General features: G+C 40.9%; 7 protein-coding genes, 1 long non-coding RNA gene and 1 pseudogene across 17 annotated transcripts in view; 8 read left to right on the plus strand and 1 right to left on the minus strand.

Annotated features, from left to right (window-relative positions):
- Nucleotides 1-1,126, plus strand: part of LOC147230260 (uncharacterized) — a 7,577-nt gene extending 6,451 nt beyond the window's left edge. Inside the window, exons 3-4 of the mRNA XM_086153551.1 lie at nt 175-265; nt 697-1,126. Coding sequence (XP_086009677.1) covers nt 175-265; nt 697-1,126 — 521 coding nt within the window. The remainder of the gene's footprint in view (nt 1-174; nt 266-696) is intronic.
- Nucleotides 1,127-3,882: 2,756 nt separating this feature from the next.
- rpz (rapunzel) lies at nt 3,883-7,898 on the plus strand. 7 transcript variants are annotated; one of them, XM_086153556.1, is made up of 3 exons: nt 3,883-4,027; nt 5,063-6,316; nt 6,472-7,898. In XM_086153556.1, exon 3 carries the CDS (start codon nt 6,473-6,475, stop codon nt 7,151-7,153), a length of 681 nt encoding a protein of 226 aa, XP_086009682.1. In that variant the 5' UTR covers nt 3,883-4,027; nt 5,063-6,316; nt 6,472; the 3' UTR covers nt 7,154-7,898. The 7 variants fall into 7 exon arrangements, with proteins under 7 accessions (XP_086009682.1, XP_086009683.1, XP_086009681.1 ...); XM_086153557.1 differs by having other exon boundaries at nt 5,063-5,518; XM_086153558.1 differs by lacking the exon at nt 3,883-4,027 and having other exon boundaries at nt 4,525-5,518; nt 6,274-6,316; nt 6,468-7,898.
- LOC147230262 (uncharacterized) lies at nt 3,995-11,283 on the minus strand. 2 transcript variants are annotated; one of them, XR_015106685.1, is made up of 4 exons: nt 10,989-11,117; nt 10,489-10,573; nt 5,045-5,095; nt 3,995-4,294 (listed from the first exon to the last, which is right to left on the minus strand). XR_015106685.1 is itself a non-coding variant. In XM_086153561.1 (4 exons), the coding sequence occupies exons 1-4, from the start codon at nt 11,251-11,253 to the stop codon at nt 4,053-4,055; spliced, it is 465 nt and encodes a 154-aa protein (XP_086009687.1). In that variant the 5' UTR covers nt 11,254-11,283; the 3' UTR covers nt 3,995-4,052. The 2 variants fall into 2 exon arrangements, 1 of the variants encoding a protein (XP_086009687.1); XM_086153561.1 differs by lacking the exon at nt 10,989-11,117 and adding an exon at nt 11,167-11,283.
- LOC147230263 (uncharacterized) lies at nt 11,236-16,832 on the plus strand. Its single transcript, XM_086153553.1, has 3 exons — nt 11,236-11,398; nt 13,080-13,576; nt 14,104-16,832. Exons 2-3 carry the CDS (start codon nt 13,083-13,085, stop codon nt 14,786-14,788), a joined length of 1,179 nt encoding a protein of 392 aa, XP_086009679.1. The 5' UTR covers nt 11,236-11,398; nt 13,080-13,082; the 3' UTR covers nt 14,789-16,832.
- A 14,515-nt stretch (nt 16,833-31,347) lies between these two features.
- On the plus strand, nt 31,348-33,152 carry LOC147230264 (protein rapunzel-like). Its single transcript, XM_086154352.1, has 2 exons — nt 31,348-31,467; nt 31,907-33,152. The coding sequence occupies exon 2, from the start codon at nt 31,974-31,976 to the stop codon at nt 33,150-33,152; it is 1,179 nt and encodes a 392-aa protein (XP_086010478.1). The 5' UTR covers nt 31,348-31,467; nt 31,907-31,973.
- A 7,116-nt stretch (nt 33,153-40,268) lies between these two features.
- Nucleotides 40,269-45,464, plus strand: rpz5 (rapunzel 5). Of its 2 annotated transcripts, XM_086153548.1 has the most exons (3): nt 40,269-40,452; nt 40,956-40,987; nt 42,137-45,458. In XM_086153548.1, the coding sequence occupies exons 1-3, from the start codon at nt 40,313-40,315 to the stop codon at nt 43,324-43,326; spliced, it is 1,362 nt and encodes a 453-aa protein (XP_086009674.1). In that variant the 5' UTR covers nt 40,269-40,312; the 3' UTR covers nt 43,327-45,458. The 2 variants fall into 2 exon arrangements, with proteins under 2 accessions (XP_086009674.1, XP_086009673.1); XM_086153547.1 differs by lacking the exon at nt 40,956-40,987 and having other exon boundaries at nt 40,348-40,485; nt 42,081-45,464.
- Nucleotides 45,465-46,130: 666 nt separating this feature from the next.
- On the plus strand, nt 46,131-52,212 carry rpz4 (rapunzel 4). Its single transcript, XM_086153546.1, has 3 exons — nt 46,131-46,165; nt 49,593-49,668; nt 49,770-52,212. Exon 3 carries the CDS (start codon nt 49,772-49,774, stop codon nt 50,972-50,974), a length of 1,203 nt encoding a protein of 400 aa, XP_086009672.1. The 5' UTR covers nt 46,131-46,165; nt 49,593-49,668; nt 49,770-49,771; the 3' UTR covers nt 50,975-52,212.
- A 973-nt stretch (nt 52,213-53,185) lies between these two features.
- LOC147230267 (uncharacterized) lies at nt 53,186-57,133 on the plus strand. Its single transcript, XR_015106745.1, has 3 exons — nt 53,186-55,705; nt 56,155-56,203; nt 56,303-57,133. It is a non-coding gene; the product is annotated as an uncharacterized LOC147230267 (long non-coding RNA).
- An 890-nt stretch (nt 57,134-58,023) lies between these two features.
- On the plus strand, nt 58,024-59,760 carry LOC147230268 (protein rapunzel-like; annotated as a pseudogene). The gene is made up of 2 exons (XR_015106684.1): nt 58,024-59,292; nt 59,666-59,760. The product of XR_015106684.1 is annotated as a protein rapunzel-like (transcript).
- Nucleotides 59,761-61,370: the final 1,610 nt, after the last annotated feature.

Below are 61,370 nucleotides of genomic sequence, written 5' to 3' on the forward strand. Positions count from 1 at the left end.
TCAGTCAAGTGACAAATTTCATAGTAATGATGATAGGCCGACTTCTACGTTTTAATACCATGCCATCCCACACTACCTTTGCGATTGACCAATAGATCGCGATCGACGCATTGGGCACACCTGTTTTAAATGATCAACCAACACTGTCATGTTTATTCCTTCCAATTCTGCTAGATAAACCGGAATACAGACAAGAGGACATATTCAGAGCAAGACAGAGAGCAGATGCAGCCGGACACCAAGCAGCTGAGACAGAATACCTGAGGTAGATTATTGTGGTCTTCATCCCCCTCATTGTTCTCATTTCCTGAATGTGAGATCAAGTTCTATTCAAAGATATTTTTAAACCTAAATCCGAGAGCAGCTCAGGACGTTGTCCGATTATCTACCTGAAAATCAGAGTGTGAAATATAAGTATCTGCACACGATTTGAAGAAAACATCCAGCAGTGTGTGTCTGAGATGTGGATACCGTTGATTGTGTAAAATGTCACATAAGCGATGCTAACATAGAATAGAATAGACATAGATGGACATGCCATTTAGTCATCCACGGAGAAGCCATTCTAACTGATAAAACGGTTCTGTGAAATCAGTGCACGATCTGATCTGATGGCTTTAAGCAGCCTCATTACCTGATAGTAGAGAAAGTGTGCGTGTGGAGATTCTTAACCCAGTTGTGAACCCTTCTCTTCAGGAACAAGAAGAAGAGCGTGCCGATGTCAGAGCTACCCGAGGAGGCCCAGAGACTGAAGAGGGCAGCATGGCGGGCAGCCTCCCGGCGTTATTACGCCAGAAAAATAGCCCGCCAGCAAGCAAGTCCCTCACACTCTGGCCCCTTCCAACACCTGACAGACTCACAGTACTCACAACCCGCCTCTTTCACTGATAATAGGAAGCGGACGCTGATATCAGACCTACCTCAAGACTCTCAGGCGCTGCAGCGGGAGGCCTGGAGAGCTTCGTCGCGCAGGTACTACGCGAGGAAAACCGCTCGCTATCAGCCTGAAGCTACTCAATACGAACACCTTCTCCAGAGCATGGAGGTGGCTGGAGAAAACCAGGGTGCAAACAGAGGCGGCTCCCAGGCCAACAGAGGAGGAGCGGGAGGAATCCTGTGCAGCTGATGCTATGATGCTAATGATAAAATTCGATAAAATAACCCTGGGGTTTCTTTTTAAATCTACTTTCAGGATTATTTCACTGTATAATCATGAGCGTGTCTGTCTTATTCGCACTGATGATGTTGGGATCCGTTGTAGAACATCTACAACCATCCGAATTGACTTTTACCTGAAATGTGTTCCTTGGGAGGATCAAGCATGAGCCTGTATTACATTCTTTCAAATTCTCAAAAAACTTTTTTCAATGCACTCACGAGGCACACTGTTGATTTAGATATTGTGCCACACAGACATTTTGCTCACATGGCATATTCTGGACATTTACACGCCTCAAAAATCCCATTTGTTTCTCTGTCAAGGTCATTATTCTCTCTAATACTAATCAATCACAAAAGCAATGGCAAATAATGATTTTTTTTTTTAAATCCTGCTGCCTCAAAAGCTGTTTTGAGGTATCTTATACAACTACTGAATGATCACAGCGCCCCTGAAGAGCGTAATTAAAACTCACACATTAGGCCTGTTATTATATCACTATCATTTATGTTCAATGATATGTAAAAAATGTATCCTTTTAAACATATTTATTCGAGTCTGTGATTTTGTTTTGAAAGAATATTGAACATTAACATTTTTAAAAACCCAAGTGACCTTGCTTTTTTTCCCCTCTTCTCGGGAAGAAAGCAAGCTAACAGAGACTCTGGGTAGGATATTGCTCCATGTACTTCGTAAAGTATTTGGAAAAGAATCCAAAAGAAAAATATTTGGAAGAATACTTTAATACAAAATGTCCAACTGAAATTACCCAACAATGAAATATGGACACAAAACAACACAGAATGGGAAGAAAAAAAAATCCCAGTGGATACTAATACCAACTTGATATTTTTAATTAAAAAAAATGGAGTAATAAAATAGAAATAAATCTTATATCCACCATATACTGCTATTGCTACAACTACTACTACAGCCACCAGAATATAATCGAATATTCCTTTAATCGTCCCACAGTGGATAAATGTCAGCTATGCTTAATATCAATGATAATAAATATGGGGGACTGTCAGTTGTTTTATTCCTACTACAAGCTATTTTCCAACCCCATGCAGTCTGATATGTGATTGAAATCAAACCAAAAGCTTATTTGTAGTGTATTTATTTATATATTTTAACAAATATTAAAGGACAAAATATCTTAATAATCGCCATTCAGTTGCCTGATTTATCTTGAGGCGTTTTAACTCAGAAACTGGACTTTTTTTTTTATCTGTATCTCAAAACAGTGAAAATGTGCGCTGTTGTGGAAAAAAAACAGCATTTTGCCCGCGTGGGGAAAGAATAACAGGAGATCCGCATTCAAATTGATTTTTATTTTGTGTTTCGACAAGGAAGTACGTGGAAAATTTACACTTGACATGTGATAACTATAAAAACTTGAAATCATACCCACAGGCTGTCATCCCCGGCTGTGCCAACGTGATGAATGTGGACAGAGGGAGGGTCGCAAACGCGCATTTGCCCGCGAACAGACGCGGTTCACGGCAACCTGCTCAGCTGTCCAGACAGGCGCGCTTCCGCCTGCAGATCCTACTGCGCGGCTCCAAGCCGGATGGGGGGGTGGGGTGGGTTTTGCATGGAAATACGAGACGTTATCTTCTGAGGCACAAGTTTGGACACGCTTGCTCTTTCCAGCCAACATTCGGTGCCACAGGCGATACTTTTTTCCTCATGAAAAACTCCTTGCGTTACAGCCTGGACACGCACCAGCGCGATTTATAGAGGCGCGTCTAAAGACGCCTGTTTTTTAAGAGCCTTCGCTTCAAACTAACAATTTAGGGGGTTTGTATCTAAGGCTGGTTGTCGTTTTGTGCATTTTTACGCCATAATCTTCGTTTTTTTTTGCCATTTTCCACTCGGAGAACGAGCGAATCAGGGTAACTTTGAGGAAGGGGGGAGCACTCGGACGCAAAGATCTGTGCGTTCACAGCTGCTGGTGGCTGGATGGACAATAATTTTCAGATTTTTGCATAGCGTTTCATCATCACTACACTTTGCACGCGCATTTGACAACAAATTATTCAAAAGGATCGACTTTGTTATCTGAAAAGGATTGCGCGTAATTGTGGGCTGCGACTTCGTAGGCGCGTTGCACTATGATAAGATTGAAATTCGAATTTCTTTCGGTGAAGCTTCAATTAATTCGATACAGCTACCATGATTTGAATATAATTCATACAATATTTACCCAGAGTGAAGAAGAAACAAGTGTCTTTTTTCCTGAAAGCATCCTGCGGATATCCCTCTCTGCCATTGGGTACACCTGCGCACTTTTGGATACGGTTATTTGTATCCGCCGATTTCCATTGGACCTTTTGGATTTATCTTCCACAAAAATAGTGTCAATTGAACTTTCTTGATTCATTCAATTCGTAAATGGTCTATTTTACCCCCCCAATTCCATCAATTGCTTCTTTGTTGTATCCCTGATGCGCTGCGGGGCTTGGCAACCGCACAAACGCAGACAGAATGAGTGTTGAGGAAAGACTGCGCACCGACTGACGTTTACCGCAAGGATCCCGCTGTACGGCTGTTAGATGGAGGAGAATAAGTTCAAACCAAGGGGGTGAACTATGATATATTCAACGACAGGTTTTCATATAAAGAGCCATTAATATGCCAATGTAAAATGGCATATTGAGATATTATATGTATTTAGACTCAAAGTGACACTTTTGGGTGTTTGGGGGGATCTTTGAGCCCATTTATATCGGTTTAGTCTATTTTGTTCACCCCTACATGTACAACATACATGGACGTGTCCTTTGCAGGGATTGCTGGGAAGAAGACGGAAGCTACCGAGGTTGGAATTTTGGAACGGGAATTCGAGGTAGAGATACTCTAGAGGTAAGTAATCTTTAGCTCTGGTGAGTCAAATGGTTCCCAATGTTGGATAGGATGAAGGTAGATACGTTAAAGCCGACTTACAGGTGAAGAAATTGAGATTTTTGGTGTGTGTTGGCACCTTTTGAAGGGAGAGAGAGAAGGGAGGGTCGATTCGGTTGGGTGTGCGTCTACGCCGAAACATGGAGGGGCGGCTAGGGGGAGCCATAGCTGGGTAGGAAGGCACTTGTGGCCCCATGCTTTTTGGAGGAGGGCTTTCGTGTCTTGTGTCTATAGACAGAAAGAGAAAAACATAGGAATACACGTGAATACTGTTTTTCGTCGTAAAGCCATCATTTGTACCGTATGAGTATTAAGGGTGAGCTTTTTCGGAGGGATCCCCACCGCCACACAGATATGTGAGGACAATCTGCAAACTCATGCTTCTGGGAGAAGCTACCAAAAGAAGAACCATGCAAATGTAAAATATATATATTAAAACGTCAATATTGGTACCACATTAGCCTTGCTTTGGGTTAAGTTTAGTCCCAACAGAAAACTAAGGCAGCTGCTGCTCTGCCTGAAACAGGTGAGAGCAACCTGTCTTTTTAAGGATTAAACTGTTTATTGTCATAATAGAGGAGAGGTGTTGACACTGGGTATGTGTGTATTATCCTGGTTCACTTTAGTGTGTAAAGGAATTATGGAAGTGGAGAGAGAAATCCAATATTAAGTCAGGACCGCTTCAAGTAAATTGACTTTTTCTGCAGACCATGGTTTTGCCACACATTCGTGAAAACACAAAAAAGTAATCTTCCTAAAGAAATAAATATTTTTCTAATTATATTGATCAAATATATACATGTCTATTCTTTAGTCCGCACAGGTTTCCTAATTGATTTGAATGCAAACTCAATTGACATTTTCAGTCAAACTGATTTTTGTTTGTCATTGACTCATGTGATTTACTACAAGTCAGACTAGTTCAAAATGTTAAAAAAATGTTTCAACATTTTGAAAAATGAATCATAATTGATTTACCTGCTTTTGCTTTCACAGTTGGTGTCATGTCGCAGACACGAGACAGGTCCTCTGGAAAATTTGTAAAGACAAGGACACAGACAGACAATTGGTTAATTTAATTGTTGCCACACCGTAATCAGAAAAATCTAATAATAATAATAAAAATGCTGAGTAAAAACAGGTTTCCTTTTTCCAACCATATTAAAGACCATTAGTGTGATTAAAAAAAACAAAAAACTTTCAAGGATCATTGATAGGGCTTTTTGCAGTTCTAGTGAATTATTTAGCAAGTATGGAAGTCTTAGCTTACACATCCAATAGAGTTGGCTTGTGTTTACTGTATTTAGTCTGCAATTTAAATTCAAGAAGTATCCAAAGGGTTAAATCCTGCTCGGGAACCTGAGTTTTTATAGTCCACTGGCGTGGTGCTGAAATTCAATGATCTGTCTCCTGCAATCTAGTGCCTCCTCTGGTGGAAAAGCGTATTAAACGGTAAACGCATGCAAACACTAAGAAGGCCGTTCAATATATCTGTCAGCCTTACACAGTAGTGTGTGATTACCGAATTCTAACAAATGAATGGTGTGTGTCAGTCGTACAATACCACATTTTGCAGATACTGATGTGTGGTAGAAAATCAGAGGTTTCAAAACACATTCACACATACTTTTTATCTCCTTCAGGTCACAATTTAGCATTGGGATTTTTCTCCAATCGCTGGCAAAGCAGTTCATGAAATCGAATTATGTGTTTTTGAATGTTAATTTATAATGTGGGAGGCCTGTCTTATGTAATAAGCCAGTCGCAGAGCTCCAACTGCTACGGCTTGTTTTCTCAGGCTTCCTTTTGTCCCGCCCATTAGTTTCCCTCCACATGTAGCAGGCTAGCGCTCCCTCTACAGTGGAGCTATCAGTTCAGCCCATAGAAACACAGTGAGGGAGGCCTGGTGCTGAAAAACTGCAGTGATTCTGTCAGAGCAGGAAGCAGCTTGTTAACTCTTTCACTGCTGGAAGCTGCAGCAAACAAGGAAAAAAAAAACTGAACCACAACCTGGTTAGACTATCTGTGTGGGATGTATTCTTTTTGAAATTGCATGCCATTCATAGTTGCATTTTACTGATGAAATTAACCAAAAGAAATAACATACAAACAAAAACAACAATCTACAAGGACGACAACAAGACATCGAATTGCATTGGAATTTTTTTCGTGTCGTCTCACTCCGTTTGTTTTGCGATGTTGTTTAGCTCAGAGAGGAAACGGGAAAAACAAAATGTTTTCAATCCACTGGTGAGTACAGGTGTAAGCTCAGATATCCCTGCCATAGCCTGTATGTCAAACCCTACTGGAACAAACCTGCCTGATAACTATTTTCAGTGATATTAACCATACAGTTTTTTTTCCCCCTCTCCTTCCGTTTCTTTCCCATCTATATTGAAAGGTAGAATGGAAAACGATAACCAAGAGGACTTGACCAAACAGAAAGTGAAAGATGGCTTTGTCACTGTGCTGAAGTGTGTGGCTGCCATCTCCTCAGCTGCCTCCGTGGTGAACCCCATTCTCGGAGTGGTAGGCTCCTTGACCCGCATAGTGCTGCATCAAATTGACGACGAGAACATGCGCTGCCTGAAGCACCAGTTTCAGACGTTGAACAGAGACCTGGACAAGATCTCGCAGCAAAACCACGAGATACTGATTGTGATCGAGAAGCATACACTGGACACCCAGTACAGAACAGTGGAGGGAAACCTCAAGAACCAGTTCAGAAAGTTCATGGAGATGGTACAGGCAGATGGAGATAAAGATAGGAAGAAGGAGGAGTTCTTGGAGAGTTTCGTCAGTGACCTGGATGACCAGAACCTGCACACGCTGTATGACGGTATTATGGGGAAACCCAAACTGTTCAGCCAACCCATCCTGGAGGTGTACCTGAAGTACTCCAAGAAAAAACGATACATCATGGAGGAACTCTGCAAGCACGTCACCTACCTGTTCTGTATCGGCCTCATTGCTTTGGTTGGATACTATGCCATACAGACTGATGAAACTAGCCTGGTGGAGGAGTGGAGCAAGAGGATGGAGGACGTGCAGGTGAAAATGGAGGAGGCCCTCAGTAGGTGCCAATGAACAAGCATGAAGATCTTCATTGGCCTTTAGTTGCAAGAGTCGGATGCCCACTGTGGCACAGTCCTTCCTCCCAGCCTTTTCTTTTTGCGAAACCAATCTTTACTCATCTACATGCACTTTCCTCGACAGATTATTTTCTTTAAATACAATATCATAGGAAATGATTACAAGTAAAACGCCTCAATTTTAATTCCTACCAAAATATTGTATGGCTTTTCCTAAAACATAGCAAAGAAATAGGAAAAAGATATTTCATGTATACTCGCTGATATTTGTCATTTAAAAAATATTCCATATCTTTCCATATCAGAACAGCAATGCTAAGGAATATAAGGAAACTGCATTCTTATATGCTATATAAATGTTTTGAATCTTGATATTCCAACGTAAAGGCAGGTTTACTGCCTGTCTGCCTTATGCACTGTTTTTGTTGCCTCGTCTTCGTATTTTGAATACAAATTACTCTTTACTTAATGTGCCGGTGGTGAAATATGTCATGACTCGAGTATTCCACTATTTAGGGTTGTCTTGATTTTAAATGTTTTTTATTAATTTTTTTATTACTAATTTTGGCATTACAACACCACTGTTGATTCTCTGCAGCGATGAGTTATGACTTCGAAGCAGTCAAAAGCATGTAGTTCAATTCAAGATGTCAATCTGTATCTAGAATGTAAGGTAATATTGAAGAATTATTGTATTCACATCTCTATTTGTATCATAATCAATAAACAAGTGAAATCTGTTGGAGTCAAAATTCTTGGAACATTACCAGTTTTCCTATCCAGGTATAAGACTGTTTGTTTCTCCTTTTTGGATAGCATGTTAGATTTTTTTCATTCATGCAATATTGTAAAAACTAGAAGCCACTTTGGAGTTAAACATGGCCAAACATTTGAAAATGAAAAAAAATCCAGTCTTTTCAATTTGACTCCAAACTGGTCCTTTCTCTTAACTCTTGAACGTCCTGCTAAGACAACAGAAGAAAAAAAAAATTCTATATGTGTATATATACTGTATATATTTGAGCATAATGGGGCTTTGATTGGAGTCATTATGAAATATATATGACTTGATAATCTTACTTTTTACCATCTGATACTTTTTACAAAAAGATTAATATTCTGAATGAAATAGATTTGCTCAATTACATAAACCATGTGTTTCACACTTTTAAAATTAAAATAAAGTGGCCTAGAGCGTTGCATTGCCTGTTGTTTGTTAATAACATTCAGGGCCAGAAGCTCTGCTGACCAAAAAATCTTCCTCCAAGGCAAAAGAGCTGTGTGTGTTTGTGTTTGCTTCCAAAGATTAAAAATCCGCAGCGGTCAGAAATGTATTGGACCGCACACGTTACCACTACTGACCACTGGGGGTTCCTCAGTTTCCCTATGAGAAACTCAAAGATATCTTCAAGTGCATAAAGGAGGTTTATGTAAAACACTACTAAGTGAATAGACTGATATTGATCTTAACACATGAAATAATAAATATAGCAAGTTTGGATTCAATTCAATGGTATTTTGATATGTCTGAACACAGCAGAGACGGACTTCTATCGCTGACCTAAAAGGCGGAGGTGTATAAGGGATCAACCTTTATCGACTAATATACCAACGTATATTTAATTTCATTACATTGTAACCCCTCTCCACACACACACACACACACACAAGCCTGTCCTAATGGGATCTTGTAGATGACTTGCTTGTCTTTAACAAACCAGCCCTATCTGTCTGCTTCTCCCCTTCACGCACAGGGAAGTTAAATTTTCAAAACAATGTCAAGGGCATCATATTATTTGAGTAATTTTATTTTTTCACCATAAGAGGAATCTTTTTATTAATCTATATTATAATATATTGTATGATGACTTAGTAACCCTACTGTAACAGCTACTGTTACTACACTAGTTTCGTAACCCTAGACAGCTAGTGTCCATATATATTTATGTATTTGTGTACTATTTAACATTGAGTTCAACTCTCCTTTTGTATACACATAAGTTATCACCTGTACATTTCTACTTGTAAATAATGTCAATAATTCCTGTCCATTGTTTACTACCTTTAATGTGCATATCCATCTGTATATGTTCTTAATACCCTATCTGTAAATCACCTGTAAATTAGGATAGGACAGTACTTTATCGACCCTGATAGGGAAAATTCGTCGTCACAGCAGCGCAACAACAATATCAATAAATATGAATACAAATATAAAATAGAAGAGACATATAAATGGAAGAAAACAAGTGACAACAACAAAATCAAGAATAAAAAATAAATAACAGAATAGGGAGGAAAAACTGCATGGGAAAAATTGGATGAGCAGGGTGAGAATGGAGTGACAACAAGGATGAAAACTATTGACATTTCTTGTACATGCTGATTTATTAATCTGCACCTGCTGCTCTTTTGCCCTTCTGGTTAGATGCTATACTGCAATTCGTTGCCATGTACTTGAACATGCATGACGGTAATAAAGTTGTATCTAAATCATGGGTGGGCAAACTACGGTCCGCGGGCCACATCCGGCCCGTCGGTCTTTTTAATCCGGCCCGCCAAAGATTGGTACAGAATTCATGTTTGATGTGAATGATTGGACCAATGAATGTGGGAGCTCAAACGGGGGATTATTTCATTTTTTGGAGCTACTGGAGAACACTTGAGAATTTTCCTGAGCTGAATGACACAGATTGGCGTTGTGATTTAGCCTGCACTGTGGACATACCGACACACATGAATGTGCTGGACGTGAAGCTACGGGGGAAAAAAAACGGTTTGTGCATGAAACGCAAGCAACCGTCAGAACCTTCAAAAACCAAGCTGGATTTATTTTCAAAGCAGACGAGTCTGATATGTACTGTGAATAAACCCGTTTTATTTTATATGTTTCGTATCTTGAGGTGACCCGGCCCGTCTGTCAAATTTTAAAAGTCAATGCGGCCACTGATCCAAAAAGTTTACCCACTCCTGATCAAAACATACGTTACCTAATATTGGAGACAAACATGGTGTAGGAACCTGATTTGCGCACTAGAGGGCGAAATGCCACTGACAGTGCGCACCTGTTTCCTCTGAGGGACACCGGGCTGGAAGCCCCGCACCCCCATGCCTGGGAGCTGGGAGCTACACTCAAACCTGTTTTTGGATTTTTTTTTTTTTTTTCAGTGTTATTTTAGGGGGGCGGGGAGAAACCGTGAACAATCCACAATGATCTCTATTTAAGGCAAACTTGGGGGAGACGCGGCACCTGTGGAATTACCCGCATATCCAGCCGAACAGGTTTCACCTCCAGCACAGAGATGGAGATCAGTAAGTGTAGATCCCTACCTGCCTGATGTCTACTGGAGCTGAACCGCCCTCCTTCACGAAACTGGATTTTATCCTCTTGACCTGGCGCTCCTTGGCGGATAATCTATTATATCCGGAGAAAAACAAAATCAAAAAGTTAAGATGATTTCAAACATCTGAAAGCCTCGTCCCGGGGGGGGGGAGGAAGGCAGGGAGAGTGAGCGCTCCCGGGGCGCGGCGCCTGCGCGCAAACGAGCAAGACGCATGGTTTAATGCGCCATAATATCTAGATGATTGAAAAAAACAGTTAAAACAAAGACAAAGCAAAAGGCAGATAATACCTTTTTTAACTACGCGGGAGTTATTATAATCTAATACACGGAGGAGAGAGAGGAAAAAAATACAGGATACACACTTGGGGTCCATCGATGTCGTTGAAAATTTGGGATTCGGAAGACGATATTAAACCCGAAAGACGAGATCTGATGATCACAATTCTAAACACTGAAGAAATAAACGGTATATCAGTTCTCTCTCACCGTGAGCGCAGATCCCTCGACGGTCGACGACGTTGTGACAAAACAAAATATAAAATAATATCTGAAAGCGGGTGCGTTTCGATGAAAAGCGACCAAAAAAAAACAACAACACCCAAATCGTCCTTTCAGGAGGGCAAGAGCGCGGAGAGGTAAAAGACCAACCAACCAAATATCTCACCTCTTCCAGTGCGCGTTTCTCTTTCTCTCTCTCTCTGTCTTTCTCTCTCGCTATCTCTATCCTTTGCAGATACCAACGTGCGCGCATCTCCCCGTTAACCCTGTTGTCGGACCCCTCCCTGGCTCCTCGGCACAGCACGGATCCGTGGAAATTACACGCAGGGGGGGAGGGGTGCTGAAGAAGAAGAAGAAGAAGAAGTTGATTTTTGGCGACATCCAGGTGACCGTCTACGGTGAGTGTCCTTATCCCGGGTGTGTGTTTGGGGGTCTGGCGGGTGGATGGTCTGTAAGGTGTGTCCGATAACTAGTCTTGTGCGTAAAAAAAACAAAAAAAAAAACACTCAAGACGTTGCGCATTTCTGGTCGTGGCCCACGGCACAGTTTGCGCAGACGGAAAATGCGTTCTACTCCTACCAGTCTTTGCGTTTTCAACAAAATTATGTATTATTGTTTATTTCCCCCCCTAAATGTATCCATATTTCTATGCGAATCTTATACTTGTCATCACCATAGACGCGTTAAAGGAAATTAATGTTGAATCTCGGAAGAGTTTCGTGACGCGGCACAAGCATTTTTATTTTTTATTTTTTCCGAAATCTGTCATTTATCGGTTGTTTGGGGAACGGAGAAGGTCTCGGCCTCGATGCGCAGAGGACATGAGTCATCCCACGGACGGACCCACGGGCAATTCTGACATTTTCTTATCCTGCACTATCAGGGCCCCATTTTCTTTTTGATGTGACATCATTACCTGCCTTCTCTCCCCCCCCCCCCCCCCTTCTTCAGCCCAAACAATCACATATGTTTGTTCTTATGTTGCAACTTAACATAGAATCATTTCAATTATCCATCTTTTAGATGGATGGGATATTCGAAAATTATGTATTTTCCGAAATACTGCATAGTCGTAATGTTATTTGGTGAATGGACGGTGTCTAAGCTCATTTCGTGCACATACTTAATGGACAAAAATAAACATAGAAATTGAATTTTTTGTTTCTTTTTTTTTTTTCCAATTTCATCGTTACCGACCTCCCGTTTTCATGCAGAACGTCAATCCCCATGCATGTGAGCAAACACATAGGTGTTCCTAGAATGTTGTCAAAGGCCAAATTTTCCTGATTGGTCACTTGACCATGCCGCTGATGTCACATTTTGGTCTTTTTCCTGCAACAGTAGATGGTCATTTCGACAGTCAGCTGATGTTGAAGGTGGTTGCGGAAGATCAAGGCATTTATTTGCTTCAGCTGAAGCCAATGATATTGGAAAAACAATTGGAAAGACAATGATGGAGAGCCGAATCGTCTCTTGCATTGCAACATTGATTGTGATTCCTCTCACGAAAATGCTGCGGGAAAGGTGACTAATGATTGGACATCCAAAATAAGCCTTTTTTCAATCTTGACTTGGGGTCAAAAAACAGAACTCCAGTGAATCTCGCCATTTCATAGGACTTTTCTTCATCGAGGTTCCCCGATTTTTGACATGCCGACGGTTAGTTGGTTACCAAGCTGCACGGTGGAACCAGAGCGGGTTAACAGCAGTGATGGCCAACGCTTAGAGTCTAAATCAGTTTGAGGTATCAGTAACTCACAATCCTCACTCTGTAGAGGACCGTTATTCGAGTAAAACCATTGCCTGGTATTCATTTTGCCTTGCTTTTACACTGCAGTTACTGGGTGGATTCAGACAGAGGGTCACCTGTGCGCCCCACTCAGGTTTATGTTCATTTTAAAGTGACTTTTCTTTCTAAGTAGTGCTTTTTTCTTCTTTTTTTGGGGGGGATGAAATCAAGCATTGATTTGAAAGATTGAAAAGGCAAATCAGTCTTCAATCCAAAGGCTACAAAAGGAGAGAACCCATCATATCATGCACTTTACATCTTGGACAACAGATGTGTTCTCTGTTCTTCAGAAAATGGCCAGCTCTCTGCATAAGGTTGTGGCTGAGAAGAAGGAGGCCATCGAAGCGTTGATGGAAACGTTGGAGAAGGGGGCGGAGGTGCTGGCGAGCTCCGTGGGCGAGCTCTTCCTCCTCTGCGAGGTAGCCGCTCCGGTTGTCCAGCTGGTCTTAGACAACGTCCAGAGCAGAGAGGTCATCTATGTCAAGGACCAATTTGTGACGGTGAAGAACAAGCTGGATTTGCTCTCGACCCAATGCAACGAGATCGACAGGGAGCTCAGGAAGGCCCAGCTGGACTCCCAGTACTTCTCCACTGAGGAGAACATAAGCAACCACTTCCGGAAATATATGGAGATCATAGAGGCAAAGCAGCAGTATCGGGAGGTGAAGACCAAGATGTTTCTGGACCATTTCGCTGTAACCGGTGGAGAGAAGAACCTGTTTGTGCTCTACGATGCACTGATGGGGAGGAACACCTTTGGCAAGTCAATTTTAGTAGAAGTGGAAAGGTAAATTTATACGTTCCATTCATTTTAAAGAATATTTTATACCCGGGGTTGCATTACAGTAACTTCTTTAGATCCCATATTAACTGTTTCATTATTGGGGTCAATTTTCTCTCAGTGTTTTTGTGAGATGGAGCGCAGTCTGCTGGCTGTAAATGACCGCTTGGACTTGCAGCTTTGGGGGACTTGGTGGATTTTGTTCATGTCAATTAGAAGATAAAATATCACAAAATGAGTAAAGATGGCATTTTCTCATATGTGTAACTCCACCTTAATGCACGGATCCAACAGAATCCATTCAGGTGGCGTGAGATTTTAAAGAAACAATATACTTTAGATTATTGAACAGCCACGTGCATTTTTGGCAGGAAATACTGATCTTCCAGTATTCGGAGAAACAGTTGATTTCATTTTTTAAACTTGATTTTTTACTTTAGGACATAGGAGAGGAAACCTATGGATTTCAGCCCTAGGCTTATTTGAAAAGAGATGTAAGCCTTATTTGGGAGTAAATGTTTATTTGTTTTCAGCTACGTGGCGGGTGATCGACGACAGCTAGAGGATTTTTGCGTCCGGATGAAGGAGCTCCTCTGCTTGGGCTTGATCGCTCTGCTGGGACAATGCGCTTTAACGGGTGGCCAAAAAGAAGAAGAGGAAAAAATTCTACTTTGGAGCTCAAACATGCAGGAAATAGAGAACAAGATGAAGTCGAGCATCGAGTCCTGCGCGGCTGCCTTCCCGCGGCACGCAAAAATAGATGCTCAGCACCTGCTCCAGGAAAAGCAGGACGAGAGTCTGCAAGACGCAAGCCGGCAACTGCTTGATTTCTTGGTGAAAAAGTACGATTGGGTGAGCTGGTCGGTGCGGCTCATCAACCACTCAAAGAACATCTACCGGAACTGGCGCGCAGGGGAACATTTTCACCACGTGGCAGGAAAAAACTGGTTCGAGGTTATCCAGGTAGATAACATCAGCTTGGTGGTGTCGTACAGCTCCAGTCCCAAGCCGGTGCCCCAAGACTGCATCAAGCAGTTGATGGATGGGAATAAAGGAAACGCCCCGACAGTGGTAGAGGTTCTGGAGGAAAAGCTGCACGGGTTCGTCGTTCACGCCATCAGCCGCCACAAAGAATCTGTAGCTGCGTGGAGTTTTCCGGAAGACTGTCACTACTGGGAGAGACACGCCAATGTTGCAGTGTGTGTGCACTCGGAGTAAATCTGCGAGGGGTGAAAGAGGTTGCTTCTCAGAATTCCAAAAATGCTACGCTCGCCCCTTCATGCATCTCATACGGAGGAGTGTGTAGTTTATATCTCTGCACACATAAGAATATTGAAATTCATCATTGAATGTAGTCTTACTTTGGTTGTTTAGGTTTTTTTGTGAAATAATCAAGTCTTGAATGCACCATTATCAACTCTAAATGTTTTTCTTATTTATGCCTGTGAAATTGTAATGTCTCGATGTATCCACTTCAATGTAAGACTGGTGAACGGTTTCCTCACACTAACAGATGAAGTTGTCCGTGTGTGTCTTTTTTTTCTTTTTTTTTTCTTTTGTACCTCAGATGTGTTCTGGAATGGCCCGGTCTCCCGTGAGGAATGGCTTCGACAGGAATGGTTTTTGCTGAGGCTGCATCTGCCGTGCTGCGCTTCCATTTTGTCAGTGGCCTACATAACAAAGAGAGAGCGCTCAGACGAGACTCCTTCAGGCGTGAAACAGCGAGAGGTTTGGAATTTGCCGATGGAGACAATGTGCCTCGTGCTATAAAAGCATTCGGCTCGCCTCCCAAATGCTGAAAACACACTCTCCTCACTGTAAAGTTACATCAGTTAAAACGGTGAAAGGAAAGTCCTAATAATAGCAGTGATTGCGCAGCGAACTATTATTCATAATTTGAATCCAACAAGGCTGCTGTTTAGAGACGACATAGCAAATGTTATTTGTAAATAACACTAATCAAGAAGCTATTTCATCATACATGTTTTCATGAATAATTGTAAGAACAGAACCGCCAATTTTTTTACTGTCTTATTTGATCCAAATGGCATAAACAATGGTCATTATTCCATGTCAGAATCAGAATTGGAATCATAAAATTCTTTATTTTGAAGGAATTTGCTTTGTCTTGTGGGTGCACAAGACTAAAAGAATAATAATATTATAGATTTGAAAATAGAGAAAAAAAATTGGATTGTCCTGATTGAATAGTGTCACTAACATGATTAAAAACATCTTAAAAGACCTTAAAAGACATGTCAGCTTCCACCACCGCTGGAGCATTTCACCTTATTTCATGAATCAGTGTAACCTACTTGAAATTTTAAAAACTCACCAGTTTAATTTTCTATCTGTTAATACACAGTAGTTGCAACATTTATTTATTTTTATGAATGTCATTTTAATTATTCTTCCAAGATTATGATTCTGTGCATCACTGCACAGTGTCACCTCTTTTTTCCCCCCTCCCAGGTATAAGCTTTCTGTCCTAATAAATGTACACTATTTATAATGACGGGAGGCTTGAAGTCACACAAATAGCTCCGCCACCGCAGTAAACTGGGTATTTAAACCCAAATACCATTGTATGAAACTTAATCCACCATCTAGCTCTATAATAAAGTCAGAGTCACAGTAATTCAGCATATTTTCTTTGCTGCATGACAATTAACAACTAACTGATGGAGAAGAAATAGTTAATGCATGTGTAAACAAGCATAATCTAATATACCTGTCTTTACCGGTTCAAATGTGATTTACGTAGCACTCTAAAACACGACTGTGCACCCTCAGCAACCGGGACTCCAACTAATCTAATTAATATTTACACATAAGTCAGCGTTTCCTGACCGCAGCTCTGGTTTGATAGCCTGTGAATTTCCCCCGTCTGAGCTAATACGCAGCAGACGAGCAACAAAGTGCGTGGCTTAGCAGGATGGTATCAGTCATTGTGGCCGATGTGGGTGCAGAGCAGGTGGAGGCTGTCATCATTTCATATCCCAGTGGATCTGGAGGGTCTTCAGCAGCTCTGTTGAAGATCAAACCTGCCAGCATCCAACAAGTGCTATCTGTGATAAATGGTGCACCGCAGGAAGAAGTAGGCTGCTGATTAACATCGAGGCTTCTCCGCTGCTCATGATGTGCTTGTTGATGTGCTTGTGTAACCTCAGTTTGACAGTTTTATGTTTTTAACATAGCAGAACCACATTTTGATTAAAAAGTATGATATTAAATGAATAAAAGAAGCTATTTCTTTTGCAAATAGCCGGAAGTTGCTGGTTTAATTGTTTCTGATCAGCCACCAGTTTACACTCCTGCTTAGCTCCTAAGAGAAAAAAAATCCTCAGTGACGGTGCTTGTTGTTTTTGAAAATTTATGACCTCCAGATTCCCCTGAGGTTACTAGAGTGAGTTGTTGTTCACCATGAAATAATGAGGTCCCCTGAAATGTCTTGTTGGGCTGTTCACCAGATATTTACCACCACAGATTGCTGTGCCAAATAATCAGCAACAAAATAATTATGAGAAGTATAATACTGGTCAAATGTATCTTTAAGTTATTATTTTTTATAATTTTTTATAAACACAATCATGGTTTGACTCTATCATGGTAGGGCATCACCAAAAGGAGTTGAATTTAAAGAAAATATTCTCACTTTGCTGTCAAAGAACAATAATTATACTATTTTTAATATACACTAATGTAGATTCCTTGTACTTTCAGTGTTTAATCCTATCATTCACAGTATGTAGGGATATCAATGGCAGTCACAAATACTTGATAATTTTCACAAGTGCTTTATGATATTAAATTCTAAATATATATATATACATATATATGTATACACACACGTGTATGTATATATACATATATATATTCATATATATACACATGCACACATATACATACATATTCTGATAGATTTATATATATATATATATACATATACATACATATTTATATATACAGACACACACACACACACACACACACACATAAATATATAAGTATATATATATCATGCCATATCTAATTTTTGCCTTTCTGTTCCGGTCAAGGTGATAAAATCATCTGAAAAGGTACTTACTAATGCCACTGAATATGCTTGAATCCTGCTTAAAATTTACCTGAATTGTTTGGCTTGTGAAAAAAAAATCCCTGAGAGACGGAAGCAAAAACGCAAAACAATGTTATTGGCAAGAGGCTGATTAGTTTTTGCTCTCTTGAGCAGATACAGATTGTTCTTTTAGGAGAAGCTAGACAGGCGACTAACACACATTATTTATGTTTACATGTCAGTAATACCATCAACAAAAGTGAAAATTGCTGACAGGTATGTCTGACAGTTTTTACTCAAAAATTGTGCAAAACGCCCATAAAAACAAACCTCCTGCTTCAATCATTCAAGATTCAAGATTCAAAGCGTTAAAGTATTTATAGTCATGTGTACAACATGTAAACATGTTTCCCTGTACAATGAAATTCTTACTTTACCATCCGCAGTGCATCAGATGCAGATAATAGACCTTCATATCTGTGATAAGACTTGCTTTTATTCTAAATCAAATAAAACCACCATGAATGCTAGTATCCTTTCTGTGTTTTAATTAACGGCTGTGGATGGAAACTCCCGAGGTTTTCCCCCTTTGAGGACATGGACGGTTGGCTGCACTGTAAGCCACTGGATTCATTAGTGGTTGTGCGGCCTTCGCCTAGGTAACAACTATTGATCCAAGAAGCTCTTCCCCTGCATAAAGGGCTCAGGCTGTAGAAGCACATCAATCCTGACTGTCGTTATGGGAAACCATCTGTTTACTGACAAGATCAGCTGCTCTGGAGCAACTGTCTCCTGTGGCTTAAATGAAGGTGAAAAGAGAGATTTTCTGAGGCTAAGACAGAAATCTGAAGTGGAACTGGCACTAAATGGTGTTGGCAAACAGAGGGCGCTATTGGCATAGAGATTTACAGGTTTTACTAAACGAACACAACAAAAGTCCTGTTCATGCTGTTTGTACTGCCCAAGGATTCTGCGTGGTTTAATTTTTTAGAGGCAAAACAGAGAATGAGAACCAAGCATATATGAAAATGTAGTCATAAAGAATAAAATCAAGCCCAAAACCCTTAAATCACCTCATCCAAACAAAAATTCTGCCTGGCCATGTGTAGTCACTTTTGACCTTGGTCATTATTTTGCTCCAGTTGAAAAACTCAAACAGATGTTTGTTTTGTGTTATTACAATTACTGAATAATTGTATTTTTTTTCATAATTTAATTAATTTGGTACTGAGCTGAAAAAAAGTTTGAATGAAATCTAAACCGTGCTAAATTTTTGACATTGTGGGAAGGACAAGATGGAGATTGAGGAAGGGATGGCAGTTTGAGATCCTTGATCACTACTTGAAACTCAACACATACGAACATATACAGAGTATATAGAAATACACATACAGAATGAAGGTGCATGTTCAGTGCAAGAGGTTATTTTATACCACACAAAGACAGCAAAGTGATAGAAAACAGACACAGATGTTGGTCTGTTCCATCTGGATGCACAGGAGCAAAAACAACCATAATGTTATTGTCTTATTAAGTAAAGTGATTTTCCACCATGAAAAAAGTCCACACAAAAACCTTAAGAGAAAAAAAATTCAACAAAAAAAAGCACAACAAAAAAATAATCAAACCTCTTGCCCCTGAGCCAAACCCAAACATAATTCTCCATCCAGCTGAATCTCCTCATCTCAGAGAAGAGATAACGGCCAATATCAATATTTCATACACAAATGTGGGTTAGTGGATAGAGGCAAGCGTCAGAGTGGCCCTGAAGGGGAGTGTCGATCAATGGTGGGAGAGCTCTGCTGATCCCATCCCAGGATAATGTCATTACCCATCAGGCCAAGAGAACCATCGACCAGCCTGCTGCTCTTCCACAGGACTAACACAATAAAACACTTTAAAACATTTGCTCAGTGACACACTGGCTGCAAGTCCGAGATCAGACCATGCTCCAAAATGCTGGTGAGATTCTGGCGGTGAAAGGTAAATTGTTCAGTTTGTCAACTGGTTTAGAGCAGTATGAATATTAAGTAATCCATGCCATTTCATTTGTGAGTTGGAGCCATGAGTTGCAGGCAGGGTTTGGATTCATTACATTACATTACATTACATTACATTACATTACATTAGTCATTTGGCAGACGCTTTTCTCCAAAGCAACTTACAAAAAGTGCAATTCAGTCACCGAAGATCCGAAGTACTAGTAGTCGGAAGTCAGAAGTAACCACTCTACCAAATAGCCATCTCAAAACCATACACATACATATATTAATTTCTGTTTTTGTTTTTGTTTTTTTTCAAGCACTAGGGTCCTGAACTTGATGCGGGCGGCTACCGGGAGCCAGGGACATAAGAGGGGGATTCTCTGACATTATTTTGGTAAACGCTACCTTTATACATTAATTGTCACTATGTGTCAGTGGACCTCCAGGTTGATCGTGTCCGATCAGAACCAGGGAAATGTATTGATCGCCTATGATCTGTAGCGGGTGGATCTGGACTTGTAAGATCACATGACTGTTCAGGGAGAAACCCAAAAATGTATAAAAGAGCACATATAACTCCCTTTTTTCCCTTCCACTAGTTCATCCTTGTAATCTACTTAGGCGTTAGTTATAATATTCCTTTAATCATCCCATTGTGCTGAAATTTCAATTCACATACAGCAGAAAACGAATGGTTACCAAAAGTCTGTTTTGACCGTTTCCCCCTCTGTCCTAAAACCTATTTTGCGGTGTTGTCAGAACACACTCGTCACAATTTATAGGTGGGTTTCTGTTCAATGGCTTGGGGGAGGAAATGCACTCCTGTTTGACATTACACAGCAGCTGAAAAACAGACAGCTTTTAAAATACTCGAGTAAGAGCAGGAATGGCAAACCAATCAAAGAACCACAATTTTTACTTTGTTCCCACAAAGAGCCACATAGTAAACATGGGCACAGATGAACTGCTACATCCTTTCCTCTTACTCTCTCTCTCTCTCTCTCTCTCTCTCCCGGACAGAACTCTGCTCACTCAGATTTATTGTAAATATCACACATCAACATTGTTATGACATAAATTGAGTCCTACATTATTAAGACCACAGGCCAGTCATCTAAAGAGTGAGCACTGTGTGCACTGGCTAACAAACCAAAATTCTCAGATCAATCAAGTCTACTGACAGAAAATAAAATTTATAAAGGTTTTTGGTTAAAAACAGATTATGTCCCATGCATAGATAAATGTCAATAAATGCAACTTTTTTTATTACTAATTTATTGAAAAAGTACTTGCTTTTTATCGGATGCTTTTTCTGATGTCTTTGAAAACATTTTCGAACACTCCCTTTCTGGATGCTGCCATATTTTGGCAGTTACTTCCACACTTCTAAAAAATCATTTTTGTTTTTTACCAAAAGTACTAATTTAATTAAAAACGGAAAAAAAAAATTCTAAATACATGTATTTATCTTTGGATTTTGCCCCTTTTTTCTTAAATCTAACATTTATTAATAGGGGGGTGAAAATAATTTATAAATGTTATCAGCTGTTTTAAGCTCCTGTAACCATTTTGTATGGCATAAAGTGTTAAAAAAAATGTCAACATGCTTGACATTCTAGAGCAAAATTTTTTAAAGTAGGAGGTTCCAAGTGGACCAACAGCTACTCCCTTGAGACCAGAGTGCATTCTAGCTCTCTATAACGTGGAGGTCTCACTCTTAACTGCTTCCCCCACTATGGGGACCACAAAGTCTCTGAACCACGTTGGCGCTCCAGCCGGGTTGCAGAGGAAGAGAAGGGAGGACTGAAGGATAGGGAAGGGGAGATATAGACTGGGGTAAGGGTGGGGACGCAGACTGGGAAGGGCACTTCCTCCATGGTCAGGGGAATATAACAATAATCACCTTGTCCCACTGTGACAACTACAAAACCAGCCTGAATTACCAGAAATAACTGCTTTTGGGTTGGGTGGCATCTGACTTCCCCAGCTTTGGTGCTGGGCCCCAGCGCTGGGGAATTTGGTGATTTAGTCCTTAATGGGGCTGCTGTCAGATTCCACATATCCCCCTCTCTGCGGGCCCTGACATGAGCCCGGGCACTCTGACTAAATTTCCAGGTTGGCCACAAACCCATGTCTTGCATGTCATCTTTAGTGCAACAGCCCTCAACAGCTACTTACAACATTAACACATGCCGGCCTCCCTCTGTGGGTCTCGCCACTGTAGCTCTTTACAGCAGCGGAGTTCTCATTTTGACAGCTCATATTAGCTTCACCCCACACATTCTCCCTCTCCACAGCCATGTCCAAGGCTAGGTGTATGGTCTGAGGGTGTTGCAGCTGCATCTGAACACGCAGCTCTGTGGGGCGAAGAGCTCGGATAAACTGGGGTCAGTTCACTCTGTGCACTCGGAGGCATCAGGCTCTCTACCTCATTGGCCAAACCCTGCAGTGGCTCACTAGACTTCCTGCCCAAATTACTTAGCTCAGGTTGCAAATACTTTCCAAACCACCTCTGAAGGCCCTCCATTAATGCTCCATACCCCCGCCTATCACTGAGGCTCAGAAGCAGAAGACAGGACAGTGCAGCACTTTCTTCTCCTCTGACTAACCCCATGCATGGACTAGCAGTTCAAACTGGGCCAGGAAAGCTTTCCAATCTGACCCGCTGGAGAACTTGGGGGTCTTCATGGGTATCATTCTCCACCTGTGGGTCACTTGATGGTATCAGGTTGGCTTCGTAAGCCCATTTCACTGTAGCATGTCTCTCCCAGTCCCTGGCTGTGTGACGGCCATCTCTTCTGACCAGCCAAAAGCACCAATGTCCTCCTTGTTGGTCCTCTCCTCTGCTTTCACTTTTATTCCTCAGCCACTATCACATGACTTGCACCTGCTAACCGACTCTCTTGAAAAACAAAGCAAAAACAGTCTGCCAGAACGCCATCTCTTGTCCAAAGTTGTTTCTGGCACCAGTGTAACATTTTACAAAAGAGGTCTGAAATGAAGCCACAACTCCAGATGTCAGGGTTTTATTTTCAACAGCTTTTTGTAGGGCAGCCCTATCAGTCACCATGCTCAACATAACTCAAGCACAGACATGTCTGCCTTCCCGCTCGCTGCTCCAGAAACCCCGCACGCACACACACACACACACACACACACACACAGACAGACACACTCTCCCCCAACCACCAGTCCGCAGCATGTTTGACAGTCCAGTGATTGCTGAAGGGCGACAGATTGACAACCTGTAGCTTTTATCCAGGGGTCATATATTAAGCACAACCCATTTGACATTGGAGTATTTTATTGGCACTTTTTTCACAAACTCAATGGTCCCTTCCCTTAAAGCAGGTTTCAGTTAGTCATTTTAGTGTAATACTTAGTGTAAAGGCCAGCTGAATGCTGGCAGACTGACAGACATTATCTTTGTAGGGTGAAAAGGCTCAGTGCTCAAACATTACCGCAATTGTTTGCTTCATTAAGTGGTGAGTAGTTGGGGGTGGTGGACGTTCATGGGGAGTGGGAGGGTTGAATACATGCGTGAGAAAGAGGAAATGACACAGTAGAAGCAGGAAATGCAGAGAAGTATCAGTGAGCCAATCGCTCATATTAAAATCTCACTGGAATGTCAATAAATGCAGACAAGACGCAAGGGCAGAATTTAGGAGTCTCAGGGCTAAGAGCAAAATAAAAGCATGTGACCTCAAAAGTCTTAAAAGGCTTAAAATGTTTCTGTGAAGGCCCTTGTAGAAATAAACAAAAGGAGCCATTTGTTCTGGCAGTGAAAACTGAGTGATGAAGATGTTTGGGTAGATTTTGTGATACATCATCTATGTATCTACTAAGAAGCAAGATAAGATTGATATTATCATTGTTGCGCTGCTGCGACAAAGAATTTCTCATATGGGGATCAATAAAGTATTCTTTTATCTCATCTTATCTTGGACGTGTTTAAGTATTAAACAACACTGACAGAGCGTTCCACTGATAGATGTAAAACTTTATGATGCAGTTGGTACACAGGAGTGGGCGTAGCTTTCATTTCCTGAGAAATCTCTCTTGAATGGCAGTCATCAGATCCAGTGTTGACCAAATGTCCTGTTCACTGTGACCTGGAAACAGCTGGACAGCGAGGAGGGTAAAGAGCAAGTATTTACTCTGAATAAAGACACCACCGCGAGCAGGACATTGCTATTAAACTGAGGTGGAAACCGGACAAGAAAAAGGCACAGAGCTGAAAATTCTTATATCCACTCGGCTTAAAACTACTTCTCATAAGTAGTTTAATCAAACGCCTTCCATACCTAGATTACCTCTAAAAGGACAACAAATCTATTTACCAACATCAGTCTTTGATTATATTTACTGCTGGACAAAAAAGGGAAAAAAAATCAACATATTGAGAGGCGTTTTTTCAATATCAACATCTGGATCTTTATGCGAGAAATTAATTTAACCAGATTTTAAAGATCTTGGTTGTATTACAACGTATGGTCATTGCAATGTAAAACACAAAGGTCCAAAAATAATCATTATGAAATACAGCTAACGGAAAAAAATATCTACTATCTAGCAACACTTTTATGAGGACATTTTGGTGGTATTGTTCCATTTGAATGGCAATAAGACAAGAAGGTCATGTGTCGCTGATGTACACAGTTTCCATCTGATAATTTCATTCAAATGATAACTGTTTTCAGTCTGCATCTGGTCCTGCCATTTCAGTGTAATAAGGGGGATGGTTCATCTCGGCTCAGCATTTTCTGTCCAAGGACATATTTTGTGTTTATATTTCAACAAGGAACCGGTGTTCCCTGCCCATGTTTGCCCATATATATTTCCCCGTGGGAGTTGGCTAAATCCGGCAAGACAGGTGAACAAATACTCCCCCACTAGTAAGCGTCTACATATGAAGCAATCTGTCAGGCTCTGATAATTCATTAATCTTCCTCCTCTTCCTCTTCTTATCGTTGTTGGCAACAATATTATAATTATCAAGATAATTTTGGGTTACATATTTTCTTTTTTTTGCTCATTTACATGCAATGTTCAGTCTGTGAAGGTCACTTTATTGTTATTGTTTTCTGGGTTTTGTTGTCTTTTGTTTTTCAACTGATACCAAATGTCATTTTTAAGTAGTACTGATCCAAAACAGCTGTTGTGTAAGTATAATAAAATCAGAAAAGACATAATTAGCTTTCACTCTTGTTTACTGTTCATTTCTGTATATCTTGGTGTATATATTAAAAGAACATTTATTTAAATATAAAATCAAAAATTGCGTATACTTTTACAAGACCTGGACTTAAAATATAGTTGTTTGCAACTGCAGGGCCCGTATATATGCATGTATGTATATATCTGTCTATTTATCCGTCTCGATCTATACACACACATGCAGCCACGCAGGTCCTGAAACTGCTGCTTCTCGGTCCATAACTCCCGAATAGAAAACAGAGAGCAAACAAAAAACAAAGAAAGAAAGAAAGAAAAAAACAAATGGTACAAAGCAGCTTAGAGGCCAAAGGAGCACCAAGTAAGTCAAACCAGATGTTTTAGTTTTTCAACCATAAGGTCATTAGTAATTTAAAGTTCTACTTGCTATATCGATTTCTGTTAACATTTAACATTTAACCCTTTTTTTCCCGAAGGTTTCATAAACGCACCGTTTTTTTGTGACAACCTTCAGTGACATCTCTAAATTGTGTCTTTGCACACAGTAAAAATGCTTTGTTTCAAATGAGCAGGTACAATTTTATATATAAACAATTAATCAATCCAAAGGAAGCTTGTATGTCAAATTTCTTCTGGCAGAACACATTTTTCTTATGTCTGCTTTAGTCTTATGATGTGCTTCAGAGTGACTCCGTATTTTTAGTGCCTGGCTTTTGCTTCTACTGTAGCAGGGGCCAAATAAGTGTCCATATTTAAGGACAATAAGTCACGCCATAATGAATAAGATTCATTATGCAAAGAACTCAAAATGAAATGCCCTCATATGAGGACACAGAGTATCAAGAGATTCAATAGTATTTATAGACCTTTTGGAGGCTCTCAGTACATCAGGAGTTCAAAAGTGTGATTAAATGAAATGCTGTAAAGCATAATAATATCTAATTTCACATGGAGGTTGAAGGTGCTTTGCGTGAGTCGTTCAAAGATGGACTCTGGGGTGAAATTGCCTAAAATCAATAAACTGCTTTCCCTCACTCGCTGTGCTCTTTATCTCATTCTTTATCCTCAGATCCAGCCTAAGTTTGTATTGATCAAGGTTAGTGACAGATGGAGTCGTGTCAAAAATTGGACCACCAGCTTTCCTCCACTGAACAGACAGATCCCAGTTGTGTGACCCCAACTGGTCAGAGTTCAGTATTATTGTGGAACAAAACAAACTGAATACAACAGTTCAATAAAAGTGTTGGGAAGAGGGAGACATTAGAGATGGCATTGGAAATAGTGCGAGTTATCAAATGAGCAACATATCAGTGAAAAAGAAAGCATTAAAGAAATATGGTGATGAAAGTGTTCTTCACTGGGGCAATTTTTAATTTTGTGGGTGGCCTATGCAAGATGTTGTTTGGGAGTACCTAGTTTGCCAGACTATAATAGAGCGATACGTTACCCTTTAGATGATTCACAAAGATGCCAAAATCTATAAATCCTACTTTATTTTATCGTGCAACCAATGTGCAAACAATAAAAATGAAACAAACACCCACAAAAAACAATTAAGAAAAATACTATTATTGAAGTTAGAAAGGAACCTTACACATAATACTCAGACCCCCCAAAAGAACCATTCCGGATTGGTTATTGTATACATCCCCTTGTAAGCTGCCACCTTACCATGGTGGAGGGTTTGGATGTCCCAGTGATCCTGGGAGCTATGTTGTCAGGGGCTTTATGCCCCTGAAAGGGTCACCCAAGGCAAACATGTCCCAGGTGAGGGACCAGACAAAGTGTGGCTCAGGAGACCCTCACAAAGAAGAAAATCATTGGACCCAGTTTTCCCTTGCCTGGACACGAGTCACCGGGGCCCTTCCCTGGATCCAAGCCCGGGGACGGGGCTTGTCGGCGAGTGCCCGGTGACTGGGTCTTTATATTGATTGCCCCCCGTCTTGGCGCCTGCACATTGGGGTTCAACCCGGTGGACGAGAGGGTAGCCTCCCTCCGCCATCAGGTGGAGGGACGGGTTCTGACTTGTTTGTGGCTATGCACCCAACAGATCAGTTTACCCACCCTTCTTGGGGTCCCCAGAGGGGCTGCTAGAGACCGCTCCTACCGGGGACTCCTTCATTATACTGGGAGACTTCAATGCTCACGTGGGCAACAACTTGGAAGGGCGTGATTGGGGGGAATGGCCCTCTGACCTGAGCCCGAGCGATGTTTTGTTATTGGACTTCTGTGCTCGTCACGGATTTTCCATAACAAACACCATGTTCAGGCATACAGGTGTCCATATCTGCACTTGGCACGAACACACCTCAGGCCACAGTTCTTTGATTGACCTTGCGGCCGTATTGTCGGACTTGCAGCCGCATGTCTTGGACACTGGGGTGAAGAGAGGGGCGGGGCTGTCAACTGATCACCGCCTGGTGGTGAGCTCGCTCGGACGGTGGGGGAGGATACCGGTCAGACCTGGCAGACCCAAACGTAATGTGAGCGTCTGCTGGGAACGTCTAGCAGAGTCCCCTGTCACAAGGAGTGTCAACTCCCATCTCCAACAGAACTCCAACCACGTCCCGAGAGAGGCGGGAGACACTGAATCCGAATGGGCCTTGTTCCATGCTTCCATTGTCGGGGCGGCAGACCGGAGCTGCGGTCATAAGGTGGTTGACGCTTGTCAGGGCAGCAACCCTTGAACCCGCTGGTGGACTCTGGGGTGAGGGATACCATCAAACTGAAGAAGGAGTCCTATCGGGCCTTTCTGGCCTGTGGGGCTCTAGAGGCAGCTTACAGGTACCGGCAGGCCAAGCCGCATGCGGCTTCTGTGCCTGCCGAGGCAAAAACTCGGGTGTGAGAGGAGTTCGGGGAGACCATGGATAACAACTTCCTGTGGGCATTGAGGAGATTCTGGTCCACCGTCCGGCAGCTCAGGAGGGGGAAGCAGTGCTCCGCGACCCAACTTCGGATAAGCGGGAGACGATGGATGGATGGATGGATGGATGGATGGATGGATGGATGGATGGATGGATGGATATTAATAATTTCAAAGTGCAACAATAAAAACAAACCAATGCTTAAAATGATATTTATATTTTTAAAGGAAGCAAAACCACAAAACATAAACAAAACTACTGAGTGATCATTATGTTTATCATCATGGTCTTGTCCATTATCCTTCCTAAAATGTCTACTTCACAACTTTTTGCAAGCAAAGTCATCTACTATTTACTCGCATGATAAGGCTTCACAAAGCATAGTTTACATTACACTTACTTTAGTTCTTGATATTCTTGATCAGTTTTATTTCAATAACAAATGCATATCAAAATCTTAACTCAACTGTAGGAATGGAGGCAGGATTGTTAAATTCAGCACACTGTATTGTCCCAATGAATATTCCAATATAAGTGGCAACTAACTCAATTGAGGTAGCAATAATCCATTGCCACACTATTCCAAAATAATTAATTATTCCAAAAGAATGATATCAATTAACCTTTTTATTTGTCACTTAATAAATAACTGGCATTATACATAAAAGCAGTAACACACTTCTAAGGCCTGAAAAATACAGACGAAACTTATTAAATTAACCATAAGTAAACCAGCAGTCATATTAAGTAGCAATAATCTCAGAAATAACTTCCACTGGAAGACCCCATAGCAGACATTTGCACATCAACACACCCTCCTTGCGATATCTGACTAAACTGTCAGTCCCAGACTGTCAGACTCAGTGGCCTTATTAATATCAGTTCAACTTTTATGAAGCAAGCACCAAAGCTTGGCATGTTATTAGCATACAACTCCTAGCCAGCTAACTAACATCTATCCGAGGCTAGCTAGCTAGCAAGCTAGCAAGACAATGGGGCAACAAACTTGCTGAAAACAACCCCCCCCCCCCCCCACACACACACACACACACAAACGCAGGCTTACCTTTATCATTTGACCATATTTCATCCTCTGTTTGGCTCCTTTTATACTTTTCTGTTACACTAGGGTCATTTGTTTTTGATGCTATGAAGCACATCGGCCATTCAAAGAGTGTCTTGGGATTAAATGCAGAGGATTGAATTTTGGACCGATAGAAGGTGGCTTTCGCCTTTGAGAGAATGGAGGAGAAGGTGGATTGGAGAGATTGGAAGGTTTGGAGGTCATCAGGGAGTAAGGACTTCTTCCGTTTGCGTTCGGTCGCTCTGAGGGTCCGCCTGTCACTACGCAAAGTGTCAGATAGCCATGGAGCTGGTGGGGTTGAGCGGACGGGTCTGGAGGTGAGGGGGCAGAGTTGTTCTATTGAGGAGGAGAGGGTGGAAATCAGTGTGTCAGTAGCTTCGTCAGCGGGGAGGAGGGAAAATGAATTGATCGAGGGGAGGGAAGCAATAGTGGAAGGCAAGATCCATGGGATTCAGGTGTCTGCGTGCAGAGACCAGGTAGGCAGTGGGGGGAGTTGAGGAAGAGGGGGAGTGGGCTAGGGTGCAGGTGATGAAATGGTGATCTGAGAGCTGTTTCTTATCAACGGGCATGACCGAGATGTTAGTCGGAGGGCAGTTTCTGGTGAAGGTTGAACCAGTGGTTTTAGCTTGTCCTTTTCCCCCACAGTTGAAGTCACCAAGAAGAGTGAGAGCGGAATTGTCAATGGGGAAGTGTGATATGAGTGCATCCAGTTCCTCCAGAAATAACCCGGAGGGCTTAGGTCAGGGGTCGGCAACCCGCGGCTCCGGAGCCGCATGCGGCTCTTTCAGCTTGGGAAAATAAATTATAAATATTTACTTGAAGTGTATTTCATTTGTGTTAATTCCTTTTTCTAACTTTTACTTCTAAGTTTGAAGATTATTGTGATCTTGAAACATTAAATAAAATTATATTTATTATTTTTTTCCGCTCAAAATAACGTCACACTCGCGCAAGCCGGTATACCCGCCAGCCGGTAAAGTCCCGATTTGCAGATGCTGTGCACAGAAGTTCAGGAGCAGAAGTCCCATAAACCAGGTAAAATAAATATTTATGAAGATATTTTGCAGATATTTATTTATATTGTTTACTGACACAGTGATTTTTTCCCGATTTATTTTTAAAATTCAGGTCAAGTCTCCGCTACATGCTCTGAAAGCCCAAAGCTCAGAATGAGTTCATTACATAAATAAAATTTAATTTTCTCTGTAATACTTTGTGAATTTCAGAAGCAACACACTACACACATGTTTATACAAAGTGTAAAGGTAATAAAAAAGTAATATATACAGTGGTACCTTTATTTTAGACGTCAAAAAGTAATTGCGGTTCCCAGTGTTTTCTTTTCCGAGGAAACCGGGTTCAAATGGCTCTTTGGGTGTTACGGGTTGCCGACCCCTGGCCCAGGTGGACGGTACACCGCGATGATAGTGAGTCTCGCCGGGTGAGTGACAAGGACGTCATGGAACTCAAAGGAGGATGGAGGAAAGTGTGGGACGGAAACAGGAGAAGATTTTCACTTCGGGCAGATTAACAAGCCGGTACCACCGCCGCGCTCATTTGCTCTGGGAGTGTGAGTGAATGTGGACATATCAGACAGGGCAGCTGGTGTGGCTGTGTTTTCCGGTGTGATCCATGTTTCTGTTAGAGCTGGAAAGTTAAGTGTGCGAGTCGATATACGGGCCGCAATGGAATCTGTTGCCATTTCTTTCACTGCTGACTTGCAGTTCCAGAGAGCCCCGGATACCTCCTGTTCAGTGTTCTTGGATACCGTTGGATATGAGGTTGGAAGGGTTGCAGCGTCCATGTGCTACACTGGGAATGGGAAGGAGGCACATGGTCTAAACTAGGAAAACTGCTGGTTGCAACTGGGTTTTGTCAGTTTTACTTGACTGCGTATTAGCTAGAAAAACTTTTTGCCTAGAAAAAGTTGACTGCCTTGTTTTGCGTTTGCCTTCATTCCCGGTGCACTATGCTACGAAAGCCCAGCTATGAAAGCCCAGGTTTCAAGTGCAGCTGGAATTTAAGGAGCACTAATTAATACCAGTCTCAAATTTTAATTTGATTTTCCAACTGTTTTGGAAGCCATTCATGCGCACAACCAAACTGCTGCACAACCAAAATACCTGTAATTTTAGTATAATAGGTTGTCTGGCTGTGCCACTACATTTGCGGCAGTTGCACACATTCCCTAGAGGGATGTTTAATGCAAAAACACATTCATTTTCAAGGATGCAGAGGAAAAACCGTAATTTTTGCCAAGTGAATAATATATTTGCCTGACACAAAGAAACATCATGACAAACACCACAGCCATGTATGCTTGTTTTTGACAAATTTTTGGCTATTTAACTTCCCTTGGTTGAGTCAGTCACCAAGACACAGGCTGTATGGAGGTAGACCCCACTCTCAACTCCTCCCCTATCTGACATAACAGTTTTCTCATCACACAAACGTTTATACACAATCTTCTGTTATTTTCCCAGGGACTTCATCTCAGCATGGACAGTGTTTACAGGACATTATCAGTGTTGTGCTACATCCACCTGAGTGGCTTTCTGTGGAATTTTAGAACAGGATGGAGGAGTTCCAAAGGGGGAGTGACGAGAAACAGACCGGAAGAGAGAGCGAGGTGGGAGAGGATATATGGCCATCCTAAGGAGGCTGGTGCTTACAGGCACAACTTGACTATTGGATAACTGGTCTGTGGCCAACTGGATATTTAACCAAAATAAGTGAGTTCTTTCAATTTAGCTCTGGCTATTTTCATCTGCATCATTTCTTCAACACTATATATGTAAATATGGTTGACCATCGATAAATCTCTGGGAGCAGAAGAGAGACAGAATGAAGGAAAGGAAACACCAGTCTTACTTTAATCTGTTCTTTTCACCATTTCTGAAAGTGGTCGTCGTTTTTTCTCACATTCTCCAACATACACAATATAAAAGAAATGATATCAAAACACAGATGCTGTTAAAACACTGAATTTTCAGTGCTATTGATGAAAATGTGAGAAAGTTTTTGGCTTCATACTTGCTCGTATTTCCAAGCTTACCATCTGTTAATATGAAAAATGTGATTTCGGTTAAACATAGTTGTTTTCTTCATGAAGGTGCTTCACATGGACTTCACATGAACTTTACAAGGATTTCATGTTTCTTCTCCTTTCAGGCACCAACAAAGTTTTGGGCAGTGGAGGACACATTTCTTTCATTATTAAGCCATAGAAAAAATAATAATGAACATTCTGGAAGAGTGGCTGGTCCAGAACAAGGACGAGATTGAGAAAGCTGCGGAGGTTATAGGGCAAACGGCTGAAGTGCTTGCCTCTACTGTGGGTCAGTTTGATCCTGTCCTCAAAGCTGTCTTCATGTTGTCGGCGGAGTTGCTCGGCAATTCAGAAAGCAAAGAGGCTCGCTATCTGAGTCAGCAGTTTGAAATGGTCAATCAGCAACTTGAAGGTGTCCAAAATGAAACTGATCAAATTTCCCGGGAGCTGAAGAAGACATCGATGAACAAGCAGAACTTCGACAGCGAGGCACGAATACTCAGCCAGTACGAAAAATTCCGGGACTTTGTCAACGCCAAGCCCGAATACAAGAAGATAAAGAAGGAGAAGTTTCTGTCTCATTATGAGAACACAAAAAGTGACCTGAACTTGGATGCCCTCTACAATGCCGTAACCGGGGAAAATATCTCTGGTGAACCTATGCTTGAGACGGTTGTCATGACGGAGCAAAGGAGCAGAAGGGTAGTTGAAAGTTTTTGCGCCCGGCTAAAGAAATTATTTATAATGGGCATTATTCCAGTCATGGGCTATGCTGCTCTGAAAGGGGGAGTTCGGGAAGACTTGGTGAAGAAGTGGCAGGACCAAATGGAGGATGTGGAGCGGAGAATGAAGGCAGCTGTGGATGACTGTACTGAGAACTTTGTAGATCAAGCCAAGCTGGACATGGAGAACAAGGTTCAGGAAAGTCATGACCCTGTTGACCACAAGTTCATGAAATCCCTTCTCGATTTTCTCATTCAGAAATATGACTGGGTTAACTGGTCTATCAGGGCATTTGGCGACGAGGAACGCTGTTTCCTTTTCAAATGGCTGGCAGGAAAGAAGTACCGTGGAAGTGGTGGTAACAATTGGTTTGACATTTCGACCGAGAGCAAGATCATAGTGGTTGTCTCTTACTGTGTGAACCCCCAGCCCATTAACAAGAGTCAGATCCAGGAGGAGATTGAGGGGGACAAGGTGAAAGGGAACATGATGGAAGTGGCTCTGTCTTTGCGCAAGAGCTTTCCCAATTACCTGGTCCATGCTGTCAGCTGTTACAAGCAGGTGGTGGAGATCAACAGTTTCAGTACTGATTGTTATTACTATGAGAAACACAAGAAGGCCTACCTGTGTATTCACCCGGAGTAGCTTTTTAGAATCTTGCAGAAATGAGGTAGCTGCATTATAGAAAGATGCAAAACCACAAGTTAATCCACAGACAAGTTAATAGATATTTTCATTTTAGCAAATAGTTGAAAAAGATTCCCAAATATAATTTGTGCCTGGATCTACCAGTGTTCTTATATGTGAATCATGCAACTTGAATTGTTTCCTTTTCCTTTTTCCTTTAAGCCTTTAAATGAGAGCAATATATAACATAAAAGGCCCTCAATAATCAGAATAAATATCGGTTATTTTTATGTCACATCAGCGCAATGCAACATAACTCTGCCTCTACTGCATATTACTATGATCCTTTGCCTTGCTGCTAATGTGAACTAACACATATGCAGTATTTTATTTGCTGATCAATACATACCATTATAAAACTATTTTGAATCTGAGACCTAATTGTTGAAAGCTCATTTTTACTTTTGTTTTCAGGGTCAAACAGTTGTTGTTAGAAAGATGGTAGTTAGAGTCCCCTCTCATTGGGGACCACACAGGCTAATTCTGCTAGGCCATAGTATAGAATTACTCTGACAATCTAGCCAGTAACATTGCCAAAGACTTTTTACTGGTCCATTAATGTTTGATGGAACAATCATGCAGTCAAATATAAAAAGTACTAGCATTTTGTTGGGATTAGTGAAACTGTCTAGGATCAAGATGCACTCTTAAATTACTAGTGGTTGAATTGTTGAAATCTGTCAATTTCCTTAAGTTAAGGGCCAATTTTACTGTCTAGTCTTATGACCTCAAAGGGATGATTGGGATGAAGCCAGAGTTCCGGGTACATAATTTTTTTTTTGCAAGTATTTACTCTGAATAAGTTTCATTATGCAAAGAACTCAAAATGAAATGCCCTCATATAAGGACACAGGGTATCAAGAGATACCTGAGAGCCTCCAAAAGATACCTTTAGGAGGCTCTCAGTATATCAGGAGTTCAAAAGTGTGATTAAACGAAATGCTGTAAAGCATAATAATATCTAATTTCACATGGAGGTTGAAGGTGCTTTGCGTGAGTCGTTCAAAGATGGACTCTGGGGTGAAATTGCCTAAAATCAATAAACTGCTTTCCCTCACTCGCTGTGCTCTTCATCTCATTCTAATATCCTCAGATCCAGCCTGAGTTTGTATTGATCAAGGTTAGTGACAGATGGAGTCGTGTCAAAAATTGGACCACCAGCTTTCCTCCACTGAACAGACAGATCCCAGTTGTGTGACCCCAACGGGTCAGAGTTCAGTATTATTGTGGAACAAAACAAACTGAATACAACAGTTCAATAAAAGTGTTGGGAAGAGGGAGACATTAGAGATGGCACTGGAAATAGTGCGAGTTATCAAATGAGCAACATATCAGTGAAAAAGAAAGCATTAAAGAAATGTGGTGATGAAAGCATTCTTCACTGGGGCAATTTTTAATTTTGTGGGTGGCCTATGCAAGATGTTGTTTGGGAGTACCTAGTTTGCCAGACTATAATAGAGCGATACGTTACCCTTTAGATCAGGGGTGTCAAACCCAAGGCCTGTGGGCTGGATTAGGACTGGAAAACAGGTTTAATCTGGCCTGCAAAGCTAAAAAATACCAGGTTTGAGGAGTGAATTGAACAATAGGTACGTAACAGTAGTTCATATGTCATGATTTGACCGATCCGGCCCACCTTAGAATAGATTTTCCCCCGTGTTGCCCCTGAGCTAAAATGAGTTTGTCACCCCTGCTTTAGATGATTCACAAAGATGCCCAAATCTATAAATCCTACTTTATTTTATCGTGCAACCAATGTGCATGGGTCCATCTTCCACCGGGCTCACCATCCACAGGAAGTCCCACAGCTTAGTCAACTCACAGCTGATATGTCCATATTAATATTGGTTCAACTTACATGAAGCAAGCACCAAAGCTTGGCATATTATTAGCATACAACTCCTAGCCAGATAACAAACATCTATACAAGGCTAGCTAGCTAGCAAGCTAGCAAGACAAATAACCAACAAACTTGCTGAAAACTAAACCCCCCAACACAAACGCAGGCTTACCTTTATCATTTGACCATATTTCATCCTCTGTTTGGCTCTTTTTACACTTTTCTGTTACACTAGGATCATTTGTTTTTGATGCCATGAAGTACATCGGCCATTAATAACTTCATAACGGGAATAATGCACAGCTGTCAATCATTACAATCAAACTTTACAGCGGTCCTGCTTACCTTATTTATACATCACATTTATTCATCAGAATATAAGGGATTTGATAAACACACGAGACAGGTACAGAAAAAGACAGGAGATTTAATTCTCTGTTGATTTGGAATAAGCAGTTTTGGGGTCCCCTGGTGGCTGGGGGACCCTTTGCATTTGCATACTTTGCTTCAAACAAGAAACAACTCATGTTGACTCATTCCTGTGAGACAACACAGTTCATAAAGTGGTTAGTTAAAACTCTTCGCTGGGTAAGCAAGTTTATATTTTACCTTTTAATCTTTCATTCTATTATTTATTCATTTGTTTAATTTTTGTTGAAGGAACCCCAGGTTACCAAGTTGATATGGTCCTATTTGATCAATATGTATACCAGATACATAAAAACAATAACAAAAGACAAACAATGCAAAGAGGCAAGAGTCACACCCAGTGGTGTGGGTGCGGCAACTGCATTGCTATGCCAACAGAAAAAGAAAGCCTCTGTTGTAAGGAGCTCCACTTTAGTCATCAGTTGTTCCCCGCAGACTTACACATTGCTGCTGTTGAATAACTCGGTGGCTCGCCATCAACTTTCTCCATGATCTTGCCGATGCCCGCTCTTTCCTCATTAGATACTACTTCCTCAGGAGTGTGTCGTTGACATCCTTGCAGGTGCGCATCAAGCATCTCCTACCTATGCTGTTTCTTTGAGCGGGCTTTACTTGTTTCCCCAAAAGCCTTTGGTTCTGTAGCGCGAAAGTTAACACTTGTGGAAATCCAAAGTTTACATGATGGAACCAACTTACGTCATCAACCTAGCGTGCATTGCCTGAGTAAAACAATGGCCACGCGTCTAGGTTAAAGTATGTGTTATAAATTGGTTTTTATAGAAATAAAAATTCTTCATGGTTTTTTTAACAACGCATTCTAGTATGAGACAAACATTAGAGAGAATCTATGCCAATTAATAATCCCAGTTGGGGTTCCCTTTACATTTTCGGTAAATCATGAAGATCTGTACATGGATAAATATTCTTAATGTTAAAGAAAACATTTTTTGTTCAATTTTTGAAAATCATTGGAGGATTTGTTGCTGATTTTTTAGCTTTTCCTATTTACTTTTCTTTATTGATCATGTTTTTCAAAGAAAATAATGCACCTACTGTCCATGCATTTAAATGGCTAACTGTAACCTTAATGTTCACATAATTTCCTCATAAGTGCCTCATCATACAAATATAGACATGTTCAAGTATTAAACAACACTGACAGAGCGTTCCACTGATAGATGTAAAACTTTATGATGCGGTAGGTACACAGGAGTGGGCGTAGCTTTCATTTCCTGAGAAATCTCTCTTCAATGGCAGTCATCAGATCCAGTGTTGACCAAATGTCCTGTTCATTGTCACCTGGAAACAGCTGGACAGCGAGGAGGGTAAAGAGCAAGTATTTACTCTGAATAAAGACACCACCGCTAGCAGGACATTGCTATTAAACTGAGGTGGAAACCGGACAAGAAAAAGGCAGAGCTGAAAATTCTTATATCCACTCGGCTTAAAACTACTACTCATAAGTAGTTTAATCAAATGCCTTCCATACCTGGACTACTTTGAAAACAACAGCAAATCTATTTACCAACATTAGTCTTTGATTATATTTACTGCTGGACAAAAAAGGGGAAAAAATCAACATATTGAGAGGCTTCTTTGCAATATCAACATCTGGATCTTTATATGAGAAATTGATTTAACCAGATTTTAAAGATCTTGGTCATATTACAGTGTATGATCATTGCAATGTAAAACAAAAATGTCCAAAAATAATCATTATGAAATACAGCTAATGGAAAAAATATCTACTATCAAGCAACACTTTTATGAGGACATTTTGGTGGTATTGTTCCATCTGAATGGCAATAAGACAAGAAGGTCATGTGTCGCTGATGTACACAGTTTCCATCTGATAATCTAATTCAAATGATAACTGTTTTCAGTCTGCACCTGGTCCTGCCATTTCAGTGTAAAAAGAAAGATGCAGGTTATCTCGGCTCAGCATTTTCTGTCCAAGGGCATATTTTGTGTTATAACCCCTGTGGCTCAATCCAACAATCCCACATCCTTTAGCCAAGGTAAGTACATCCTGTGTACCACCTCAACAAGGAACCGGTCAGCCCTGCCCATATTTGCCCATATTTATTTCCCATGGGAGTTGGTTAAATCCAGCAAGACAGGTTAGCAAATCCTCCCCCTCTAGTAAGCATCTACTTATGAAGCAATCTGTGAGGCTCTGATAATTCATTCCTCTTCTTCTTCTTCTTCTTCCTCTTCCTCTTCTTATTGTTGTTGTTGTTGTTAACATTATAATTATTGAACAATTTGACGTTACATATTTTCTTTTTTGTGGTCATTTATATGCAATGTTCACTCTGTCAATGTCACTTTTTTGTACTTATTTCCTGTTTTTTATAGTGTTTTGTTTTCTAACTGATATCATTCTTTCTAAAGGTCATTTTTAAGAATAACTGATCTAAAACATGGTATGTATGATTTGGGGCCAAATTTTAGCACCTGTTTGTATCATCCTTGATGACTAGTATTTCAGTCCAAGTATCAGTCTCCTCCCAATGGAAAATCACACTGATCTTCCCTTAGTCTGTGTTCAAGAGCTTCCTTCTCAAATGGACATTTTCAAGCACCGGTTCTTTCCATTAAAATGCTGCTGATTTTCAGGATGAGTCGAGTCGCTCGAAGGCTTTTCCTCTGAGCTCAAGAGACATCTTGTGGTCAGCAGGAAACATTAGATATCGGCCAAGGTCAGGAAGATAAAAGGCGGTCAACAACATCCTCAGACATGTCATTTATCATCGCCAGAAGCAGGCATAGATGCAGACAGCACCAGATATGTGACTGGATTTTGTTATTAGGTTCATTGTCATGAAAACAGTCTGAATGTTACCGTGAAGGACACGAGTAGAAGTAATAAATACATCGATTTTTCCTCACGTAATTTCAAAAAACCCCAAAACAAAACAAGTTACACAACACTTTTATGCATCCATACAGTTTTGTTTCTTATTGAACGTGTTATTACTAATAATACATTTTATGTTAGTAAAATGATAGAGAATCGAAACAAAAAAGACAAAAAATAGCTTTCACCCTTCTTTTCTGTTCTTTTGCATATTTGTTAGTGTATATCTGAAAAGTACATACATTTTCACATGAAAAGATCAAAATTCCTTCCTCTTTTACAAGATCAGAACTTAAAAAGTAGTTGTTTGCAACTGCAGGGCCAGAACTTTTTAATCAATCATTTCAGAGACCTGCAATGTGACAATCTACAAAAGAGTTCCAACTCTACGGAAAGATTTCAGTACAACATTTAACAAAAAAGCAAAGTCTCCTGGCTGGTCCTGGTTACCGGCATTCTGTGAGGGCTTAAAAGCCAGAGCTTTGAGTCTCCCTGGTTGCCAGGTTATTCTCAAACTTCCCTCTGTCTCCAAAGCCATCCCTCCCCATTCACTCCTTTCCCCTGTTGTAGTACGCCTGCCCGACCGGGCTTCCCTCGTCGGTGTACGCTAGAGCCTTTCGACTAGCTGTCCGTCCGTGACCGGGCTTCTCCCCTCGTCGGTGTACGCTCGCACCTCCCGCCTACCTCCGCTCCGTGTGCATCTGCTGGTTCACCTTGTCAAAGTAATCTTGCTCTTAAAACTCTTTTTTTGGTGCGAGTGTGAGATCTAAAAGTAAAACGACGCAGAAAAGAGACAGCTCTGACGTGCTCAAGCTGTAGCCTAGTTTGACTTCTATTTTTATTCCGAATGCTCCTTCTCTTGTTTTCTCGCTTTTAACGGGACAGTTGACATCAGACTCTGTGTCACAGGCTTTTTATAAAAGTGCAAAGACCGTGCGTGAGCTGTGACAGTCATAGCGTGCAACCTGAAAACACAGACGTTCTTTCATTGGGCGCCACTGTGTCAGACTAATTAAGATTCTGCTCTTCCTACAGGCCACATGCCTTCAGCATTTGCAACGCATGAACCAGTGAATTCGTTTCAGAGTTAAACGTTGGTCTCCGAGGGCTCATCATAAAACAGGCCTGATCAGCCAACCATTTGTTTGTTTGGAAAACTAAGTCGCTGTTAATCCTGACAGGCTGCCATTTGGAAGACAAGAACGAGCTTTCCGGCATGCTCAGTTTCACTGAAGTTCAGGGTGAAAGCGGTATAGTCACCATGGCAACCTTGTCTGAGCCACTACAAAAAGGGTTTTGTCTTGATGGGCAGCTCCAGTGGAACGTATTGCAACTGACCTCATTTTTATTCTCTTTCTATCTGTTCAGTTTCTCTGTGTGGATTCACCTCTCATGATATTTCTATTTTTAAAATAAGCCAAATAGTTCTACACACCTTAAATAGCAGTTTAATAGCAGTCTCTAATTTTAATTTGATTTTCCAACTGTTTTGGAAGCCAGTTATGTGCACAACCAAACTACTGCACAACCAAAATACCTATAATTTTAGTATAATAGGTTGTCTGGCTGAACCACTACATTTGCTGCAGTTGCAAACATTCTCTAGAGGGATGTTTAATGCAAAAACACATTCATTTTCCAGGATGTAGATGAAAAACTGTAATTTTTGCCAAGTGAGTAATATATTTGCCTGAGACAAAGAAACATCATGACAAACACCACAGCCATGTATGCTTATTTTTGACCAATTTTTGGCTATTTAACTTCCCTTGGTTGAGTCAGTCACCAAGACACAGGCTGTATGGAGGTAGACCCCACGCTCAACTCCTCCCCTATCTGACATAACAGTTTTCTCATCACACAAACGTTTATACACAATCTTCTGTTATTTTCCCAGGGACATTATCTCAGCATGGACAGTGTTTACAGGATGTTACCAGTGTTGTGCTACATCCATCTGAGTGGCTTTCTGTGGAATGTTAGAACAGGATGGAGGAGTTCCAAAGGGGGAGTGACGAGAAACAGACTGGAAGAGAGAGGCAGGGAGAGAGAGAGCGAGGTGGGGGAGGATATATGGCCATCCTAAGGAGGCTGGTGCTTACAGGCACAACTGGACTATTGGATAACTGGTCTGTAGCCAACTGGATATTTAACCAAAATAGGTGAGTTCTTTCAATTTAGCTCTGGCTATTTTCATCTGCATCATTTTTTAAACACCAAAAATGCAAATATGGTTGACCATCTATAAATCTCTGAAAGCAGAAGAGAGACAGAAGGAAAGAAAGAAAAACACCAGTCTTTCTTTAATCTGTTCTTTTCACCATTTCTGAAAGTGGTCGTCGTTTTTTCTCACATTCTCCAACATACACAATATAAAAGAAATGATATTAAAACACAGATGCTGTTCAAACACTGAATTTTCAGTGCTATTGATGAAAATGTGAGAAAGTTTTTTGCTTCATACTTGCTGGTATTTCTAAACACACCATCTGTTAATATAGAAATGATTTCTGTTAAACATAGTTGTTTTCTTAATGATAGTGCTTCACATGGACAGGGAGATTTTGTGCCCTTGGTGACAAAACATTTGTCGCCATTGCTACGTGACCCAGTACAGACAATCTGACTGGAGGCTGTGGTTTTGGTTACGACTTTATCTCTTGAGTCTCTGCGCCACTGATGCAAAAATATCATACTGAGAGGGAAAAAAACATTTGATAAAAAAGCTGCATTCCCCTCGCCTTTTTTTCTTGCACCAAATTATTTTACCCCAAAGGGAAACTTTTTTTGAAAATCATTTTTAAAAAGGGAAGATCTTTACTCAGTATTTCTTCACCGTCTCCTCTAGATTATGATATAATTCCATTACATTCTAACTTTGTTCATATTCATTCTTTTCATCAATCACATTGTCTAGCCATTACAGAATGGTAAAAATGTAGAGCACTCATGAATTAAATTCAATCTAATTGGTTCGTTGAGAGAAAAGGCTGTAAACTGACACCACTCATCTCATGTCTGCAGCAGTTAGCAGTGTTCTATGTTCTGTTGTTTCATATATGATCTGTTATTGGCTTCTGTTTCCTATCAAGCCTGAAAAAACAGAGTTATTATCCATTTGGTTAACATATTTAATTAAAGGCAGTAATAAGGGGGAGGTGTGATTGCATGGTTGAACAAGTGCGGTGTGGGGGTTTTCTTCAGCCAGACTTGGGTGTGCCTTTTTTCAGGGCTGGACTTCAGGGAATGAGTTAGGTCATCTCTCCTGTGTGTTACAAATAGGAGCTAAAACTGACTGAAAACCCCCCTTTCCACATGTTGTTAACATCTGTGGTTGCTTTGGGTCTTTGCTATTGTTAGAATAGTACCACAAACGTAGATAAGAACTCCTAAAGGTCTGGTTTTGTAATGTTGCGTAATACGCCATTTTATAATTCATGTGTAAACATACTGTGTTTGGTATTTGAGCTAAATTGCCATTCGTTGTGCGCCTCTCCGTGTGCTCTCTGTGCCTTTATTAGTATATGTCCCTGTCATTTGCTGACGCGCTGAGGGTGCGGCACAAAACTAAATGCCCACATGTGCAGACATGACCTGCCATTTGCATCCTTGTGAGGGTTTGTTGGAAAATGTCCTGGGAAAAATAATAACGCCCTGCCAGCTAAAGTTGTTGGCTAAACATTTTGTAAGTGACAAATCATGAAATCATGCTCATCAAGTGAACTTCACAAGGATTTCATGTTTCTTCTCCTTTCAGGCACCAACAAAGTTTTGGGCAGTGGAGGACACATTTCTTTCATTATTAAGCCATAGAAAAAATAATGATGAACAGTGTGGAAGAGTGGCTGGTCCACAACAAGGACAGGATTGAGAAAGGTGTGGAGGTTATGGGGCAAGCGGCTGAAGTGCTTGCCTCTACTGTGGGTCAGCTTCATCCTGTCCTCGAAGCTGTCTTCATGGCCTCAGCGGAGTTGCTCAGCAATCCAGAAAGCAAAGAGGCTCGCTATCTGAGTCAGCAGTTTGAAATGGTCAATCAGCAACTTGAAGATGTCCAAAACGAAATTGATCAAATTGCCCGGGAGCTGGAGAAGACATCGATGAACAAGCAGAACTTCGACAGAGAGGCACGAATACTCAGCCAGTACGAAAAATTCCAGGACTTTGTCAACGCCAAGCCCAAATTCAAGGAGAAAAAGATGGAGAAGTTTCTGTCTCATTATGAGAACACAAAAAGTGACCTGAGCTTGGATGCCCTCTACAATGCCGTAACCGGGGAAAATACCTCTGGTGACCCTATGCTTAAGACGGTTGTCATGACAGAGCAAAGGAGCAGAAGGGCAGTTGAAAATTTTTGCGCCCGGCTAAAGAAATTATTTATAATGGGCATTATTCCAGTCATGGGCTATGCTGCTCTGAAAGGGGGAGTTGGGGAAGAGTTGGTGAAGAAGTGGCAGGACCAAATGGAGGATGTAGAGCAGAGAATGAAGGCAGCTGTGGATGACTGTACTGAGAACTTTGCAGATCAAGCCAAGCTGGACATGGAGAACAAGCTTCAGGAAAGTCCTGATAATGTTGACCACGAGTTCACGAAATCCCTTCTTGATTTTCTCATTCAGAAATATGACTGGGTTAACTGGTCTATCAGGGCATTTGGCGACAAGGAACGCTTTTTCCTTTTCAACTGGCTGGCAGGAAAGAAGTACCGTGGAAGTGGTGGTGACAACTGGTTTGACATTTCGACCAAGAGCAAGATCATAGTGGTTGTCTCTTTCTGTGTGAACCCTCAGCCCATTAACAAGAGTCAGATCCAGGAGGAGATTGAGGGGGACAAGGTGAAAGGGAACATGATGGAAGTGGCTCTGTCCTTGCGCAAGAGCTTTCCCAATTGCCTGGTCCATGCTGTCAGCTGTTACAAGCAAGTGGTGGAGAGCAACAATTTCAATGCTGATTGTTATTACTATGGGAAACACAAGAAGGCCTACCTGTGTATTCACCCGGAGTAGCCTTGTAGAATCCTGCAGAAATGAGGTAGCTGCATTATAAAAAGCAGCTGCATTACAGTCTGTGGATTATAGTTATCCACAGACAAGTTAATGGATATTTTCATTTTAGCAAATAGTTGAAAAAGATTCCCAAATATAATTTGTGCCTGGATCTACCAGTGTTCTTACATGTGAATCATGCAACTTGAATTGTTTCCTTTTCTTTTTCGTCTTTAAATGAGAGCAATATATAACATAAAAGGCCCTCAATAATCAGAGTTAATATCGGTTATTTTTATTTCACATCAGTGCAATGCAACATAACTCTGCCTCTACTGCTTATTACTATGATCCTTTGCCTTGCTGCTACTGTGAACTAACACACATGCAGTATTTTATTTGCTGATCAATAGATACCATTATAGTTAGTTACAGGGTAATTCTGCTAGGCCATAGTATAGAATTACTTCGACAATCTAGCCAATGGTTTAATTGTTGAAATGTGCCAATTTCCTTTAGGTTAAGGGCCAATTTTACTGTCAAGTCTTGTGGGTAAATGACTTCCAAGGGATGATTAGCTTAGCTTAACTAGCAAAATGCTTGCAAACCTTGGTCCAGCTATATATTAGCGCTCACTACGTTAAAGAATACAGAAACCAACTACAGATAAGTCATTATTTATTAACACCCATGCAGAAAGACGTTTTTTTGGTCTAAAGAACAACCAAAAAAACAAAAGCAAAGGGAAGAGCAATTGGATTTTTTGTGTTTCAAGCTTCTTATTTCACATCTGAATTAAGATTTTACTATAGTTCAACATGTGACTCCTTAAAACCACACAATGCAAGGTTCGGAATCATCCAGTTGTTTCTATAAGCATTACAAAAGTTCTCCTCAGGGGGACGTGGGGTTACAGAAACATTTCTGCTTAATACATGATCTATGTCACAGTAGGACATGTGGAGGCCTAGATCACATGAGACCATATGTTTGGTAGAATTTAGAATTTTTTTTCCTGTTGTCTCTTGTCTCTCTTTGCATGGGTGCAGTGAATAATGAAGTTTGTTCCATTTACCATGCACTTATTCTGTGCACAAGTATCAAAATGATAGTTGTGTCATCATGCGGCTGATTTAGGAGATATAATATATAATAAGACTTGTCACATAATACTTAATGCATTATACGTAACCTTGCAGTAGAACAAAAATAAAAACATGTCAGTTAGAGAGTTGATTAATTATTTTACATTGGTGGACAGATAAGGAGAGATTTATTATGCTATGGTAGTATAGTAGGAAGAAAGATGGAAAGATGAACAAAGGCATTAAAATGCTGGACTGGAGTTTGTAAAGGCTCATATAACATCAACAATAACTTGCATGAAACAATTTAGGACATCCTTGCAGTCCAAAGACTAAGTGACATTACCGGAGAGTTAGTTCAGTTAGCAGATGCTCAATACCTCCAGAATAAGCATTTCTGGCCCGGTTGGTTAGATGATTTACAACTTTAGTATTCTGCTTCAAGAAAAAATGTACCAATCCATCTTATGCTGTATATCCAAAGAAGCAACATAGTATTCTTGATATTGACCACTCCTGCATATGAATGTGTGTATGTATATACATATATACTGCTCAAAAAAATAAAGGGAACACTTGAACAACACAATGTAACTCCAAGTCAATCACACTTCTGTGAAATCATAGTGTCCACTCAGGAAGCAACACAGATTCATTTTGACTTGTTTTAAGGACATTACATCAAAGTTGGATCAGCCTGGAGTTTGTTTTTACACTTTAATTTTGAGTGTGATTCCTAATCCAGACCTCCATGGGTTGATACAATTGATTTCCATCGATCATTTTTGTGTGATTTTGTTGTCAGCACATTCAACTGTGTAAAGAACAAAGTATTTCATAAGAATATTTCATTCATTTAGATCTAGGATGTGTTTTTTAAGTGTTCCCTTTATTTTCTTGAGCAGTATATATAAATATGTATAATTCTTGAAAAAAATCTATTAAAATATATGTGCTGCTTTGGGAGGCAATATGTTAAGCCTTTCTTCGAGTCTTCTTCTTGGGACACTTGTATGGATCTTACTTTTAATTGTAATAAACAGGGCGTGTGAACGTTTTCGCCCGAACAATGAAGTTGTGAGCCAAGTCTTTTGTTTACGTTCCTCGGGTCGCTCCGCGATGTAGGTTGGCGCTTCTTCCGTCTCATCACCGCTGACGAGCTGTGCTTTCCAGAGTTCCGGGTACGTTGTTGTTGTTGTTGTTGTTGTTGTTTTTCCTCTTTTTTATTTTGAAGAAAAAGAAAATAAATAGAAACTAAATAAATAAATAAATAGCAAGGGGAATATAATATTTATCGAACTTGGTGGTTCAAAAATGAATATCAGTCATAAAACTCTATTTTTTTATTTTTGGATTTTTCCATAAGTTGTAAGGATTTTTTATATAATTCAAAATCGTTTATAAAGAAATTGGGGGAACATTTTTGCATTCTGTTTATGTGTATGAAGAACTTGGCAAGGCCTAAAATAACGTTGACACAGAGTTCATCTCTTTTGTTGCTTAAAAGAAAACTAAATGTTATTTCATCCCTTGAGAAAGAAATTGGTGACGATGGAAATTTGTATTTAATCCCTTTTTGAGTTTTAGCCCAAAAGCCTTGTACTTTTTCGCATGAGAAAAATATATGGTATGTGGTTTCAATGTATTTCCGGGTACGCTGTTGTGTCGATCTTATTGGGTGTGTCCGTGAAACATGAGAGCCTCGCCACCAATAGAAAGCCCAGCCCCCCCCCCTCCTTCGAGACAGTTCGCAATTCTTCCGCAAACTTTAGAAGGTGAGTCCCTGTCTGCTGAAAACGCCTCATTTGATTAAAATACGTCGTATCGATCGGAAACCTGATAAATTAATCGATACATCGACTTCACTTTAACTTTTTGTTACGAAATCAGCGGGGGCTGTCCGCATACATTTGAAAGCCGCACTGTTAAGTGCGTAGTCATATTTTCACCAACATGGAAAGATCTGGAAGGCGATTAGTTTAACGTTAAAATTAAAAGTCATAGTTCTTTAAAAGCATGTCTTCTCTCTGTACGGGGCTTTCTGGGAGTTTCCTCGCTGTTGTAGGGGAACCGCATCCGGTGGAAACCTGTGTTTGTTTGTCTCTCCCCGTCATTCGTCTGTAAAATGATGCGTTTAAGGCCCTCGGAGGCTCACGGATCGATACTTGCTCCATTATGGTGACGCATTAACGGGTCGTTGGGCCTCCAGACTTCTGCCTGCGGGGCGGCTGGCAGCTCCCAGCCCGGCATATGAATGGACCATGAAGTGTTTTGTTCTGCTGTCTTTTTATTAAATTACTTTATCAACTTCACCGCTATCAAATCATATCGAACACTCTAAAGTAATATGACTTCTGCCCCCAGCGGTGTAAAACTGTATCTTTAAAATTGTTTATACAACTGATGGATATGATGGAAATGTTATTTCCTCAAGTAATGTGTCAAAGCACCTGTATTCTTCAGTATTTTCGTGCGATTCTCCTATCACCAAATGGTTTCTATTCTATTTTAGTGTGAAGGCTGATTTACAAAATATGCTACTAAGTATAACAGGACTGTATCACTATAAGTTTGCAAAGTGGCTGTGCCTTGATCGACTGCAACTGTAAACTGTATTCTTTTAAATATAATTTTTTTGTACACTGTAAAAATTCAAAAAATGCAAAACAATATGTGGTCTTTCAAATTTGGATTCTTTAAATATGCTCTCTGACCCCCAGCACATATCGGTGTCTCCCACTCAGTTAAACTGAGACATCGCACTCATGAAAATACTTTTAAATGACCAGACTGTGAGTAATAAATTGTATTTGTTGGCATTGCTTTATTGGCTCTTGATAGACTTCTCATTGTAGGAATTTATCACAAAAGTAACTACTTTTTAGGTGTTATTTTGTATATATGATATTGTATATATTATATATATTATTGTCTACATTATTATACATCATATGAAATTATATTAAATGATATGTATGTTTGTATACACACACACACACACATGCACGAGACCTTCCCATTTCGCCTTATGCTGGACTTACACCTAAAGACTTGGTACGAAAGATTTTGCTGAAACTTGAGTTAAATTATCAACTCCCACTGGCACATATCTTAAGACTATTTTTTTGGAATCCTAAGTCTTAGTGTAGTCTTAGCATTGTCTTACTGTAGTGAGACAATGTTTTCACTAGGTATTTGCAGAGCCTCTGCTATTTCAGGCCGATAATCAGAAGAAGGGAAACTTTATTTGTACCTAAGGGGGAATTGGAGGGTGCAAGAGGTAGCATAGCATCTTAGAGCAGATGAACATCTATAAATAGATAAAATTAGGCGAAGGGAAAATAAAGTTAGTAAAATAATTTTTTTCCTAGAATTGTGGGCAATAGAATATTTGTGACTGTCCAAGCATTGGTGGGTTTTTAAGCATTTTCTTTTTTTTTTTTCTTTTTCTGTGACAAAGAATCCAACCTGGGCTAGATCTTTCAATATCAACAAATAGAATATTCCCTTAATCGTTCCACAGTAGGGTAATTTCAGGATGAAGTGATTCAAAATTTCATTCAGGTTTAGTGTTCTGTGCTGTTGTTCAAAAAGATATGTTTAATTGTCATACTCTGTTATCAATTACATCATATCAGCATCAGTATTATAACATGTTTTATTGTGCCAACTCAGATATATTCTTTTTCAGACTGCAAAGAATGCCAAGCACAGATTTCCTACTTATTTCCATGACGGAAAATGTACCTTTTTCATTCTTCCTGGTGCATTATCCAAGCTGCAGACACCTTTAGTGCTGAAGATGTGATTTTCAGTGACCACTTTATTGCCTTATTTGTCTGTGTTGTTGCTTTGTTTGCACTTAGGCTGCAGTTGCAAGCCCCTGGACCCCTGAAAACAAGACAGGGCATCAAGGGGAGAGAAGAATTATAGTTTTAACATGGTCAAGTCAAATAAGATCCAACCACTGCAGCTTTTAACTCGTAGAAATTCCTACCGTATTTGTATTTGTTCAAGGCCGACAAGGAAACTTTACAAATGCTAATTTTGCCCTTGGGTTGGAGTGCTTTTGAAGCATTTTGGTGAAACTGGTGACTTAAAGGATCACAATCAAAAGCTTTTTTTCAGGAAGCAATATTTAACCAGTAACAGTTGAATGTCAGTTTGGGTTAAATTAAGCTACTCTTGACTAGTTATCATCAGTGATCACCAAAGCTGGGGAGCTGCCAAGTGAAAATCTGTGAACAGCCCTTTTTACATCCATCATAAGTTGTGGATAGCCTCAACCTGTACCTAAGAGAAAGACTCACAAATAAAAGCCCTTATTATTGTGGTATTTTTTCACTCAAACTTCTTGAAGACTGCATATTCCCTTATTTGTTTGACATTTATTAAATCTTACCAACTTATAATTAAGGTATATTAAATAAGATCTGTATGTCTCGTTGAGCTCAATTCTCAATGGCAATTGTGTGCCTGTGTGTGTGTATGTGTGTGTGTGTGTGTGTGTTAACATGTATATAGCCTTTACATGTATATAGCCAAAGTGTCCCCCCTCGTCTCAATGCAATCTTCTGTAGCCACCTCGCCAGATAAATCCCCTCGAGACCGAACTCAGCAGAGACAAGTGAGCTGACAGATTATTTTCCGCTGTTTTGTTGCTATGGTAACGTGCAGGCTCTTCTTGTAAAATGCACCCTTGTCCAGCAGGTTTAACCAACTCCAGTTAATCTCTTTCCACGGGTGTCTCCTCAATATTGACTATTTCCACAACGTTACCTAAAAATAACTGATGGTTTTAAAACCATAAGCAGCTTTCCGAGGTCCGTGTGAGCACTTAAAGTTGAGACATTATAGAAAAAAAACACAATTAATTAGAACTGGTATTCATGTTAAAATTCAGCAGATGAGCAGCCTTTTATTTATGAGGGGAACAAAAGAAGGGTTCAGTTTGCCCTAACACACTTTTTAATCTACCCTATAAGTGTCACTTCATTGAAACACTTTAAAGGTTATATTGAAAACAACTGCTTTCTTGTTGACTTGAAATTCTGACAACAAATGACCGAACATCTCATTTGAGTCAGACACAAAAACGTACATCACATAATCAGTTAAAGCTAATTTCAATTGAGCTGCTGACCAATCAATGTGGTCAGCAGCCGTGAAACTCACCGGGCATGTCTCTGCTTTCCTCATCAGTTTTTGTGGTGTTGTGAAGAGAAGAGAGAGAGCGCAGGGCACAGTGAAACAACTCTGGAACACAGCTGTGAGTAAAGTAAGTAAACACATGATATTATTTTGTTGTTAAAAAAATGTAAATTCATTCTGATCGTACAAACTGTTTGACTGTTTTTTTTATCTTTTTTTTGCTATTAGGAATGACAACAGCAACAATGCTAAACCCCCTAAAAACCAAGGTGGCAGAGGCAAAGCCTACTGTTGAGAATGTTATGGAAATTTTTGAAAAAGGAGCGGAAGCAGTGGCTATTATTGCTGCAGACATTTCCCCCATTTTCTCCATTGCTGCTCCGATTCTCCAGTTGGTTATGGATGGTGTGGAGGATGCAGAGGTGACATACATGAAGACTCAATTCCAGAAGGTCCGTGACCGGTTGGAGGTGATCTCAGAGGAAGTAGAACGCATCAATCTCAAAATTCAGAAAAGTACAATTGATATAGCTTTTTTTTCTGTGGAGGAAAACATCACCAACCAGTTCAGGAAATACATGGAAGTCCTCAGTGCCTCAAAAAACAACCTGGAGTTCAAGAAGAAAAATTTCAGTGGACATTTTAAGGCGACTGGCGGCGACAAAAACCTGCACACTCTTTACGATGGCGTGATGGGGAACGGCGCGTTTGGCAAGTCTCTGCTGGAGACCGTCATGATTTATGAGGAGAAAAGTCTGCGACCAATGGTGGAGTTCTGCGCAAGGCTGAAGAATCTGTTCTGCATCGGGCTCATCACATTGTTGGGTTACACTGCTTTGACAGATGCCAATGAAGAGAACCTCCTGACACTCTGGCGCAAAAATATGATGGATGTCCAAACCAAGATTGTGGCTGTGCTTGACGACTGCAAAAACAGCTTCCTCGAGTTGGCCGAGAAGGACTGCATGAGACTTGTGAGAGATCAGTCGGGCCTTACCAACCAGCAGCTGGCTGACGCAATCATTGAGAAGCTGAAGAAGAAGTTCTACTGGGTGAGCTGGTCTGTGCGTGTTTTCAGCTCCCCCACTTCTTATTTACCATTCGTAAAGGACCAGTACCACAGTCCGACAGGGAAGAGTCGCTTCACCGTCCCCTCTTCATCCAATGAGAAGCTTAACGTTGTAGTGTCCTACAGCGCCTCGGCTGAGCCTGTGAATAAAGATGCCATCAAGCTGAAAATCAAAGCATTGGAAGGTGGAAAGGTTTGGAAGGTGGAAAAAGTAGCAGAGATGCTCTTTGAGGAGTTGCAACGGGCCTGTGTGGTTCACACGGTCAAAAGCCTCAATGACCTTGCTTGTTGCTGGAGTTTCAGCGATGACTGCCACTACTGGGAGGAGCATAAAAAATTCTACATTTGTATTCACTCTGTTTGATGACATTGAGCAGCAGATATACAGGCAGCAGAGCTTTTGCTGAGTTCCGAACAAATATATAAAAAGCCAGTCATTTAATCAATGTATTTCAACAGCAGTATGAAAACATATATTTAGTGATTTAAAAAATGAGATACACCAATCAATTAGGAAGAAAGGAGAGGGTTGTTTTTAACTGATTATCATAAGGATAATATCAGTATAATTCTTAACAATCATTCAGATTTGGGTCGGAAGGAAAAAGAAACTCAATAACTGTAACTATTCATCCATCCATTGTCTGCCGCTTGTCCTGGGGATGCTGGAGCCTGTCCCAGCTGTCATCGAGCTAGAGGCTGGGTCGCCAGTCACTTGCAGGGCCACATATACAGACAGACAACCATTCACTCACTCGTTTGGGGGAATTTTCCCATTTTGTTTTCTAATTAACTTGCTGCATGTTTTAGGCTGTGGAAGGGAACCAGAGAAAACCCACACAGACACAGGGAAGCATGCAAACATGCAAACTCCACGCAGAAAGGTCCCCTTGTTGCAATCGAACCAAGATACTTCGTGCTGTGATGCCAAAGCCCTAACCACTGTGCCACTGTGCCGCATAACTAACTAGTCCAGAGAAAAATGTAAATATATTCATTGCATTGCTGGATACAAGCGTTTTACAACTTTATGTCTACACTCTGCCACTAACCAGCAATGCCAGGCAGCAGGGCAGCAGAGGCAGAAAAGGTAGCTGCTGCCCTGCTGCCTGGCATTGCTAATCCAGTCACATCTGCACTGTTGTGCAACACCTTCTGAAATAATCTGCTGAAAGAAACTGAACTGCTTTCACGGTTCTTTTTACAATTATACTAATATTATGGGTGTTCAAGGGTTTTGACTCTTGTTTATTCAGAGGTTTTTAATGAATCTGTCAATATTTGGGGGGGTTTCTCTGGTGTGAAAGAAAAAATGTAAACATTTGTATTTTACAGACAACTGCAGCAGTGACACTAAAAATCAATCCGCTGTTTGTACTTTTTTTTGTCCTGTTTTATGTTCAATGCTAAACCACTACAATCTAGGTTGTCTTTTAATTTCATTATCTAAGTTTAACAAATTTTGTTCATGCGCATTGCTGACTTTTTGTTTATCGTTTGAAAATGCATTTATTGCAGCCTTTATATTTTACTCCCGTAAAGATGTCAAAGCAATGAATGTAATAATTCTTCAAAATAAACTCAGGCATATTAATCACAAAAGGAAGTTTGTGTGCATGTATGTGTTGTACTTTTTTAGCCATAAACAGTTTGTCCGTCATAACTGGATGTTATTGGACCACTTCACTGATTGTCATTGTAGTAATAATCTTGTTATGTCTTCTTCTGTTTTTTCTCCTTTCAGCTTTTCCCTTCAGGGGTCACCATGGCAAATCAACCCTCTCTGTCTAACCCTATTTTCTGTATCCTCTCACACCAACTCCCTTCATATCCTCTCTCACTACGTCCATAAATCTTCTCCTTGGTCTTCCTCGAGATCTGATGCCTGGCAGCTCCAATTCCAGCATCCGTCCAATATATTCACCATCTGTACATGACCGAACCATCTCAGTCTGTGTCTCTGGCCCTCTTTCCAAAACATCTAATGGGCTGTTCCTCTGATAGACTCATTCCTGATTCTATCCTTCCTGGTAAGCCCCAAAGAGAACCATAGCATCTCAATTTCTGCGACCTCTAGCTCTGCTTCCTGTCGTTTCATCATTGTAACTGTTTCTAGGCCACACAGCATCGCTGGTGTCACCACTGCCTTGTACACATTTCCTTTCATTCTGGCTGATAGTCTTCTATCGCATAGTACCCCTGACACTTTTCTCCACCCATTCCAACCTGCTTGAACCCGTCTCTTCACCTCTTCTCCACACTCTCCGCTGCACTGGACTGTTTACCCCAAGTACGTGAAATCCTCCACCTTCTTGATCTCCCCTGTAGCCGTTCCACCCGGGTTCCTCTTATTCTCACACATATACTGTGTCTTGCTGCGACCTTCTTTCCTCTCCTTTCCAGAGCATACCTCCACCTCTCTAGATTTTCCTCAACCTGTCCTCTGCTCTCACTACAGATCACAATGTCATCATCATGCAAACATCATGGTCTATGGAGATTCCAGTCTAACCTCATCTGTCAGCCTGTCCATCACCTCAGCAAAAGAGAAGGGACTCAGAGCTGATCCCTGATGGAGTCCCACCTCCACCTTGGACTTCTCTGTTATCCCTACAGCACACAGCACCACTGTCTCACACTGAGCATACATGTCCTGCACCAGTCTAACATACTTCTCTGCCACTCCAGACTTCGTCATACAATACCAGAGTTCCTTTCTTGGCTCCCAGTCATATGCTCTTTTTCTAGGTCTACAAAAACACAATGCAGCTCCCTCTGGCCTTTTCTGTACTTCTCTACTAGCATTCTCAAAGCAAACACTGCATCTGCAGTACTCTTTCTAGGCATGAAGCCATACTGCTGTTCACAAATGCTGACTTCTGCTCTCAGTCTAGTTTCCACTACTGTTTCCCATAACTTCATTGTATGGCTCATCATTTTTCTCTCTATAGTTGCCGCAACTCTGCACATCCCCCTTATTCTTAAAAATGGGCACCATCACACTTCATCTCCGTTCTTCAGGCATCTTCTTAATTCTCTAAGATCCTGTTGAATAATCTAGTCAGAAACTCTACCGCTGCCTCTCCTAGACCCTTCCACACTTCCACCGGTATATCATCAGGACAATCACCCTTTCCACTCTTCATCCTCTTCAATGCCTTCCTCACTTCACTTTTACTAATCACTGCTACTTTGTGGTCTACAATAATCACCTCTTCTACCCTTGCCTCTCTTTCATTTTCCACATTCATCAGCTCTTCAAAGTACTCTTTCCATCTTCCCATCACTCTTCTAGCATCTGTCAATGCATTTCCCTCTCTATCCTTAAACACCTGGACCTGTTGTACATCCTTTCCATCTTTATCTGTCTGTTTTGCCAACTGTTATAGATCATTCTCTCCCTCCTTACTGTCCAACCAAGCATGCAAATCATTGTACGCCCTTCATTTTGCCTTTGCTACCTCTATCTTTACCTTTTGCTGTATCTCCCTGTACTCCTGTCTGTTCTCTTCAGTCCCCTCAGTGTCCCACTTCTTCTTTGCTCACCACTTTCTCTGTATATACTCCTGCACTTTCACAGTCCACCTTCATGTCTCCTTATCTACTTTCCTTCCAGATGATACACCAAGTATTCTCCCTACCTGTCTCCCTGATAACATCAGTCGTAGTTGTCCAATTCTCTGGAAGCTCTCCCTGACCACCCAGAGTTTTTCTCAGCTCCTCCCTGAAAATCATACAACAGTTCTCCCTTTTCAGTTTCCACCACGTTGTCCTCTGCTCTGCTTTTGACCTTCCTTGATCTTCCTTGTCACCAGAGTCATCCTACAAACCACCATCCTATGCTGTCTGGCTACGGTCTCACCTAAAAGCACTTTGCAATCACTGATCTTCAGAGTACCTCGACTATACAAGATTTAGTTTACCTGCATGCTCCTACCTCCCCTCTTATAAGTTCCCCTATGTTCCTTTCTTTTCTGGAAAATGTGTTCACTACAACCATTTCCATCCTTTTTGCAAAGTCTACCACCATCTGTCCCTCTGCGTTCCTATCCTGTATACCAAATTTACCCATCACTTCTTCATCCCCTCTATTGCTTGCACCAACATGCCCATTGAAGTTTGCACCAATTACCTCTCTCTCATCTCTGGTGATATTCTGCATCACGTCATCTAACTCATTCCAGAACTTCTTCTTCTCCTCAAACTCACATCCCACCTGCAGGGCATAGCCACTAGCAACATCGACCATCACACCTTCAATTTCCAGTTTCACACTCATAAGTCTATCTGACATTCTTTTCACCTCCAGAACGTTCCTAAAAAACTCCTCCTTCAAGATTACTCCTACTCCATTTCTCTTCCTGTCAGTACCATGATAGTACAACTTATCCTAGGCTTCTAGCCTTACTACCTTTCCACCTGGTCTCCTGGACACACAGTACATCCACCTTCCTTCTCTGCATCATGTTGACCAACTCTCTACCTTTTCCTGTCATAGTGTTAGAGTAAGGTCAGATGATCACGTACATGTATTCATGTATGGTGTGCAGGAATGTACGTGACTGATGAATAAAGTCTGATTCTTGTTCCTCATAATATGTTGTTGCAGGAACAAAGGAGAACTTGCCCTTTTAAACTTTTCTACAGGGAACATTATGAAAAACAAGACCATAAAAGGAATTAACAAGTTGTTGCTATAATCTGATGTCTGCTTGTATCCGCCCTGTCATGTAAATCAAATTGCTGACACCTGAAACGGGATCTAATACAAGGCTCTCGCTATCAAAGGGAGGAAGAGTTGTTGGGGCGTTGCTAAGTCGACGTGCCAGACTTCTCTCCTTGCGAGAGGAACAGAATATACTTGCCTCCTGTGGTCCTGTATTATTAATGTTGAACTAAGGGAAAACCCAACATTATTTTGGTCCTTCGAGCCGGATGCCAAGATACCTGATGACTCCGATGGAGGACATCAATCATGAAGACCTTGGCCAAGGCAATTCTCGATTAGAAAGAGAATTATGAGACTCTTTCCGGGACTGATGCGAGTCCTTCCGCCGGAGTCTGACGGTTGAAGGCAGTTCGAGGGACAGCAGGGGTGAGTAGAACTCTGGTTCGTAAATAAGAGTGAAAATTATTATGAGAGATAACAATACGGTGAAGGATTCTAGACCCTGTTGACCGATAAGAAAAAGGTGGAGTAGTAAACAGTGAGTTTTGGGAGGATGTTGGGAAGAAAACATTGGTCCTAAAATTATTTTAATCGCTGTACCACAAAGTATCTGTGTATACAAAATAGTGATTTTGTAGGACACCGATAGAAACTATTCCAAGATGGGAATAGGAAAGAATAAGAGTAAATCAAGTCCAAAAGACGGACTGGCTAACAATGACTGGAAGTTAGTGGATTGGCAAAAACCCGAACATGTGACATGCATTGTAGTATCAATCTTGGTATGTAATCAATTATTTAAGTAAAATAAATTAGTACATTCACATCTAGTAGGAAAAGTGCTCATTTTATATACTGTTATATTTTTTTTACAGAATGTTGTGCTTTTTTGGCCTTCAGAAATACTTGCAAAAGCGATTTAATGTAAGTAATGGATGCGGAGAAACTTTCATATCCATTGAGTAGTTTATTATTATATCATGATGATTCATTCATTATCTCTCCTGCCTAACCTGCCCTCAGGATAATGGGGCCGATAATGAAGCCTATCCTCGCCAACACTGGCAAGAGGCGAGGTATACCCTGGCTCGATCAGCAGTCAAGTACATATAGAGACATACAACCATTTGCTCTCTCATACACACATCTGGGGAATTTAGGGTCTCCAATGGACCATCTGTTGGAGGAAATCAAAGAACCTTGGAGGAAACCCAAGCAGACAAGGGGAGAAAATGCAAGCTCCACACAGAAAGGCCCTCATGGGGAATCAACTCAGGCACCTTCTTGCTGTGAGGCTAAACTGCTAACCACTGCACCACCGTGCTGCCTGATTTGTACAACAGGACATTAGACATATAATTTTATCAGAAATCATTTTGTCGGTGAAAAGTACATCACGTAGACTGATCCAGTGGAGCAGAAAGTAAGGTATTATATCCAAAATGTGATGCAGTACAATTCAGAAGTGGTATTGGATAGAGTTTTGAGCTCCCAAGACCTGAAAATCACACAATTTTGCCACAGAAAGGCATTTAAAATGCAATGTTAGTTTGTGTATATTAAAAATGCCCCATAAACTTTAAAATACATTTAACCAGTCATAAACAGCTTCAATTTTACTTATCAACTACCTTGGAAATAGGGTGTGAAGAAAATGCAATGTGACGGTTTGTAACTTTGGAAACACCCATTGTACTATATAATTATGTGGTTGTAGCTTTTCTATATTTGAGCATGTCAAGGCTCAGGTCTAGAGTGTAACGTGCCTGTTGCAAGTGCAGGGAAATAAAACCTTTTCAGTAGCTTTTAGTGAAAAATAGGGCACCAGTCTATTACCATGTACACCGTGTAAATAAGTCGTCCTGAATAAAATGTATTATTATTATTATGATTGTTTTATTGATGTTATTGTTTTTTTCTTCCCCACTCTCGGCTGTGATACGTTGGAGAACTGACATCGTACTCGCTTCGGCGCTGGTAAAAAGGCAAAATACAAATTAGATAAAACAATACTCCTACACTGGAGACCCTCCAGAATAATTGAGTGTAGGGTGATAGGATGTCAGACCATACAAAAATACATGGAGTCAAATCTCCTATGGGGGTTTACCATTGTAACATGAGATATGTAAGACAGTCATTAAGCAAAAATTGCACCCTTGTCCAGCAGGTTTAACCAACTCCAAAAAATCTCTTTCCACGCTTGTTTCCTCAATATTGACTATTTCCACAATGTTGCCTAAAAACAAATGATTGTTTTAAAATGATGAGCAGCTTCCTGAGGCCTGTGTGAGCACCTAAAGTTGAGACATTATAGGGAAAAATATCATTAATTAGAATTGGTATTCATGTAATTGGAAGGGAAACATTTAGATGAGCAGCCTTTAATTTATGACGAAACTTGGAAGGGAACAGAAGAAATGGTTCAATTTTTCCTTGACGCACTTTTTAATCTACCCTGTAAGGGTCACTTCATGAAAAATATTTTAAACATTATCTTGAAAACAACTGCTTTTATTGTTGACTTGACATTCCAACAACTCGGACACAAAATAGTACAACACATAAACAGTTAAAGCTAATTTCTATTGAGCTGCTGACTCATCAATGTGATCTGCAGCCGTGAAGCTTGCTGGATATGTCTTTGCTGTCCTTATCAGTTTTTGTGGTGTTGTAAAGAGAAGAGAGAGCGCAGGGAACACTGACACATCTCTGGAACACAGCTGTGAGTGAAGTAAGTTAACACATGATGTTATTTTGTTCTTAAAAAAATGTAAATTAATTCTGATCATAGATGCTATTTGACTGTGTGTTGTTTTTTTTATCTTTTTTTTCTTGTTGTTGTTGTTAGGAATTTCAACAGCAACAATGCCAAACCCCCTAAAAACCCTGCTGGCAAAGGCAAAGCCTACTGTTGAGGATGCTATGGAAATGTTTGAAAAAGGAGCGGAAGCAGTGGCTATTATTGCTGCAGACATTTCCCCCATTTTCTCCGTTGCTGCTCCGATTGTCCGGTTGGTTATGGATGGTGTGGAGGATGCAGAGGTGACATACATGAAGACTCAATTCCAGAAGGTGCGTGATCGGATGGATGGGTTCTCAGAGGAAGTAAAACGCATCAATCTCAAAATTCAGAAAAGTACAATTGATATAGCTTTTTTTCTGAGGAGGAAAACATCACCAACCAGTTCAGGAAGTACATGGAAGTCCTCAGTGCCTCAAAAAACAACCTGGAGTTCAAGAAGAAAAATTTCAGTGGACATTTTAACGCAACTGGCGGTGACAAAAACCTGCACACTCTTTACGATGGCGTGATGGGGAACGGCGCGTTTGGCAAGTCTCTGCTGGAGACCGTCATGATTTATGAGGAGAAAAGTCTGCAACCAATGGTGGAGTTCTGCGCAAGGCTGAAGAATCTGTTCTGCATCGGGCTCATCACATTGTTGGGTTACACTGCTTTGACAGATGCCAATGAAGAGAACCTCCTGACACTCTGGCGCAAAAATATGATGGATGTCCAAACCAAGATTGTGGCTGTGCTTGACGACTGCAAAAAGAGCTTCCTCGAGTTGGCCGAGAAGGACTGCATGAGACTTGTGAGAGATCAGATATACAGGCGGCAGAGCTTTTGCTGAGTTCCGAACAAATATATAAAAAGCCAGTCATTTAATCAATGTATTTCATCAGCAGTATAAAAACATATATTTAGTGATTTAAAAAATGAAATACACCAATCAATTAGGAAGAAAGGAGAGGGTTGTTTTTAACTGATTATCATAAGGATAATATCAGTATAATTCTTAACAATCAAGCCTTGACCCTGTCCGAGGTCCTGCCTTCACCCTGCCTGGGGCCCGTCCTCGTGAGACGCAGCCTTGTGCGACTCTGTCTCGGGGCCAGGGAATTGCCAGCGACACCCTACCTGCCTGTCTACCTAAGTAAAGCGCTTCAACCCTGATTCCTGCCTCGAAGGTGTGGTTCCCTGCCCGAGTCGGCCCCCGCGCCCTGTGACAGTTTGTACTTTTTTTGTCCTGTTTTATGTTCGATGCTAAACCACTACAATCTTGGTTGTCTTTTAATTTCATCATCTAAGTTTAACAAATTTTGTTCATGCGCATTGCTGACTTTTTGTTTATCGTTTGAAAATGCCTTTATTGCAGCCTTTATATTTTACTCCCGTTAAGATGTCAAAGCAATAAATGTAATAATTCTTCAAAATACAATCAGTCATATCAATCACAAAAGGAAGTTTGTGTGCATGTATGTGTTGTAGTTTTTTAACCAAAAACAGTTTGTCCGTCATAATTGGATGTTATTGGATCACTTCACTGATCGTCATTGTAGTAATAATCTTGTTATGTCTTCTTCTGTTTCTTCTCCTTTCAGCTTTTCCCTTCAAGGGTCACCATGGCAAATCAACCCTCTCTGTCTAACCCTTTTTTCTGTATCCTCTCACACCAACTCCCTTCATATCCTCTCTCACTACGTCCATAAATCTTCTCCTTGGTCTTCCTCGAGATCTGATGCCTGGCAGCTCCAATTCCAGCATCCGTCCAATATATTCGCCATCGCTACATGACCGAACCATCTCAGTCTATGTCTCTGGCCCTCTTTCCAAAACATCTAATGGGCTGTTCCTCTGAGACTCTTTCCTGATTCCATCCTTCCCGGTAAGTCCCAAAGAGAACCATAGCATCTTAATTTCTGCGACCTCTAGCTCTGCTTTCTGTCTTTTCATCATTGTAACTGTTTCTAGGCCATACAGCATCGCTGGTGTCACCACTGCCTTGTGCACATTTCCTTTCATTCTGGCTGATAGTCTTCTATCGCATAGTACCCCTGACACTTTTCTCCACCCATTCCAACCTGCTTGACCCCGTCTCTTCACCTCTTCTCCACACTCTCCGCTGCACTGGACTGTTTACCCCAAGTATGTGAAATCCTCCACCTTCTTGATCTCCCCTGTAGCCTCACCGTTCCACCCGGGTTCCTCTTATTCTCACACATATACTCTGTCTTGCTGCGACCTCCTTTCCAGAGCATACCTCCACCTCTCTAGATTTTCCTCAACCTGTCCTCTGCTCTCACTACAGATCACAATGTCATCATCATGCAAACATCATGGTCTATGAAGATTCCTGTCTAACCTCATCTGTCAGCCTGTCCATCATCACTGCAAAGGAGAATGGGCTCAGAGCTGATGGAGTCCCACCTCCACCTTGAATTTCTCTGACCCCTACAGCACACTGCACCACTGTCTCACACCAAGCATACATGTCCTGCACTAATCTGACATACTTCTCTGCCACTCCAGTCTTTGTCACACTTTACGAGAGTTCCACTCTTGGCACCCTATCATTTGCTTTTCTCTAGGTCTACAAAAACACAATGCAGCTCCCTCTGGCCTTTTCTGTTCTTCTCTATTAGCATTCTCAAAGCTATCTTCTTTCCTTCCAGATGATACCCCAAGTACTCTCCCCACCTGTCTCCCTGATAACATTAGCTGTAGTTGTCCAGTCATCTGGAAGCTTTCCCTGACCACCCAGAATTTTTCTCAACTCCTCCCTGATAACCATACAACGCTCCTCCCTTTCCAGCTTCCACCACTTTGTCCTCTGCTCTGCTTTTGTCCTTCCTTGATCTTCCTTGTCACCAGAGTCATCCAACAAACCACCATCTTATGCTGTCTGGCTACACTCTCACCTACAACTACTTTGCAGTCACTGATCTCTCTTAGGTTACTTCTTCGATACAAGATGTAGTCTACCTGAGTGTTCCTACCTCCCCTCTTATAAGTTAGCCTGTGTTCCTTTTATTGCTGGAAAATGTGTTCACTACAGCCATGTATATACAGCCAATTATGTGGTTGTAGCTTTTCCGTATTTGGAAATGTTACGTCCCAGGTCTAGTGTGTAATGTGCCTGTCGCAAGTGCGGGGAAATAAGACCTTTTCAGTACCTTTTAGTGAAAAGCGGGGCACCAGTCTATTGCCATGTACTGTGTGTAAATAAGGCGCCCTGAATAAAATGTATTATTATTATTATAATTGTCCTTATTGATGTTATTGTCTTTTTGTTCTCCACTCTCGGCT

The sequence above is a fragment of the Fistularia commersonii genome, chromosome 10, assembly GCF_037954325.1.
Source record: "Fistularia commersonii isolate RoL2024-O1a breed Wild chromosome 10, RoL_Fcom_v1.0, whole genome shotgun sequence".
NCBI lineage: Eukaryota > Metazoa > Chordata > Actinopteri > Syngnathiformes > Fistulariidae > Fistularia > Fistularia commersonii.

Coding starts and splice junctions, on each gene's coding strand:
- rpz (XM_086153556.1), top strand. CDS start 6,473: ATGGAAAACGATAACCAAGAGGACTTGACCAAACAGAAAGTGAAAGAT.
- LOC147230262 (XM_086153561.1), bottom strand. CDS start 11,253: ATGCGCGCACGTTGGTATCTGCAAAGGATAGAGATAGCGAGAGAGAAA. Junction 10,574..11,166: donor AGAAACGCGCACTGGAAGAG/GTGAGATATTTG, acceptor CGGATATAATAG/ATTATCCGCCAAGGAGCGCC. Junction 4,295..5,044: donor AACTGTGAAAGCAAAAGCAG/GTAAATCAATTA, acceptor TTCTGTCTATAG/ACACAAGACACGAAAGCCCT.
- LOC147230263 (XM_086153553.1), top strand. CDS start 13,083: ATGGCCAGCTCTCTGCATAAGGTTGTGGCTGAGAAGAAGGAGGCCATC. Junction 13,577..14,103: donor ATTTTAGTAGAAGTGGAAAG/GTAAATTTATAC, acceptor ATTTGTTTTCAG/CTACGTGGCGGGTGATCGAC.
- LOC147230264 (XM_086154352.1), top strand. CDS start 31,974: ATGAACATTCTGGAAGAGTGGCTGGTCCAGAACAAGGACGAGATTGAG.
- rpz5 (XM_086153548.1), top strand. CDS start 40,313: ATGGAGGAGTTCCAAAGGGGGAGTGACGAGAAACAGACTGGAAGAGAG. Junction 40,453..40,955: donor ACTGGACTATTGGATAACTG/GTCTGTAGCCAA, acceptor ATCTGACTGGAG/GCTGTGGTTTTGGTTACGAC. Junction 40,988..42,136: donor GTTACGACTTTATCTCTTGA/GTCTCTGCGCCA, acceptor ATTAAGCCATAG/AAAAAATAATGATGAACAGT.
- rpz4 (XM_086153546.1), top strand. CDS start 49,772: ATGACAACAGCAACAATGCTAAACCCCCTAAAAACCAAGGTGGCAGAG.